General features: G+C 41.0%; 1 long non-coding RNA gene across 1 annotated transcript; it reads left to right on the top strand.

The window, feature by feature from the left end:
- Positions 1-22,198: 22,198 nt before the first annotated feature.
- On the top strand, positions 22,199-32,253 carry LINC02872 (long intergenic non-protein coding RNA 2872). Its single transcript, XR_012515306.1, has 3 exons — positions 22,199-22,229; positions 22,279-22,595; positions 30,629-32,253. It is a non-coding gene; the product is annotated as a long intergenic non-protein coding RNA 2872 (long non-coding RNA).
- The last annotated feature ends 39,836 nt before the right edge of the window (positions 32,254-72,089 follow it).

Below are 72,089 nucleotides of genomic sequence, written 5' to 3' on the forward strand. Positions count from 1 at the left end.
ACTATAACCCCTGCATCAGATTCAGCTATTGACTTAGTCATCAGACATGTTTTGACCATCTTCTTTGGGCCACAATACCAACTGCAAAATAAAAACAATGAGAAACTTAAGATAAATGTGCCTGTGAAAGATGGTGTTGCTAACTATTTTAAAATATTTTTACAAACACACTGAGATGGTGGTTAGGACCCTCTATTAGTCCAAAAGGAAGAAATCAAGTGGTGCCTATCTGTCAAAGAAAAATGCAAATTCCAAGGAAAAGCAAGGCTTACTACGTACACATTGGCTAAACGAATCAGAGATGTAAGCGCTAGAAATTTTTCAAGAAAATGTATGCATGACATTTTGATGGGCCGCAGAGGACTCTGAGTCACTGTAAATCTATTATGTTTCACTGATGATAGATGTAATCTGTCTCCTTGGCTCTCAAAAGTAAGAAAACACCTCTACACAGGAAAAACATAGTAAATTTTATTTGCAAATTAATATCTCTGACCATTGTTCTGACACTCTCTTGAAAAATGTTTCGGATGTGGAAGGAGTTCTTTCAAAAGATTTATTTTATTTACTTTAGCAGATCATGAGAGCACTGACGCACTGACACGAAGGGTGGGGAAGCGGTGGCTGTGTTTTATTTGCACTGCATTTAGTTTGTGTTTGACACATGTGCAACATGGGCTGGTGGGAGGAACTTGGAGCATGCGTGGAGAAATGAACTGTGAAACTCTAAACATCACGACATCCAGCCCTCCAATGAAGATAAAATCCCTACCTCTCCCTTGGTTTCCATGTGCCTCTCTGCTTACTATAATCTAACCACAGTGGTTTGTCTCAAATAATTATTTGTCGTTTAGGAAATAGTTAATAACTAAATATTTCTCTGATACCTAATAATGTTAAACTTCCTTTCATATGTTCACTAGCCCTTTACCTTTCCTCGTTTGTGTGTGTGTGTGTGTGTATGTGTGTGTGTGTCAGGCTTTGAACTTTCTCCTTCCTTTGCCAGGAATTCATTCCCCCAGTCTTCTCTCAACTTCCCCTTCTCTCTCCTACTTCAACTCAAATATCGCCTCCCCAGACTGCAGCTGACCATCCCATGCATTGACACTCCCACTCTGCTCACGCTCTCTGTCTGACATTACCGTTTATTTTCTTCTTAGACTTTACCATTGTCTGCAATTATCTTGTCTCCTTATTTGTGGACTTGCTGATTACATGCTCCTCCCCTCTTGCAATCGAGCAAAATTTTCATGAGGGCAGAAACTGTGTCTGTCTTGCTAAGATCTGTGTCGCTGGTACTGGAGCTGTGCCTTTGTATTAAGGGAAAAAAACATTTCTCATGTTTAAACCTGAGCTCCTTGTCTCTAGAATGAAAGAGTTGGATGAGATGAGTGTTGTCTAAGTGGGTCACCAGATCAGCAGCACCAGCCCCACCTGGGAACTTGTCAGAAACGCAGGTTCTCAGTCCCTTCCCAGACCTGCTGCTTTGGAGACTGTGGGATGGGACCCAGTGATCTGTGGTTGAGCAACCCTGCAGATGTCTGGATATGCCCTGGAGTGTGAGAACATCAGGTGCTCTCTGAGGCCTCTTCTCTACTTTATGCTTAACTTTTTTGACTTTGTTAGTTACAAAGGTTATTTCATATATAGAAATGAAAACAGAGAATAACTCAGTGAGTAGCCTGTCCCCAGTGGCTGGACTGAACAAATCTTAGCATTATGTCATATTTATTTCAAAATATTTAAAAATGCATTTCAAATATATTTGAGGCTTATTGAATATGACTTTTTCCAGTCCCATTCTCCTCCCATTTTCTACAGAGAGAAGCCACATAATGAATTCAGTGCTCATCATTTTCAGATTATTTTCCAAAGTACTTTTATAAATTGATATTTCTACTGACAGGGCATAAGAATTGTGATTTCTCCATATACTTCCAACATTTGGTATTTGTCAGAGATTTTAAATCTTGCAAACTGATGGATGTAAAATGTTATTGGAATGTTAATTTGCATTTTCCAATTAACAAATGATGCTTAACCTCTTGTGTTTGCTAGCCACTTAGGTTTCCTATTAAACAGTCAAACACTATTTTTCCATCAGCTATGTGGTTGCAAATACATTTTTCCAAAGTGTAACTATCCCTCTTTGTTTCTGACAGTTTTTATTATACAGAATTTTAATGCATTTATTATTTCCTTTATGGTAAGTACTTTTAAAATCACCTAAGAAATCCTTCCCTACCCCCAAGATGATAATGATATTCTCCAAAATTTTATAATAAATGTTATACTTTTCACACTGAGTCTTTGTATATGGCATCAGTCCGGGATTCAAAGTTTTTTTATCTTTTTATAATAGAAGATTGGGATCTTGTTTTTCCTTTCATTCAATGAGAAAAAAATTATCTATATAACCTCCATCCTAATGGAACTTACAGTCTTTGAAGGAAGAGAAATCATAAACAAATAAGCAAATATATAAGTAGTAATAGTGACTATTTACATAGGTCTTACCTGTATGAGGCACTACCTCCATGAGGCAGGAACAATTAAGAGCCTCATTCTGCACATGAAAAAGTTCAGGCACAAAACAGTTCAGGAACTTTCTCAAAATTGTACAGCCTGTATGTGAGAGCCAGGATTTCAATCTACACAGTTCATGTCCTGAATCTGTGCTTCCAAACCTGACATTACAATGCTTCTCATCTTTGATTTAGTAAGAGCTATGATAGAAAGACATGTGGATTCAGATGGGGAAGTCTCTTAGCTGAGGGTCAGGGAGAGTAAGTCTCTCAGAAGATAATATTTAGGCTAAGACCTCAAGGATGAGAAGAAAGCAGCTTCTCCATCCACCAGGAAGTGGCTAACTCTGCTTCTCTGGGTCTTAAACAGGTCAGAGAACACACAAGAAAAGAAGGAATATATCCAGTCTTCAGAGTGAGCTGAGTAATGACTGAGCCATGGTTCTCAGTGGCCACGAAATTTAAAGCCCCCTCCTCCCCTCCTTGCGAGAAGACCAAAACCCAACTGTGTGACTTGGTGTGTGCAGTAGCTGACGCACATGTGCCATCCACGCAGTGGACTACACCCTGAACACGACAGCTTCTCCCTTCCCATTTGAGAAAGTCTGTTGTTAGGAAGGGGCATGCTGTGCTCTCTGGGATGGTTTCTTCTCATATTCCTTTCTTCCATCTGTATTCCTGGCAAGACAGAGACACGTCTGTAAAACCATGATGGGAGCTCCACACACAACGATCTGGATCAAGTCTGAACATACTAGTGAAGACAACTTGAAAAGCATTCTCTTCTTTTCCTGAAGACACTTTATTCACAATTTTACTAGGCCCTCATATTATAAATCAAATGAGTGTACTGCTTAAATGACAGGGAATTAAAAGTAGTATAAAACAGGCTGGGTAGGGTGGCTCACACCTGTAATCCCAGCACTTTGGGAGGCCAAGGTGGGCAAATCATCTGAGGTCAGGAGTTTGACACCAGCCCGGCCAACATGGCAAAACCCTGTCTCTACTAAAAATACAAAAATTTGCCAGCCATGGTGGCACTGGCCTGTAATCCCAGCTACTCGGGAATCCCAGGTGGAAGAATCACTTGAACACGCAGGAGGTAGAGGCTGCAGTAAGCTGAGATCGTGCCACTGAACTCTAGCCTCGGTGACAGAGCAAGACCCTGTCTCAAAAAAAAAAAAAAAAAGGGTAGTATAAAACATTCTCCATGTACCATGGGGAAGACCAAGACTTTGTGGAAAGATTTCTGAAGCTCTGGTCTGGATTAGTCCCCCTTGTTAACAGGACTTTCAGAGAAATGAGTTCCTGCAAGGTGCGGGCTTGTACTTCACACTCAGGAACTTGAGGATCTTTCTCCCAATCCACATAAAGACTCCAAGTTTCTCCTTACAAACACACCTCTGCACCCTCCTCCCCCTAAGCCCATTTTTTCCTTCTACATTCATCTCAATTTACAAATCATACTTTCTGGACTGTGAACCCAGAAACATAACCAAGTATGTGCTTGAAGAATGACCAGCCCCATTTGAAGCATTCTCTAAGATGAATTCAATACAATGCCTACACTGTTTCCAATTTCTGAAAGGCTGAGAATAAAGAGAAAATCATGACTGCAATTAGAAGGTCATAAGCTGAACTGAATAGAGAGACCACTCCTTGGTCGCATAGTTAGGTGTTAGAAGCACTGATGTGCATGGACCACCAACAGCATCAGAGTTTTAGCCTGGCATAAACCCTACCCATTGCTCCATTATGCTGCTCTATTATAACAATAAAATGCTCCAGAATTAGAAAGTGCCACTCACTGAACCAATGCTGAGTTTCATTATCTGTGTCATCCCTTACACTTTATGTACATCAGAAATGAAATGTGGGGACGATGTATGTTACCGTGTACACTTGGGTTTAAGATGTGCTCTGGTTTTATAGAACACACCATGACCCACCCTGAAATGTCATTTCAAATGTCATTTTAAAACAGTTCAATTTGACAATAATTTTTTACAGCCTTCAGAACTTCTCAAGTATTATCTTTGTTAGTGTGCTGGGCAAAGAAAAAAGGGAAGGGCAGAAAGAAGAGTGTACTAGAGAGGAGAGGGGAGAAGAAGGAGAATAAGAGAGGGGAAATTGAATGGAAGGGCAATAAGAGGAGAAGAAATGAGAGGCAAGATGAGACTGGCAGTGGAAAGATAAATTTGTTTTCATGGGTATGCAATTGTCCCTAAACTAAAACAAAACATGAGATTCTAGGAAATTGATAGGCTTTGCAAAAATTCTCATGATGTCTTCAATATAAAATGTTACTCCAGTAATTATCTCTAAAGAAATGTCTGTAATGTCCCTTTGACTGCAGTGTAAGCTAGAGACAAGCATGTCAGCTGTTGCAGCCTATCTTGAGGGTACCAAGGGGAACGTGGCAGGGTGAATCTCTTTGAACTATGCTACATTTGGCAGCTCTTTTAGTTTCCAGTTGTCTGATACTTTCCTGTCATCTGGAGAAGATTCATAGTTATGTTCCAATAAGCTTGTGTCAGAGATGAGATGACACTATTCAGGTTTGACAAGACTCTAGTTATACTAAGTGGATAATATGAAATAATGCACTCCAGATATTTGCCAGAGGGTATAATATCAAGCTGACAGGTACCTAATATTTTCTCAAAAGTCCATAAGAAATGGTATTACGGTATTCAAAGATGTTCAAATGATTAGTGTTAATTTATTCTACTAGGTATTCCAAACTATCCTCTTGCCTCAAGGAAGATCAGAAAGAAGCCAAGTATAAATCAAAAAGTTTCTTTAAGCAAATGAAAATGGAAAGACAACATACCAAACCCTATGGTACAGCAAAAACTGTACTAAGAGGAAAGTTTACAGCAATAAGTGCCTACACCAAAAAAGTAGAAATATTTCAAATAAACAACCTAATGGACACACCTTAAGGAATTAGAAAGGTAAGAACAAACCAAACTCAAAATTAGTAGAAGGAAAGAATGTTGTTAAAATGACCACACTGCCCAAAGTAATGTACAGATTCAATGAAATCCCTGTCAAAATACCAATGATGTTTTTCACAGAAATAGGAAACAAACAAACAAACACAAAAAAAGACAAGAGCCTGAATAGCCACAGCAATCCTCAGCAAAAAGAACAAAGATGGGAGCATTGCACTGCCTGACTTCAAAATATACTACAAGGCTATAGTAACCAAAACAGCATGGTATTGGTATAAAAACAGACACATAGACCAATGGAACAGAATATGGAATGAAGAAATAAACCATGTATTTACAACCAACTAATTTTTGACAGACACCAATAACATACATTGGGGAAAGGACACTTTCTTCAATAAACGGTATCAGGAAAACTAGATATTCATGTGTAGAAGAATGAAAGTAGATCCCTATCTCCTATCATATACAAAAATATACTCAAAATGGATTAAAGACTTAAAAACATAAGACCTGAAACTATAAAACTCCTAGAAGGAAACATACAAGAAAACACTCTAGGACAAAGTTTTAGGCAAAAGTTCTATGCCAAAGACCTTAAAAGTATAGGCAATAAAAAACAAAAATAGACATATTGAACTATATTATACTGAAAGGTTTTTGCATAGCAAGGAAAACAAACAGTAGAGTATTTGTTGCATGAAAGAAAAGATTTGCAAAATATTCATCCAACAAGTGAGTAATTTCCAGAATATACAAGGAACTCAAACAACTCAACAGCAAAAAACAAATAATATCATTGAAAGTGAGCAAAAGATCTAATCGACAGCCGGGCGTGGTGGCTCTAACCTCAAATTCCAGCATTTTGGGAGGCTGAGCCAGGCAGATCATGAAATCAGGAGTTCAAGACCAGCCTGACCAACCTGGTGAAAACTCGTCTCTACTAAAAATACAAAAATTAACTGGTATGGTGGCACATTCCTGTAATCCCAGCTGCTCAGGAGGCTGAGGCAGGTGAATTGCTTGAACTGGTACCCAGGAGGCAGAGGGTGCAATGAGCCAAAATTGCACCACTGCACTCCAGCCTGGGCTACAGAGAAAAACTCCTTCTCAAAAAAAAAAAAAAACAGACATTTCTCAAAAGAAGACATGCAAATGGCCAAAAGGTAAGTATCACTAACCATTAGAAAAATAATCAAAACCACATGCTGGCAAGGATGCAGAGATAAGAGAACTGACATAAACTGTTGGAGTATGGCAGTGGGAATATAAATTAGTACAACCTTTATGAAAAACAGTATAGAGTTTTCTCAGCAGAAACTGGATCACTTTCTTACAACTTATACAAAAATTAATTCAAGATGGATTAAAGACTTAAATGTAAAACCTCAAACCATAAAAACCTTAGAAGAAAACCTAGGCAGTACCATTCAGGACATAGGCATGGGCAAAGACTTCATGACTAAAACACCAAAAGCAATGACAACAAAAGCCAAAAGTGACAATTGGGATCAAATCAAACTGAAGTAGTGATAAATATCCTAAATACCCTGACTTAATCATTACATATTATATGTATATAACAAATATCACATGGATCCCATATATATGTATAAATATAATGTATCAATTTAAAAAAGAAGCCAGTACACAATTTTATTTTATTGGATTTCTACAGAATTGTTTTTTTATGAAATTATGCTTTGGGCATACCAAGATCCTGTTAGAAAAAAAATCTTATGAGGCGTCAACATCCAAGGTAAGTACGTTGTTGAGAACATCCATTATGATGTCATGTTTGGAGGACACCAGGAAGAATTACATATCTTGCTTTAGTAGAATAACTGGAGCCTTTTTCAGTGATGCACTTTGTTGTTTTCTACCTTAAAAACATTGTCAATTATATAAGTGGCCAGGTTAGGGCTATATTTTAAACCTGACCAAACAGATCTGGATCAATACACAATGTGTTTTTTAAGCTTCAAGTCTTCCTTCATGGCATTCTTTCCCTAATATATCTTTCTTCTTTCATCTAAAGTGTATTTGGCACTTTATATTATACTTGTTTTCATAACCCACCAACTCATTCCTGGAATTAAATGAAATATAAACAATAAATAATCTCTTAAGGACTCACACTTGGAAAATGCTAAATTTTATGAAGTCTCAGTGTCCAAAATACAGTTGGACTTTAAGAAACATAGCAAGTTGCATTACTTCATCCTCAAGTGTACCTTCCCAAATCTTAAGGGAAAAGGAAGAGCAGTTCCACTCTGATACACTGAAACCAACATCCTGCCCTATGCTCATCTCTGAGATTTTTGACCCTCAAGATGTGGTTATTTGAAATTTCTAGTTGCACCTCTTGTCAAAATTACTTAGGTAACATTGAGGAAAAACTGTTAGATTCTCAGTCAAAGAATTCTGACTTTAAGATGACCATAGGTGTATTGATAGAGTGGAGGTCATTATAGAAAATATTTCCCAACCTCATTTTTTTCTTCCATTGTATTCTTATCCTGTTCCATTTTTCTCTTTTCACCTTATTTCTATGTGATATGACATGCCCTACATCTTCTACGTATATGTTGTTATACATTATTAATTCATTTCTGAAACTAGGTGGGATATAAATTAATACATTGTTTCCTGCTCTGTGAGTTTGACAAACTCTAAATTGTAAATTGGTGAAGTCACCAGACCTCAAGCAGGCATTTTGGTGTTACTGTACTTGTGAGGCCCAAAATAATGCTTCTCTCCCTGCAAAGATGTCCACATTTTAATTCTGAAAACCTATGGATATGTTACCGGTAAAAGGGACTTTGCAGATGTAACTAAGGTTATGGACCTTGAGATGGGAGATTATCCTGGATTATTCGAACAGGTTCAATATAATCAGAAGGGTCCTAATAAGAGGGAGATTGGGGGGCATAAGTGTCAAAGAAGACCTGATGAGGGAAATAAGGCTAAGAGTCAAAGAGGGATGATTTGAACAGACTATGCTGCTGCTTTGAGAATGGGGGAAGGGGACCACAGATCCAAGGAATGCAAGTCACCTCAACAAGCTGGAGACAGACCAGGGAACTAGAGCCTCCAGAAGAAACACAGCTCTGCTGACACCTTCATTTTAGCCCAGTGAGAGTCCTGACTTACAGAACTATAAAATAATGAATTTGTGGTTTGTTGGTTTGTTTGTTTTTTTGACAGAGTCTCACACTGTTGCCTAGGCTGGAGTGCAGTGGTGCAATCTCGGCTCACTGCAACCTCCACCTCCTGGGTTAAAGCGATTCTCCTGCCTCAGCCTCCCAAGTAGCAGGGATTACAGGCACTTGCCACCACACACAGCTAATTTTTTTTTAATTTTTTTTTTATTTTTAGTAGAGACGGGTTTCACTATGTTGGCCAGGCTGATCTCAAACTCCTGACCTTGTGACCCCCCACTTTGGCCTCGAAAATTGCTGGGATTACAGGTCTGAGCCATTACATCCAGTCAAATTTGTGTTGTTTTAAGCCAGAAAGTCTGTGGGCATTTGTTAAAGCAGCAGCAGCAGGAATTGAATACAACATTCCTTGAGAGGCTAGACCACTGCCATATCCCAATTGTGCCTGTATGTTTTCTGTCTTTCTCTCTTATTCTCTTTTGCTCCATAGACTTTGGTATTTTTCATTTCATAGCCCCGAGTTTCCTCCTGGTATATGGACTAGATTCTATTGTCCTGCCCAGAACTGTTCAAGTTTGAACTTCACACACCTGTTTCAACACTGATATATCAAACCTGTTCTGCCTTGGAATTTGGCCCAGATAGGACATCACCTTTCGCTGTTCATCCCCTAAGCTACATGATGCCCACCTTCCAAGTGCTGACACCTTCCCTTAACTGTAATGTGCTCACTGTGCAGCCCACCTGCCTTCCTGCTTTAGGACTCAGCGCCATCAACAGAACTTTTCACAATGATGGAAATGTTCTACCTCTGTGTTCAATATGGTAGCCACTGGCTGTATGTGGCTATTGAGCACTTGAAATATGACTACTGCCACTGAGAAACCAAATATTTAATTTTATTTGATTGTAATTCATTTAAAATTCATTTTAAATAGACGCCTGTGGCTAATCATTACCAAACCGAACAGCATAACTAGGTTTTCACAAAATTCATATAAATAACGATTATCTGAAACAGTCATCAGACATCTATAATTCTTAAGCTCAAATCAGCCAATTTTCTATAAATACTGCTTTAGAGGAAAGGCTGTCATAATAAAAATATATGAAAACCAAAGATGTTTCTCCATGAAATAGCCTTCAATTGCATAAGACAGTGATCAGTACTTAAACAAAATCCCCCTAACTATTAAATCTTTGTGCATGTTACCGTTGCCTGGTAAAGTCATAAAATGAAATGTCCTTAATTAAAAGAGTAATTTTTTGTGGCTCTAGGGACATTTAAATGTCTACAGTATAAATGAACCACATTTGCAGTTGGATTTAAAGGTGTGTCTTTAGTTTGTTCCATTTTCAGCACCCCAGGTTGGATGGATGCTGGACTAGGTAAGAATCCGGGCTGTGCAGCAGAATGCCTGCTCACGCATTTTTGCTGGCAGCTGTGTCCCTACACCGTTTTCTGTGATTAATATTCCATGAAACGTTGGTGGATGTAAAAGCCCATGTCAAAAGGAGTAAATGGAAGTACGAGGAGCTTGGTAACCACCAGGCACTCATGAGCTGCATTAACCAGGGGAAATACAGCAGGCGCTTTCCTAGAGGAACTCTTAGCCTGGGTTTCAGACTAGACAGACTGAGGTGAGCTGAGTGACAGCAAATGGAAGCTGACATGTTCCCCATGACAAAAACCAGATGGCTTGTTGAAGAATGCTGTTCCAGCTTCCTGCCACTCTCCTGGTTTCTGCAAAACAATTCTGTAAATACCATCTCACACCAGTCAGAATGGCGATCATTAAAAAATCTGGAGACAACAGATGCTGGAGAGGATGTGGAGAAATAGGAACACTCTTACACAGTTGGTGGGAGTGTAAATCAGTTCAACCATTGTGGAAGACAGTGGGGCAATTTCTCAAGGACCTAGAAATAGAAATCCCATTTGACCCAGCAATCCCATTACTGGGCATATATCCAAATGATTATAAATCATTCCATTATAAAGGCACATGCACTTGTATGTTCATTGCATCCCTGTTTACAACAGCAAAGACCTGGAACCAACCCAAATGCCCATCGATGATAGACTGGACAAAGACAATGTGGCACATATACACCATGGAATATTATGCAGCCATAAAAAACAATGAGTACGTGTCCTTTATAGGGACTTGGATGAATTTGGAAACCATCATTCTCAGCAAACTGACACAAGAACAGAAAACCAAATATCACATGTTCTCACTCATAGGCGGGTGTTGAACAATGAGAACACGTGGACTCAGGGAGAGGAGCATCACACACTGCGGGCAGTTAGGAGGGGCTAGGGAAGGGACAGAGCAGGTGGGAAGGGAGGGGAGAGATGACATGGGGAGAAATGCTGGATATAGTATGTACCTATGCAACAACCCTGCATGATCTGCACATGTACCCCAGCACCTAAAGTAAAATAAAATTTTTTAAAAAAGAAAGAAAGAAAAAGATTTAGACCAAAGGCCCAAACTAAAAGAGGCATCAAATGCCGAATTTATAAAACTTGCATTTGGCATTTCTTAGTTTTATGCAAATAACTATATGCTTAGGTTTGCAAATGCATTATAATCCAGAAGAGTGAAGGCACAAGAACCACAGGGACAGCGTGTCAATCAGAGAAGACCCTGGTTCAATGCAGAGACAGTGTCTAATACTCTAGTGAGGTGGATGTTTATCTCCTTCTGGAGAAGCAATGGGATCCCTCATTTGGGCATTTCCTTAACTGGATACAGGATTCATCAATCTCATACTTGTTTCCATTTGAAAAAAGAAAAGAAAAAAAAAGAAAACCAAAGCAGTAAATAACTTTAAAATATAAGAAATTGTAGTCAAAATATATCTCTACAATATATAGCCTATTTGGACAGATAACAGAATGTTTTCAATCTTATAATGAAATGTATTCAAGCTCACTGCATCCTGGATTTTGCAGCCTTACTTAGCAGTATTTCTCTAGAGATTTCAGAATGTTGCACGGCTCTGTGTACAAATCAGTGAATAAATCACATGCCAAATATTGCAAGTAAATTCTGAACGAGAATTTAATGTTGTGTGAGAATTCATTCCCTATTTTCCTCCTCGAAGGTAGAGGGGCTGGGAGAAACACCTCTTAATACCCCTTGGTTAAGGATATCTCCTTTTCCTGTGTGTTCAGTCTTCACTCTGGCAGAATTTCACCACTCCCTCGCCTCTTATGCTCTCTGTGAATGGTAGATACCACCACTTTAACTTTCAAACCCTGTCAAAAATACTGTATTTAAGATGGAAATACCTGGATTGCTTAAGTGGATGTAACAACAAATTTTCTTTAAAAGCTCACAATTCCTTAGAGTGTCACGATTTGCTTTATCACACTTGAAACCAGCACCAAATATTCCTTCATTCCTTACCTTGCCAGCTAGGACCACCATACTCAAAATTTCCTATTGCATGCACGAACAGAAAAAGGGCTCATGTAAGACCAAAGTGGATGGGGTGGGGGGAAATAGACTCTCCGCAGCTGAAAGATTGCAGATGTATGAGCCTGATCAGGGTCTGGGGGTGGTGCTGAGTTGCACAAGGTACTACCGTTTCAGTGCCGTGAGCATCAAATGCATATTAGGTTTCCTAGGGACTTGGGAAAAGCAAAACTGCTTATTTTTCCTGCGTTGAGCACACACGGTGTCAGACTTTAACAGTGTTAGGAAAAAAAAAAAAGTCTAGTGGAGAAAGGAGAGAAGCTTCACTGAGAGGGAGACCTAGAGTCTGTTGCCAGGCAAGAAGGAACAAATTCAGATGTTCATATTTTTACAAAATGATTTCTTGTTCAAATTGTACTCTTTTGCTTTTCAAAAGCAGCCAGGAAAATGAAGTTATTCGTACATTCAAATTTTCCTCTCTGCTGTCATTTCAATTTAATTATTGCTCAAACATCTGTAATGGAAAAAGTTAGGGGCCTAGAGCAGGGTTTTCAGTTTGGATCTTTCTAAGTCTGTCCCTGAATAGATGATTGAACTTGGGCAAGGGACCACGGCCTTCAGGAGGCTTGTTTCTTTATCTAAAATAAGAGGATCCTAATCCCTACATTACAGTGTGGACGAGAAGATGTAATGAAGTAATAAATTTAACATCAATGTAACGTAACATCAAATAAATGTAAGTCAATCCTCTCAGCATGTTAGCTGAATCCAAATATAATTGTCACATGTTTTAAACTGACAGTAAGAGTCCTGCATAACCCGGGCGTTTTTATTTAAACTGTATCATCTTGGAGTTCAGGATTTTATTTGTAACAAATGTATTTGGATTTGAGCAGAAAAGACAGTACATGGTGTCACATCAAAGCCATGGTCATTACCTTATCGTCCATCAGGAAAAAAAGACAAGAGACGGAGGGGCTCTTCCAGGCTCTGTTTTGTAGGAGTTTGGAATTCTTTTCTAAAGGCCTTGGAAAGGTGGTGATGCCTGCAAAGGCTTCACTGGCCATGGAATTTCTTTAAACCAATTTGGAATTGAAAAATAGCCAACTCTCGAAATCTTGGGGATTCCAAATTAGATGACGCGGAGTCACAGAATTGTATGGATAACAGTTGGGTTTGCTTACTTGCCACTTGGATTCTGATATAGCATGAAATAAATAGATGTCAACAAAAGACTCAACAAAACCATTACCTTAATTCTGACTTGGTTCAGCAGTAGTCTGTATTTGGAGTCCTCAATAAAATTAAAGGTTTTTTTTTTTCCCCAAGAAATAGCTTTTTTTTTTTCAAGCCTTTTATAGACATAAGGTCATTGAATTTTTTTCCTCTCTGATGTTTTACTCTACAATTGTTTAGACTCTCAGAATTGAACAGAAACAGAGAAACCTTTTCCAATGCATACAATTGTGGGTTTGGGTGTTCCATTATTCTGGTCAAGTTGAAGCAGGCAGGGAATGCGATGCCAATGACTCCAGGCTCAGCTTAGGGCTTTGAGGCCTTCAGCAGGTTCTCCTGGAGCTCTGTTTTTATTTATTTATTTGTTTGTTTGTTTATTTAGAGACAGAGTCTCACTCTGTAGCCCAGGCTGGAATGCAGTGGCGTGATGTCAGCTCACTGCAACCTCCACCTCCTAGGTTCAAGTGATTCTTCTGCCTCAGTCTCCTATGTAGCCAGGATTACAGGCACCTGACACCACACTCAGCTAATTTTTCCATTTTTAGTAGAGACAGGGTTTCATCATCTTGGTCAGGCTGGTCTTGAACTCCTGGCCTCGTGATCCACCCATCTCAACCTCCCAAAGTGCTAGGATTACAGGGATGAGCCATCGTGCCCAGCTAGCTCGGTTTTTTTTTTTTTGTATTTTTTTTTTTTTTTTTTGAGACGGAGTTTTCGCTCTTGTTACCCAGGCTGGAGTGCAATGGCGCGATCTCGGCTCACCGCAACCTCCACCTCCTGGGTTCAGGCAATTCTCCTGCCTCAGCCTCCTGAGTAGCTGGGATTACAGGCACACGCCACCATGCCCAGCTAATTTTTTGTATTTTTAGTAGAGACAGGGTTTCACCATGTTGACCAGGATGGTCTCGATCTCTTGACCTCGTGATCCACCCGCCTCAGCCTCCCAAAGTGCTGGGATTACAGGCTTGAGCCACCGCGCCCAGCCTAGCTCTGTTTGTAAGAGAGCAACAGATCTTTAACCTAAGGGAACAAAAGGAGTCCCTTTATCCACCACTCATGTATTCTTTCCAGTCCTGATCATAGATTTCTGTCAACAAGAAACCACAGCAGGCTAGGAGTTTTACATTGGTCGGATGCTGTGGCTCTTTCCCCTCCAGCAGCATTTCCCAGCAGACTGGATTTCCTTATCAATCATGAGTTGCCCACATTGTGTTTCCTGGTTCAGCTGCTCATGTGACCATGCTAAGACTGGGGGAACCGGAGTCAGTATTAATCATGAGACACGTCACTCTTGGGGCTGGACTGGCTTTGAGGATGCCTATGGCTGGGCTTTTTCCCTGGAGAAATGTCAGTTTAAACCAAAAAAAAGCTCAACTTCTGCTTGATGTTTAACAGCTTGGTCATTATGAGGGATCCTATAAAACCCCTACCCCCTGCTGTTATGTGGGTGTTTTGTAACCGTAAAATCAGTTGTTTCTTCCACAGCATATTTACTGGCTCCATGTAAGACAATCTACAAGGATTCTAATTTACTTCTCACCTGTTTCCTTTACCTAGTTCCCACACAATTATCCCTGGAGATGACTGAACACTGGCTTGTTTAACGGTGTTGTCATTCAGCTGTGCACTGTTTTTAAGTGACGCTGTCTTGTGTAACTAGTGCAGTTAGCGAAGGTGGCAGCTACAAAGTTGCTGGCTGTTGCTGTCAGGCACTGTGGCAAGTTTCAATCACACTGTTTGCTTTAATGCTAGACATTGCCTCAGCTTTGAGGCGTGGGAGCTATAAATTAGCATCTGAAACACGCATCTGTATTCCCACTGCTGTATTTCCCCTCATGGCCCCTGTGACTTCTAAGTCTTCTCTCTGGGAGCTGCTATTTCTTGAATTTAATTCCACATTAAGGAATAAATGTGGGTGTCCTAGGAATTAGCCCATGGAAGGAATCTGCTGAGAATCCAACTATCTCTTTGGGTTTTTCTTGAAGATGACCCCGTGGCAAGGATTTCAGTGCAAGTCGTTTATTTGGGAGGTGATGGGTGGCCCCAGACACACTAGGAGGGGAGCGGGAAAGGAAGACAGGAAGAGGCACCAGCCAGTAGTCATCAGGCCACTTACTGCTGTGGACAACTGGAGCTTGCTTCACCTCCCTGGGAAACAATGGCAGCCAGGGTAGCATCATCCTACTTGATGAACAAGTAAGTTGGGGTATTTATCCTGCAGTCCCCTTCAGAGTGGGCCCCAGAGGCCAGACAAAATGCCAGGCCAAAAAAATGCAGGTGCTTGCAGGTAGATGTGTGGCCAGTGTGTAACCATGGTAAGGTCAGGGCCCAGGAAAGTGGGGGATGGAGCTCCTCTAACTCCACAACCCAGGTGCCAAAGCAAACTGGCAAAGCTGAAATCCCTGATTATCTCACAGCTAGAAGGACCTGGGAGAGGATGTCATTCAAGCCATCTAACTCCTACAGAAATATTTTCCATAGCTGTCATCCATCTTCCACCTGAACACCCCAGGTAATGGAGGACTCAAAGATGTCCATTCCATGGATCGACAGTTCTAGTTGTCGTTCTACCCGTAACTTTCAAAATTTCCATGTTTTATTCAAACAGCCATTCATTCCATGTTTATTGAGCATCTCCTGGGTGGAAAGAACAGCAGGAAGAACTGAGATTCACAGATGACACGGCCACTGTAGCGCTCATGGTTGCATATGGAGGAGAGAAATAGACAAGCAGAGATGTTACTCTCCTACAGCCATGTTTATAGTGTGCTCTCATTGCACCAGAAACATATACTGCAGAAAAGAGAGTGGTCACCTCTCCACAAGACGGAGAGGTGAGGCAGGCAGAGTAGGTTTCACAGAGGAGTGAAGAGTGACTGCAGCTCACTGAGTGGGAGAAGAAATGGGTGAGATAGACTCAGCATGAAGTTAATGGTGGCGACAGCTGCATTAGATTCATCACACTTTGAAAACTATGCCAATAGAAATTCCCACACCTACAGAATGAGCGCTTATTAGTATTTTAAACCAGAGCTCTACTTATAATGGGATTAAAAGAAATTACTTATTATCTACTTTTAAAAGCATGAAGCCGGGCATGGTGGCTCATTCCTATAACCCCAGCACATAGGAAGGCCAAGGTGGGTGGATCATCTGAGATCAGGAATTCGAGACCACCCTGGCCAACATGGTGAAACCCTGTCTCTACTAAAAATACAAAAATTAACTGGGTGTGGTGTCAGGTGCCTGTAATCTCAGCTACTAGGGAGGCTGAGGCAGGAGAACTGCTTGAACCCAGGAGGTGGAGGTTGCAGTGAGGTGAGATCGCATCACTGAATTCCAGCCTGGGTGACAAAGTGAGACTCTGTCTCAAAAAATAAATTAAAATGAGATAAAATAATTTAAAAATAAATGCATAGGCCTTTTAAAGGCAAATATCAGTATTTTTTCTCCTATCCAGTTTTCTAAACCTCCGTCCATTTCTTACCCTAGTGGCTGAATATGAGCTCATCTACAAGATAAGTTTTTACCTCCTCTGCAGAAATTTTCAGAGTTATTAGGAGCAAACACATGGATACAGAGAAACTGCCACCAGTTGTACCGCATGGAAATAGATCCGTAAAAAGTAGCTCAAGTCAACCACACACTGGTCTAGTAGCCTGTAACTGAATAGTGCTGATCACTGTACTTGCTGCATGTGGGAATGTGGAAAAGAAGGTAAGTCCACAGCTTGACACGTTTGCGACCTTCAAAACGAGGTAAACCTAGAAAATGGGTTAATCAAATATGGGTGTGACTGCAGTTTATATTTGCATATATGTATATATAGAAAGGGGTGTGTGTGTATGTGTGCGTGACATTATCCTGAAAAATGAATAGAAAAGATGGGTATATTCCTCCCTAAAATAAGATGTTTATATTCAACAATTTTGTGTCATTTTAGGGATAAAGCAGGAAAACGTAGCCAAGATACTTTCACATAGAAAAGTCACAAACTGGCTGTCCTTGGGGCAAATTCAGCTTGTGGACGAGTCATGTTGGCTCATGCAGTGTTCACCCGCGGAGAATTTAAAATCTGAATTAGTTGCCATCCTTTAAAAATAATGATAGTATAGATTGAAATTCAAGTTTCCAAGTTCACTTAGAGTTTCAAACTGCCTGGCAATTCTGAGGCTATATTTCACATGACATTCAACAGCTCTCTCCTTTCAATAAGCATGTACTTCCTAGTAAGCCACTCCCTTCCTCGCATTACGGAAGGTAATTATTACCCATCATTTCATTTCTCCTGGCTTCTTTCATTTACATTCCTTGTCTGGCCCTTGCAAAACTTTGAGATGGCCAGAAAGGTATAAACTAAGAAAGGAAGAACAAGACTTAGGTATTTAAATTTTATTTTCTGTATTGCGTTTTCCAAGATCATTGGGAAACTGAAAGATGCTTCAGGAGAAAAGACGCTCTGTAGGAAAGTAAGTTTGATAACCTAATTCCTTTTGAAACTCTCAATGTGCCCGGGTATGTAGAAAATGACAAAGCCTCTCTTGGAAAGCTCATAACATGCAAACTTGCCTGGCTCTGGTCAGACAATAAAGAGCTACTGGAAGGTTTTAGGTAGTCGAGGTTTAAAATTTGATCAGAATGATGCATTAGCTAGTTCAATTTGCTGAAAGTACAATTTTCCTAACAAACAAGAGAGAATGCAAATTAAAGAAGGACTATCTATATCCTTCATGTTTTTCCTCTAATCTTAGCCTTATGTAGGGGTTCTGCACTGAGCATCTTTCCCAGTTTCACCATTAGTTTACCCCTCCAACTTACAGTCCTTGTAGTTAAATTAACTTCTCTATAAATTAGTAACGATGCTTTATGTTCTGATATGTGAGAAGATTAAGTAAGACAGTACCTATATTCTCATTTATATCTTCTTCTTACTACTGCTATCATCCATAGATTCATAGATTTCTACATACACATGTTCCAGAAAAATTTCTTGTGCATTTTGATATACAGGGCATTAAACTCATCTCCTTACCCACTGTAAACTTTATGTCCTCAGAAATGCATTAATGAGGCTCCTTTGGTTGAAATTCTAATTATACTTTATGAAGTTATATTTTGTCTTCCTCAGGGAAGAACATATAGAAAGAGAGGGGAAAGGAAAAAGGAACAAAGGAAAGAAGGAAGGAAGGAAGGAAGGGAGAGAGGGAGGGAAAGAGAGAGAGAGGAAAGAAAGAAAAAGAAAGAAAGAAAGAAAGAAAGAAAGAAAGAAAGAAAGAAAGAAAGAAAGAAAGAAAGAAAGAAAGAAAGAAAGAAAAGAAAGAAAGAAAGAAAGAACGAATGAACCAACTTTAATCCCCTAGACAATAAGAGTGAAAGCCAGAGTGGCAAGTTAATGTTGAATCAGAAACAACAGAAGCTCCTTTGCAAAGTAGGAGAACAGAGAATTGGCCCAGTCATTTCCCAGAAATGAGAATTTCTAGGTCAACCACAAAATTAGAAGTTTACAACCAAGAATTCAGCCAAAAAAGCCAGCAGTTCCCCACGAGTCTGAGGGTTGTCCACTACAGTTATGTTCAAGCCTATGTTCTGTTTTCAGCTTGGTATTTTAACCATGCTATGGCAGAAATGTCTCTGATCCTGCCCTTCTTGCAGTGGTTTGATCTTCCATCTCTGAAGTCAACTGAGGCCATATGCAGTAGACATTTCTGTAAAGATCATCACCAAGAGTGAGATGCTCGGTACATAAGCATAGGTGAGATACCCTGAGCTATGATGAGGTTATCTAAAGAATCACAGGAGGCCTGCCCCCAGCTATCTAAAGAGGGACTCACTGAACATTTCAAAAATATTAGGATCTTATTTTGTTTCAGGCACCAGGCTACAGATGGGGAAACAACAATAAACAAAAGACAGATCAATCCCTACCCTGTAAAGCTTATGATCTAGAAAGGAAGGCAGACAAGTTTTGCAACTTTGGTTAGTGCTAAAGAGGAAAGAAGCAGAGTACTTTGAGGAACTAACATCTGGCTTCATCGTGGAGGTCAGAGAAGGCATTTCCGGGGAAGCAGAATCGAGATGATGACTAAGAATCAACCAAGCAAAAAAGGGATGGAAGTAAAGTTTCAGATATTGTTTGCACCAACCTCACAACAATAGCATCAGAAATATTCAAGGATCTGAAAGAAAAAATACAGCATAGCTGAAGTCCACAGAAAAGATCCAATGGATGCATCGAGAGAAAAAAAAATAAAAAGAACAAAATAGAGCATAAGAGATATAGGGAACCCAACTAAATGCTCCCTAGCACAGTTGCAACTTGAGTCCCAGAAGAAGAGGAGAGGCTGTGATGGGGCAGAGAGTTATTTGAAGAATTAATATCCAAGAGTATTTCAAAACAGGTGACAGACTTTGACCCAGAGACTAAATCTAAATGTTCAGCAAATCCCCCAAATGATAGATAAACAAATTGTAATATGCCCATAGAATGGCATTCTATTCAGCAATAAAAGACGGAACTTCTGATATTTGAAACAACATAGAAGACTCTCAAAAGCATTATGATAAATGAAAGAAGCTTATCACAAAAGGCTACATATTGCTTGAGCCATTCATACGACATTCTGAAAAAGGCAATGAGACAGTGATAAAAATCAGACCAGTGGCCACCAATGCCTGGGGTGGGTAGGAAACGGACCAGAAGGGGCACAGGAAAACTTCTGGATTGGTGGCCTCTCAGATAGTATTAACAGTATGATCAAAACAGGCTACGAAGTAATATTACCAGTAGGATGGAGATTTTGTTATATTAATAATAGAAAAGTCTAGAAGAAAACACACGATTCAACCATCAAAAGTTAGCTACTGCTTCATTTTTGTTTGCTTTTAATTGTGTTGTTTATACTTTTCTTTGATGACTGAGTTTTCTACAATGATAATGTAACTATTAGTGTTGTTTATACTTTACTGAGTTTTCTATAATGATAATGTAAGTATTACAGTTAGGGAAAAGATCATTTTTGAAAACAACTAGTATTATTCATACTGATTCTAAAACATAAGCAAGCTATTTCCTAATAAGTTTGTAATTTATTTTCTAATTTTAAATGTTCTCCTTTAACAAAAGAATGTTTTTTAAATTTTGTATATTAATTTACACATGTACACACAGACACACACACACACATACACACACTTCATCCATATTTCAAAATCTCTGTCTATAGTAATCACTACCTATGGGTTTGCAGAATTCTTAGCTAAATTATTCACTTACCTAACCTCCCCACAAGGCCCAAATAAAGTGAATTTCCAACATGGTGCTTGCATTGCTAATTGACGTCTACTTGCAAGATTTTCCAAGTGGAAGGTACAAAGGGAGATGGCAGGACTCCACGAAACAGATCAGGGCTCCCTAACCCTTGTCCCCCACCTGTTTCTAAACCGCACAATTAGAACAATAAATGCTGCAGCTCCGTGTTTGACCTGACAGGATGACGACCCTTCCGCTCAGCAAGGCCACACAGGACCGACTACTTGGAAAAGAACTCTCTTGAGGGTTACTTAACACAGTCACCTGTTGATTTATGAACACGCACACTCCCACATACCTTGTCTCACCCTTTTAATCATATCAATTTGTTACACCTCAGCAAAAGGAAAAAAAAAACCGGAACCAAAACCACTAATTACTCACAAATAAGTCAACTGCAAAGTTCCACATCTGCTCAGTCTGGATGGACGAAATTTGTAAACCACTAACACCTCGTTTTCCCCTATTTTGTAATGAATTTTTAATTACACAAGAAATGAGCGAATTCACTCTCTTCTTAAATATTAGGACTTTTACTCAAAAGTGTCTTTTGACCACATTCTCCAATTTCTATCCCTCTGAACCCTCCCTTTAGATAGTTTGGGGTTTGGAGATTTAGGCTTGCAGTCCTATATATAATACAGCCTATTTGCAGCACAGGAAGCAGTATTGCTTCATGAGGGTTTTTCTTGCATTTCTTTTCTTCTTTCTCTCTCCCTCTCCCTCATTCTTTTCTTACATAAATGGTTTCATACTGCAGTTTCATTCTGCAAATTGCTCATTTTTGGTTTTTGAGCCTTATCCCAGTCTAGTTCAACTGGATCACTTTTATTTATTTTCATTTCTGTATACAATTCTATCATATAAATACAGCACACTTTATTTATCTATTCCCCTGTTGGTAGGCATTTAGGTTGCTCCAATTTTTCACCATCACAAGCAATGCCCGACCACGCACATAGTCATATCTGACAATCCATGTCCACATGTTCCTCCCACCCAGGCACACTGGGTCCATTGCCACCATACTGAAATGTCAGGGGCCCTGACAAGCAAGTCACGTAGTGCCTGGGTCCCAGTTCTCCGCGTTCTGGACCACGGTGGAGTAAGGCTCCTGGGTTCTAATGGCCACCTCACTGGGTCAGGCTCTCCCCAGGTTGGGAGGACAAGCTAATGGGAGAAACAGGGCCATCTTCACTCCTGCTTCGCCCAACCACTCACAGGCTGACGCACTCATTTTCAGATTCAAATGCAGAATTTCATTATTTCCCCTGAAACCTAAAACTCACCTAAAGGCGTGTATTGGGCATTCCCTCCACCTTGCTCCAGGCCAAGGAGGGCCCGGAGGGACTCAGGCCTGAGGAGGACACGTGTTCCAAGGCTGCTCTCCTTCCCAGGGCTGCCAGGAGGCGGGGAAAGGCACTCAGGGAGTTTTTGCGGGAGATAAGAGCAAATTTGGGGGGGGGGGGAGGTAACAAGGCAGGAGGTGGAGTCCGCCACGGGCGTCTTTCACACTTGCTACTTTCCAGCCCGTGAATACAATCCCGGCCCTGTTTCGCGGCCCCGCGGCCACGGCAGAGGCATGAACTCATCGCAGCTGCGCCTGCCGCCAGGCGGGAACGCGAACGGGAACGGGCTGGCCGCCGTCCCATCCCCCGCCAGCCGGAAACGTCCGCGCGGTGAAACGCAGAGGCTGCCCGGGAAACGGCGAGAGCGAGCGAGAAACGAGCCTGAGGGCGGCGCGCAGCCGGCGAGTGGGGAGAAACAGACTCGCACCCGGGGGCCTCCGGGACTCAGGCCGGGTCCTGCCGGAAACGTGCGGCGGGGACGGCCTCGGTCGGCGCAGCGCCCCTGCGTCTCCCCCTGGGGGCGCGGGGCGGAGTGGGAGACCTGGGAGGCGGAGGAGAGGGGCCTTGCGAGCGAGGCCCGGGCGGGGAGGCCTGGCCTCCTGCTCAGTCTGTGCAAATGGAAAAAGAGACGTAAGTGCCAAGTCCCCAAAGAGCAAGCCATGGGCCCGGGCTTTACAGCCTGTTTCACGAGTTATTCCTCGAAGCGTGCCTGGCAGTCGAGTTTCTTCATTAACGCTGCAGTAAGCGGATGGGGAACATGAGCGCCCGGGAACATGATGGGAACAGGAGCGCCCGGGAACATGATGGGAACAGGAGCGCCCGGGAACATGATGGGAACAGGAGCGCCCGGGAACATGATGGGAACAGGAGCGCCCAGGAACATGGAAGGCTCGCAGGCAAGCAGGTGGCGGCCCCCAGCGTTCCGGGCGGGCCCTGGGGTAGAGGGAGCACATTATGATGCTTCAATAGCCTCCCTTTTTTATCCTGACTGAGGTAGTCCTGGGTGGTGGTTTGGTGCCCGTTTTACACTGAGACCCTCTCCCTACCTCTTGCCCGTATCCATAAGGAATGTCTGCCTCCGTCTGATCCCAGGCTGCCTGTCTATGGTTCCAGAGACCCTGGTTGTGACGAGCAGCAAAAGGCCTCAGTGTCTCAGTCGCCCAGAAGTTCCCCTGTCTTTGGGAAGACGCTGCTGCAACTTAATGGAGACCAGGAGAGGGAGAGGATGCAGGGATGGAGTCTGGGTGAGGAGGCGGAATGGCATACAGAGGGTATTCCAAGCAGCAACGGTTACCCAGTCAGCGTTTCCCACTGATAGAAACCCTGGAGGCACTTTATCCTGTGACCCCAACTCTCCTCCTCGGGCGTCAGCTTCTTTTCCGTTACCATTAACTCCTCTTATTCCAACCACAGCAGCTGTCAACCTTCTCCATTGTGAAGGCCCCGGTGGGTCTCAGAATCTCTGCCCCAAAGCCCTTTTGAAAGGAAGGTTTGTATTGAGGGGGGCTTTGAGAATGAAGAGGAGGCTGCTGCGGTCTGAATGTGACGGTATTGGGAGGTGGGGCCTTTGGGAAATGATTATGGGCATTAAAGAGCCCTCATGAGTGGGATCAGTGCCTTTTTCAGAGGTCCAGGGAGCTGCCTTGCCCCTCCTACCATAGGAGGACACAGGGAAAAGGCAACATCTATACAAACCAGGAAACAGACCCTCACCAGATGCTGAATTTGCTGGTGCCTTGCTCTTGAACTTCCAGCCTCCAGAACTGTCGGAATAAACATCTGTTGCCTGTTAGCCACCAGGTGTACGGTATCCTGTTAGAGCAGCCTCAGATGACGTAGGCAGCAGCTTTTCAGCCCCATCTCTGCAGGCCTCAGCCTTCCTCCCACCAGCATTCTCTTCCTTCTTCATGAACATGGGATTTCCTGGGTCCACCATAGTTCCTGATCCCTCTAGCACTTTGGTTTCATGAGGAAAGACATAAGAGAAAGATCACAGAGAAGCCGCACATGGAAAGCATCCTCTCTGGAGCAAAGGAGAGGGGACAATGTGGGGTGAGATGTTGCTGAGGATCCCCCATCGGGCTGAGAAGTGGCTGGGCTCACCATCTTCCCTTCTTCTGTCTCCCCCTCCCTAGGACAGTGCTGCTGCCCATGTCCAAGGTCAGGGACAGGGGACAGGGTGGGACTGTCACTTGGGCAGCTTCAGAAAGAAAAAAAGAGAAGTTCCTGAGCGATGGCTGAGATGCACATGATAGCACTCAAAAGTGGCCCCCACACATCTCGTTTGGGAGCCTTTCCTCTCTTACCTGAAGTATCTTCATGAACGAGTCCCTGCTGAAATTATTTTTTCAAAACAGAGTGGAAAACATGCAATGCTTATGTCTCAAAGAAGGATTTTCTGATGAAAAACTGAGAAAGCACAATAAATGCGATTTTGTAGTAGCATGGAGTAGCTTCATACTGTGAGTTTATGTGTAAAAAGCTGTAAATACTCATTAATGAAATCACTGAACCAAAATCACATGAAAAAAGTGAGTTCTATATGTATCGGCTATAACTTGGGAGTTTGTATAATCTATCATCCAAACAAGAAACTGTGGGCACAAATCAAACCATCTAGAATGCTGGTCCCTCTGGCTACAGCTAAACTTGTTAGAGATTGCATCTGTTGCCAATGTTGTAATTTCGAATAGCCAGCAGTGAACTCTGTGGAAGTAGTGATGAAAGGTGAACAGCAGGAACACAGCTGTGGCTGTGTCTTCATAAAGTCAGCACTGTGGCTCAGACACAATAAAGCACACCTCAGCTCATTCTCCTTCACAAGCTACTGGCAAAACACCAAGAATGAGGGGAAACAAATGGCAATAAGTGGATTTTACAGAAGAGGAAACCCCACTTCCAGTGACATTGCTTCCTGTCACCTGTTCCTCCTTTAAGAGCAGAAAGCCATCATTCTTCGTCTCCAGGTTTTATTTTTGAGATCATGACACATGGGTTTTCTTGGATCTTTGAAATTTACTTAAGAAGAACAGGCTAGACTGTTTTGTGCACCATGATCACATGATCACAATGATCAATGATTCTAAGCATTGTGAGTGAGAACCCTACTCTTGCACCCAACAGTTCTGGAAGAGACATCACAGTTTCTCTCAAGACAAATCCACAGCACAAGATAAGACATGCTATCTTTCCATGAGACCATGAGTTCCTCAAAGACAGTGAACATGTTCTAACTTTATGCATTTTTTTTTTTTTTTGAAACAGAGTCTCGCTCTGTCACCCAGGCTGGAGTACAGTGGCGTGATCTCAACTCACTGCAACCTCTGCTTCCCGGGTTCAAGTGATTCTCCTGCCTCAGCCTCCCCAGTAGCTGGGACTACAGGCACATGCCACTACACCCAGCTAATTCTTTGTATTTTTAGTAGAGAGTGTTTCATCATGTTAGTGAGGATGGTCTCAATCTCCTGACCTTGTGATCCACCTGTCTTGGCCTCCCAAAGTGCTGGGATTATAGGTGTGAGCCACCACACCAGGCTTATCTACTTTCTTTTCAATTTGAGGATGATGCATGCATCAGGATAGGGACGGAAATACTAGTTCTCTTCTCATTCCCAAAAATGTATACGCATCCATCTTTCATGAGCTCCTGGAAGTTGAGTGGGTCTACATTTTAAACAAAATGCTTACTGGGGATTCAAGGCAGCTGTGGTGATTCAGGTAACAGAAGCGCACATGTGGGAAGGCAGGAGCTAGAGGCAAGAAAGAGTGAACAGTGCATCAGGCCCTCTGACCTTTGCCCTTGGCCATCTGCAGCATAGGAGGATGCCCCTTGTGCCAGGTGGCTGTCAGAATCTGGGGACTGTTAAGAGCCAGGATCAGCGCCTGTCAGTCACGTGCTGAGCCCAGCACTGACAATGAACATGTCCTGTCTATGACTTAAGATATACATCTCATCCTCTTGAACCTTAAGAATATTACATTGAGCTCCTCAGGAAACAGCATTTAGAAATGCAAGCATTTTCATCTCATCCTTTATCTTTAACACAAGGTTCTGGAGCCTCCTGGGACTCATTTAAGGGTGTTGAAAAAGGAGTGGCTGAGACTTTGGTTTGCTTCATCTCAATATTTGAAGTACTTAACATTATATTTGAAAGTTTAATTTGCTAAAAAATGAAAATTGTTTCAAAAATTGTTTTGTAGAATATAATTGATAATGCCTCCTATATGACAAGTGGGAATACAGACTGTGGTTTGCTCTCAAGATGTGTATAGGATAGTGGAGTAAGAACATGTATATAGCCAGACCATTACAGTCTAAGGTAGGTATGGGAAAGCCCTGCTTTGAGTTCTCACAATCCAGAGCCCTTCTCAGTCGCCGAGGGGTGATAAGCAAATACGAAGGTATTGTCCATTGTTGGCTGGGTTTCTAAGGGTCCCAGTGTGCGTCGGGGCAGGAGAAACAGTAGGAAGCTCTGTCTGGCTTCTTGCTTCATCAGACAGTACCCAGGCATTTTTGCCTTATTTAGAAATATACTTGTTTTATTATGTCACCGACCGTTTGTTAGCACAGAGAGAGACAGAGAGGCTTAAAATGTTTGAGTGCCTTATCTCACATTGTTTATGTTCTTAAAATAATTTAATTAACTTAATAAAAGCATTTTCATTTCGTAAACAAAGAGAGCTCAGAAAAATTAAATGTTCCAAAAGGCCAAATGAATAGAAAAGTCACATCATCGCAAGTCAGTCTCTCACCCTCTGCCTTGCACATTCCTGCAAGCCCTGTCCCTGAGATCCAGTGGGACTTCTAAAAACTGTCGTCATTTCCTCATTTTGTTAAGATTTTAGCGGGATCTTAGAAGCCTTCTATATGGATCAGTATTAGAACTGGTTCTAAATGCCATGGCTATGTCTACCTTCTGAAATGACTCTACACAGATAAGGTGAAAAGGACAACCAAATATATGATTTAGAATTTACAAAGCCATTTTAAATACATAGATTGATTCAGGTTTGTTTTTGTTGTTGTTGTTTGAGATGGAGTCTCCCTCTGTTGCCCAGACTGGAGTGCTGTGTCATGATCTCAGCTCACTGCAGCCTCTGTCTCTTGGGTTCAAGAGACTCTTCTGCTTTAGCCTTCCAAGTAGCTGGGATTACAGGCACGTGCCATCATGCCCAGCTAATTTTTTTGTATTTTTAGTAGAGACCAGATTTCACCACGCTGGCCAGGCTGATCTCAAACTCCCAACCTCAAGTGATCCACCCATCTCCGTCTCTCAAAGTGCTAGGATTATAGGAATGAGCCACTATGCCTGGCCTGATTCGGTTTTTAAAGAAGGAAGAGTTTAAAATTCTAAGGCGATTTCTGAAAGAGCCAAAGGAATGAAGGGGTTATAAAATTCTGGGTTTATGCCATCAACACAGGCAAGCAGACTACATCATTTTAATCTTATACTTTTATTAATTTGGGGAATATTTCATTATTATAAACTTTTTAACCTATAAATGATTAGGAACAGTGTAAAAATATTTGTACTCATGACTTCTGAAGTGCATTATAATCTCTGCACTTCAGTAACAGAAATGTGGTTTCTGAATTATGAGTATAAATGTACATGGATGGAATATAAATTATTGTGGGGACAAATATGCTATCTACAAGCAGTTATGTATTTTATACAGTTAATATCAGCTAACTTGGTTTAAATAGTAATTACATGTTAGGCACATACTAAGAATTTCAAGTGTATTATTATCTCTTAATCCTCCATGAACCCGTGAGGTAGCTACAATTGTTCCTTGTATTTTACAGATTAGGAAACTGAGGTTTCCTAATATAGCTAGCAAGGGATATAACTGATGTTTCTGAACATAGCTAGCAAGCGATACAGCCAGCCTCTAACCCAGCCTCTCTGACACTGTTCTGTGGGATAGTGAAGAGATCACACAGAGATATGCTTAGTTGTAATATTATTACAGCAATGATTATTTAAAAAGCAGATGATTTGTCATTGTTTTTGACATATCTCGGTTTTCCCCTGATAAATCCTCTCATCTGTGGCAGTCATAGTTCAATCAGAAGCAGACTCACTAGGAGGTTTTATGTATGCATGTCAAATACACAAGCACACACTTACACACATATATACACATACACACACACATATACATATGTACCTTTGTGTGTGTGTGTGTGTGTGTGTGTGTGTATCTTTGTTACAGGGATTTGTACCTTACAAAGTTGTGGGTTCTTGCTAAGCAATCTCGGTAAGAGCATTGCCCACAAGGCAGGCAGTGGGGAAGCAAGGACAAGATGGAGCCCACGGGCATAAGCTGGAACCCGTGAGGATGGATTGAGACTCATACCAATTCTTGCTGCCTCTGACTTTGCTGGTGTGGGTGTCCTGTAGGAAGGGTTTGTGACCTTTACCACAGAGCTGGCCCAAGAGCCAAGAGGATGAAGCAGGACAGCAGGGGTCTGCTGTCCCAGACCAGCAGCAAGTAGCATTTGGGTGCGCTACAAAAAACGGCTGCTGCTTCACCTCCAATCTCCATATGTCCCCCAGGAGACTCTTTTGTGGTCCACTCTAACCAAAATCATGCAGGGAAGGGAATTCTGGGAAATGTAGTTCTGTCTAGGCAAGTTGATACTGCAAAGCTACCACACCAAAGTGCACGAAAGATACAAAGATGGATGGGATATGGCTCCTGCCTTCAAGGGGCTAACCATCTAAGGGTGTGAAGGGAAAGAGGAACACAGATGTGTAATATCAATACAAGTATTATATTATAACAAGCATTATGATAAGTGCACTCGGTGCAATAGAAACCCACAAAAGTGGCTAACTCTACCCAAGCTGGGATTCCAGGAGAGCTTTCTAGAGAATGAGGTATCTAAGGGGCCTTGAAGGATGAAGTAGAAGTTGGCTAAGAAAGATTAGTAAGGATATTAAGGTGGGTGGGGAGAGGGAATAACCATTGTGATCTATGACAGAGGCGGGATACAGAGACTTATAAGCAATAACTGCAGAATGCTGGGAGTCGAAGGAAAAGGTGATGCAGAAGTCTGTGTTGCAAATCCTAGAAAGTCAACGCATTGTGCTGTAGGGAGCTTGGACTTCATGTCCCAGTGACTGGGGAGCAATTCAGCCATTAGTCACATAAAAATGATATGGTCATTGAGGTAAATAGTCTCCAAGATAATCACCTCACTGGCTTTCCTCTTTGTGCATGTGTACTGCTCACTGCATTAAAAGGTAGGCTTTAATTTTCCTCCTCTTGAGTTTAGGCTGGCTTAAGCAACTGCTTGGCTAAGGGAAGACAACAGAAGTTACATTCTAAGAAGAGGTCTTAAGAAGTCCTGCAGCTTCTGCCTAGTTCTCTCAGAGTACTTGCTCTTGGAACATGACATCTCTTAGAAGCAAACTGCCATGCTGTCAGAGTCTAAACTCCATGGAGATGCCACATGTAGGTGGTCTGGTCAGTCACCCCAGCGGGGCTCCCAGCCAAAACCATCTTGTACATTGCCATCATGAACATCCAGCCAAGTTAGGCCTTTAGATGACTTCATTCTAAGCCACCATCTGAATGCAACTGCATGAATTACCCCAACTGAGGATTTCCCCTTATCAACTCACATAATTGGAGAGAGAATCATAAATTGTTTTAGACTTCAAAGTTTTCATGTGGATTGTTACATAGAAATAGATAACCTGAATTGCCATGTTTATGTTTTGGGTGTTTTGGGGGGAGGACATGGGGGAGGGAAGATGCTTTAAATGAAGCTTACAGACCTAAAAAAAAAATAAAATGAAAATAGGAAGACCTGGTAGGAATTCATTGCTATAACCAAAAAAGAAGATATAAGAACCTGAGCCTGAGAGTACTAGTTGGGGTGAGAAGAAAAGCTAGATTCTAGGAACAGGAAATAAAATTAATAGGCTTTATGGTAAGTGAAGGGCAAAGGAAAGAAGAGGAGCCAAAAATGTTTTGTGTGTCTCCTGCATGACTGGGTGGAAGCTGGCTGTCTCAATCACAAAGACCCAGAACACGGTGGAAGGATCAGGTGGTGTAGAAGAGGGAATATTATGAGTTCTGCAAGGTTTCTAAGTGTGTGGTTAATTTTATGTGTCAACTTGACTGTGCTATGGAATGCCCAGAACACTGGTAAGACATTATTTTTTTGAATGTGTCTGTGCAGGTGTCTCAGAAGACATTAGCATTTGAATCAGGAAACTGCACAAAGAAGACCCACCCTCTTCTTTGGGCTCCACCCTCATATAATTGGATGTGTGCATCATCCAATTATATGAGGACCTAATAGAACAAAAAAAGCAGCAGAAGAAGAAATTCTTTCTCTCTCCTCTGTCTCTCTCTCTCTCTCTCTCTCTCTCTCTCTCTCTCTCTCTCTCAGCTGAGACATCCATCTTCTTCTACCCTCAGATATCAACACTCCTGGTTTTCAGGTTTTTGGACTTAGACCAGAACTTGTACCATCAGCTTCCCAATGTGCTGGCCTTTGGACTTAGACTGAATTACATCACTGGTTTTCCTGGTTCTCCAGTTTGCAGACAGCAGGTTGTCTGTTGGACTTTCAACTGCCATCAGTACATGAGCTAGTTTCTATAACAAATTTATTTCCATCGATATACCTATCTATCCTAGAGGTTCCGTTTCTCTGGAAAACTCTGACTAATACAGTAGAGGATATCCAGATTGAAAAGTTCAGGAGAAAGTCTGACTTAGGCGTTGGAAGCTCAGATTGGAAGAACCTCTTGATAGATATCCCTCAGGAAAGACTACGAAAATAGCCAAAATAATTCAAGGAGAAGATGTAAAGCGAACTGTGAAGCAGGCCAAAAATGAATTTCGTTGGTAAACCTATACTTAAATCCTCTGCCATAGAATAGCTGCCTAAACTTGGGCAAATAACCTGAGAAATGTTCTCAGTTTCCACATTCCAAAAATGGATTTTAATGAGAATTAAATGTTGTGATGCATTCCAACCACCTGGCCTAGAACCCGGCATATGAGCTCAGTGCATAATGGGGATGGTTATCACCACTGTCATCATCTTAGTAGCATTCGTGTAGAAGGGATGATGGGCTGCTGAGAAATTTATGAAGAAGATGAAAAACTATTACAGAGGTGGGAGGGAAAAGACAGGACTATCACAGAACCAAGAGAGCTGAGACTATCGAGAACGGGTGAGGAGTTACGGGGACTGGCAAGTTCCCTCTGGAGTTGGTCATATTCAGGTTGTTGAGGGCCTTGATGAACATTTTGTGTTTTTTTTTTTTTTTTGAGATGGAGTCTTGCCCTGTTGCCCAGGCTGGAGTGCAGTGGCATGATCTCAGCTCACTGCAACCTCTGCCTCCCAGGTCCAAGTAATTCTCCTGCTTCAGCCTCCTGAGTAGCTGGGACTACAGGCTCACACCACCATGCCTGTTTTGTTTTATTTTAGTAGAGATGGGGTTTCACCATGTTGGCCAGGATGGTCTCAATCTCCTGACCTCGTGATCTACCCACCTTGGCCTCCCAAAGTGCTGGGATTACAGGCATGAGCCACCACCGCCGGCCAATGACCTTTTAATGAAGTGGTAAGAGTTAAACAAAGCTGAGATAGGACATGAGTCTCAGGGAGGATGGGAGGACTCATTGATTACCATTCCAAGAAGCTTGTCTGGAAAGGAAAGAAGAGATGGTGGTAATCAGAGCAGAGCAACAGGATGCCGGGAGTTTTTATTTATTTGTTTGTTCTTGTTACCGATGTTGTTTTCATACTGTTTGTTGTTTGTTAAAGAGGGAGAGTTGTAAGTATAAGATAATGTATAAATAGAGAAAACCAGGAATGGATTCATGTGAAAGCCCTTGACTGAGAACAGAATTAACTACCCTTGCAGAGGTAGTCTTCAAGCCTTGGGAGGTAGGCAAGTGTCTGAGACACAGCTATTTCGGGGATCGGGGCCTTTCATTAGCTGACCGGCTTGAGGCAGCGTAATTTGGAAGCGGATATGAGAAAGGGCATAATAATGTGAAATTTGGCTGCTTAGTGGGGGAGGAAACTTTGAATATTATGAGGCAGTTATGAAAGTATTTCCTTCTTATGGCTTCAGTGGCACTGCCTCTGAGCATTAGTGTTTGTCCTCAGGAGGTAAATGTGGGGACTGTATCAGCACTTACTACCTAGGTAGGTGTGGTGTATAGGGGTAACATGGTTTATAGAACATGCCAGCCTTAACCTCACTTTGGTAGATGAGACGTGGAGCCTGAGTCAGGAGACCATGCAACCCCTGAGGCATGGTGAGGTGGGGTCAGAAAGCGTCACTGGTCATGATCCAGACCCAGGCATGGAGAAATGACCTGCTGGGGTTTTCTGGGAGCTGGAAGGTGGGGTAGGTCCAGGGTAGATTCTCGGGGGGCAGTTTCATAAAAAGTGAGTAGATCTCCACACTTAGTATCTAGACTAAATGGAATAAGCATGTTCCGCTCTGTTCTTCCCACTAACGATAACAAAAAGCCCTGGACGAAGTTCACAAAGCAACTGACGGAAGACTCTGAAGTTGGAAAAAGAAAGACAGACTGGCAAGTTCCTCCATACTCAAGGCATCATCCAGCAGGGAGTGCTTTGGGTGTTGTTTATGAGTTTGTTTTGTTTTGTTCATTAATTTTTTTCTCCCGTGTATGGCAGTGTGGGCTCCAGCAATGCCTATAACCCAGAAACACAGATGGGTACAAATTTTAAAAGCCCAAGAAAAGTCTTTTTAGCCATATGACCAGTGTTTCCAGCAGAGCAAAACATTTTGATCACATCTGTCCTTTTGTTCTGGCTAACCCCTCCCCCACCACCATGTGCTGCTGGGGGAACACTGGGGATGAAGCCCAATCATCTCCTCCTCCTTCTGCAATAACATGACTATCCCTACCTCTCCTAACTAGAGGCTGGGGGAGGACTATGTGGAGGAGAGAACTGGAGAAAGCAGTGTTCTAAATCTGTGTATGAAATCCTGGGTACAACTCTGAGTATCCCATGCACTAAACAGACAAGAAACAACACAGCAAAAGGATTCAAGGGTCAGAAAAACTGAACACTGGTCCGAAACACTTCCCGACTTACAGATTCGCCTCAGGGTAGCACCCAAGTGGAGCAGATTGAAATAGCACTGTAAAGGCTTTGAAAAGGAAATGACTTTTGAACCACAGCTCACAAAGTGAACCGGAACAAGCATTCTGAACTTAAACAGGTCAAGTGCCTGCTAAAATCAAAGACTTAAATAGGAACCAGAATAATATAACATACTACTGAAAATGTCTAGGATGCAATCCAAAATCTCATCACACTGAGAACCATAAAAATCTCAACTTGAAAGAGAAAAGGCAATTGTGAGCAGTGAGATTACACAGATGTTGAAACTATCCAGCAAAAATCATGAAGCAGCTATTATACGAATGCCCTGATTTTAAAGCAAGTACAAATGACAAAGTGGAAAGTCACAGCGGAGAAATAGAAAATGTAAGCAAGAACCAAATGGAAATTTTAAAACTGAAAAATACAATAATGAATTTTTAAAAATTACTAGATGGGCTCAGTAGCAGAAATTCGGAAAGAAAGACCAGCAACTCAGAAAAAGAAGCAAAGATATAAAGAGTTTGCAGAAAATGAAATGTAGATAACTCTTACACATATAAAAATGTGCAGCCTCACTCACTTAAGAAAAATCAAAATTAAAATTACACCGAGATACTGCTTTTTACTGTTAAATGGCAAAACTAGAAGTGTGAATATACTCTATAAGAATGTAGAAAATTCTCATACATTGCTTGTGAACATCTAGAACAATTTGGTTGAATCACTAAAATCCACATGCCATTTGGTCCTGTAATTCCACTTTTAGAAATATAGGAAACTTGCATATGAGTGAAATGACGTATGTGGAGTGTTATTCCTGCCTACATTGTTGGTCATCATGAAGGACTAGAAAAACTTAATGATGATTAAATTAATTTAATTTGTGGGTGAGGTGCTGATTAAATTATTTTTATATGTCATACAATGGAAAGTTATAAAACTATAAAAAAAAGAAACTTTCTATAATGTGCTACCATTGAATAAATAAGAGGCGAGACAGTGATCTGTATGTGTCTGTTTGGATATGCTTTAAGAAACTTTAAAGGACAGGTAACAAGAAGTGGCTGCCCAGAGGAGAAGTGGGGCTTGGGAGGGAGTCTGGACTGTATGCCTAAAAAAACTCCAAAATAAATAAAAACAAACCTATGAAGAACAGACATAATCCTTAATGTCCAGTCCCAGGGCTTTATCATAGTGGTTCCTTTATGTTTGGATGAGGTAAACCCATCCAGTGTTTCAATTAACTTGGCTTACTATTAAGCCAATAATATTAAGGAACTTAATATTAGCAGGAATACTCTTTCATCTCAGGCATGTTAGATGCCTTCCATGATCTCCATGAGGAAGAAGGCCCCTGAATCCCCAGGGACACTGGTGAAGATGAAAGCATTTTGTTATGGATTTTTTTACTTGGTGGCCTGAGTTGCTGGGGGCTTGAAGCCTGCCTCCCTCCCTGCAGGGCACCCTACCTGACTGCTTTCTGCTCATCACACAGGGTACCTTTGCATGATCACTATCTACCTACTCCTAAGTGTCTAGTTCTGTGTGTGTAGTTTCCTATGGAACTGGGCAGAAAAGTGAGTTCTTCTGTTTTCTTCTCATCTTTCAGGGGCCCAAAGCAAAACTTCACAAGCCCAGTCCTGAGTACCTGTCACACTGGAAGTGCTTCCTTCTCTGGTTAAGGAATTTGCTTTCGTTTTTTGTTGGGATTGCTCAGCCCCCACTGAAGGATAGAGTTTGAAGCTGGGGGTCCTTCTCAGAATTCCCCTGACCCTTATGTAACAACCACAAATGCCATCACTTTTCGTAAGGGATCAAGTTGCTTTCCAAAATCGCAAGGAGTCACTGATCTGCACTGGCTTTCTCATGAGGGCATATGTGGGCTGGGGCACAGCTGTTTCCATCTGTTACTTGGGCTGACACACAAGGACAGCTGTGAAGGGATCGTGTCTCCTCCCCGTCTCTGTTTCAATGAGCCTTTGGTTTAGCCCAACTTCTGAATCCAGGTGATACTCCCTAATTGGCAAACAAAAGACCCAGGAATAAGGCAGAAAAGTCTGGCCCTTGCAGAGCTCCTCTCCGGTTATTTAAAATGAAATCAATCTCACTTCTCCCCTTTTCCCTCAGTGTTCTGAAATAATATTTGAAGTTCTGTTTAGTCTCTTTGGAGAACTGCCAATGACTTCGAGTAGTGAAGCTGTATTTTAAGAGATGATTACACCCAGGATTTTGGAAAAGTGATTCCCACTTAGGAATAATGTATGATATGGATTTAATAATCTGCCATACTACGTGTCTCCCTACTTTTTTTTCCTCAAGCAAATAAGGGTAAAAAGCTGACAGTAGCAAAAGGAACCTCTCTTCCATGAAAGTGATTGTTAAAGTGTTGTTTTTTTTTTTAATTTAATGAACTACTATCAATGGTGAGTTTTGAAAAGACTCACAGGCAGGAGTTCTTAGATTTTCTGCTTTTGCTATTGACTATAGTAAATGTTTTCAAAAATCATCTTTCCATCTCTTACTAGTTGAAAAATAAAAAAAATTATTCATACTCCATTGAAGTTATGAGTGAAACAAACAATATTTGAGAAAGAACAATAAAAAGCCCTTTTGCCTGTTTTCTCCATTCTGACTACATTCATGTAATTAATTGTTAAGTTTGGTGACTCCCTTCCGCAATCTGGAGAAGCGGCACTCACTCTTTTTGAAAAGTATGACACCAGCACTTTGGGAGGCCAAGGTGGGTGGATTTCCTGAGGTTGGGAGTTCAAGACCAGCCTGACCAGCATAGTGAAACTCCATTCTCTACTAAAAACACAAAAATTAGCTGGGCATGGTGATGCACACCTGTAATCCTAGCTACCTGGGGGGTTGAGGCAGGAGAATTGCTTGAACCCAGGAGGCAGAGCTTGCAATGAGCCGAGATGAGCCATTGCACTCCAGCTAGAGCAACATGAGTGAAACTTCATTTCAAAATAAATAAATAAATAAATAAATAACATATTTTAATTATACAATCATTATATAGGGGCATCCTTATAAAATATTTATGAAATACAGAAAAACATAAGCAAAAACTATTTTCAACACAATCAGACAACAAAGGGCAGTGATCTAAGAGAGGGTAAACAAATGAGATTAAGCTCTATAACGGCCCCAGCTTACTCCCTATGGAGAGTTTCCAAGTCATGGTGCATGGAGAGGAAACCCAGGTGGAGCCCAGCAACGTTCCTGAGTCAAAGGCCTCCTGAGGTAGGTATCCAGGGAAGCCAAGATGTCTAAAGTTCACAGAAAATGTACCAGGAAGGAGAGAACTTCACAAAGAGCTCCAAAGAACTGTGAATAGTTCCTTTGAAATCTTCTGCTCAATACTGATTAACACCTGTGTATAAAGAAACTATCCAGGCCGGGTGTGGTGGCTCTTGCCTGTAATCTCAGCACTTTGAGAGTCCAAGGCAGGTGGATCATGAGGTCAGGAGTTGAAACCAGCCTGGCCAAGGTGGTGAAACCCCATCTTTACTGAAAATACAAAACATAGCTGGGTGTGGTGGCACTCGCCTCTACTCAGGAGGTTGAGGCAGGAGAATGGCTTGAACCTGGGAGAAAGAGGTTGCAGGGAGCTGAGATCACACCATTGTACTCCAACCTGGGAGACAGAGACTCCATCTTAAAAAAAAAGAAGAAGAAGAAGAAGAAGAAGAAAAGAAAAGAAACTATCCAAAGCTAGAGAAATAGCTCAGGGATCAAAGGGAACAATCCCTGGAACTCACGTAGACTAGGAATAATTTCTGTTTCCACTAGCCAGAGTGAAAAACATCGTAAGTCATGAAGCGTTATGGAACATATTCAGAAGGGTCTTACCTCTGTATGGGGGTAAATTTAGTCATGGACAACAAATTGGTATATTTTTGCTTAACAAAGATGAAAACAATACTTAAAAAGATCAAGCTTCTTTTATACCTAACTGCCTCCCAGAATAAAGCTCAACAATATTTACAAGAACACAGAAACTTCCAAGACCCAACAAGGTACAATTTGCAATGTCTGATATCCAATAAAAAGTTGCCAAGCATACAAAGAAACATGAAATTACAACATATAATCCGTAGAAAAAATAGTCAATCAAAATTGACTCAGAAATGACACAAACAATAGAATTTACAGACAAGAATATTAAAGCAGTAATTATAATGGTATTTTATATGTTCAAGAACCAGGCAAAAATTGAAAACTTTAAATATAGACACGGAAAAAATAATAAAGACTCAGTTTAAACATCTAAAGATGAAAAAAACAATGTCTGAGATGAAAAATACACAGGTTGGAATTAACATCAGATTAGATATTACAGAAGAAAAGATTAGTAAACTTAAAAATATCCAAAATAAAACACAAAGAAAAATCTACTAAAAAATTAACAGAATGTCAGTGAGCCATGGAAAAAGTTCAGCTCTTCTAATGCATATGTAATTGGAGCCCCTAAAAAACAAGTTGGGCAGAAAAAAATATTTGAATAAATAAAGGCTAAATATATTTTGAATTTGATGAAAAACATAAACCTTGAAAGTTCATAAATCTAAGTTCATTGTGCTAGAAGCACAGAAAGAAATGAAGAAAACTACACCTAGTGCAATCATTATTAAAATGCTTAAGACTAGTAATATTGAGTGTATTTTTTTTTGGAGACAGAGTCTTGTACTGTCTCCTGAACTGAAGTGCAATGGAACATCTCAGCTCACTGCAACCTCCACTTCCCAGATTCAAGTGATTCTCCTGCCTCAGCCTCCCAAGTAGCTGGGATTACAGGCACTCACCACCATATCTGGCTAATTTTTTTATTTTTAGTAGTAGAGATGGGATTTCACCATGCTGGCCAGGCTGGTCTTGAACTCCTGACCTTGTGATCTGCCCACCTCAGCCTCCCAAAATGCTGGGACCATAGGCATGAGCCACTTGCCTTGAATATATGTTAAGAGCAGCAGGAGACCAAAAGGATGACAGCAGATTTTACACTGGAAACAATGTAAGACAGAGTAGAGTAGAGTAACAACATTGTTAAAGTCCTAAATGGTCACATGTATCAACCAAAAATTGCTACCCAGTGAAAACAGATTCCAAAATAAAGATTATTTTAAAACTTGTAAGTTCAAGAAAATGAAGTTGTTTTTTTTTTTTAGAAACAAAAAGCTAAAAGAATTTATAACCAGCAAACTTGCATTGTAAGAAACTTTTTAGAAAGTGCTTCAGGCACTAGGAAAATAGTATCAGAGAGAAATATGAAACTATAAAAGGAATGAAGACCACCAGATCATTTCATGGTAAATACATTAGGATTTTTTATTACTTATATCTCTTTAAAATATATTTGCTTAAAAGAAGATAAAGATTATAACAGCACAGTGTGTGGTTTATAACATATGTAATGGTAAAACCTATGACCATAATTGTGCAAGAGGAAATGCAAGTACACTATTGCAAGGAGGTTATACTTGAAAGTAGATGGTGATATGTTAAAGATGTATACTGTCAAGTTTAAATCTAAAGACTAAAATACTACAACAGAGTTATAGCTAGTAAGTCAACAAATGAGGTGTCTCATTTGTGCTCATTTTAATTTTGGAGGTGACTGAGTGATGACACAAAGAAACTAATGTCATTTTTAAACGATTTTTATTACTTACATTTCCTAAGAGGGCACATACCACACCATGCAGGACCATGTAAGGAAATACCATTGTTGGTCAAGAGACAGAAAGGGGTGAAGGGAAAGCCTACGCCAGAGTCTTTATTATGTTTTCTGTTGGAAAGGCAAGCAGGTCAGAGGAAACAGCTTGGGATTGACTAGTCTGAATAATTCTGATGGTCTTTGAGGCCTAGGGGTTTTCCCTAGTTGTCTGGTACTTGGACCTGAGTTGATTTAGTGAAGGAGAAATAATGACTTGGGGTGTGAGAGTTGGATAAAGGAGGTAGTTGGTGATATGAACTCAGAATTTGTGAATTGTTGTATACCAAGTTATTTCTAAGAATTAGCTAGCCCTGGAAAAGGCAGTTTCTTTCCAGCCGGTAAGGCCCTTGAAGATGTCAAAACATTATAAAATATAAAAAATTAAAACCATGGTTAATATAAGAGGTGAAATGAAATTATAAAAATACTGAATGCAAAATGAAGTGAAAAAAAGAACAATGAACAGATAGCACAAATATAAAACAAATAGATTTTTATTTTAAATCCAAATATATCAATAATAATATTTACTATAAATGGTCTAAACTTCCTAATTAAAACCCAGAGACTTTCAGATAGGAAAAAAAAAGTAAAACTCAGTTATATATACTGACTTCATCAAACCTACTTTAAAGACACAAGAAGATTAAAAGTAAAAAAATGGAAGAAGATGTGTCATGCTAATAATACTCAAAAGAAAGCTAGAGTGGCTATATTAACATTAGACAAAGGCAATTTCAGAGAAAAAAACTATCACCATCAGTAACAAAGATCATTTTATAATAATAAAGAGGTGTATTCATCAAGAGGACATAACAATCCCAAATGTTTATACACATAATAATAGAGCTTTAAATTATATGAAGTGAAACTGATAAAATTGCAATGAAAAACAAACAGATCCACAATTATAGCAAAATAATAAATAGAAAATCAGTGAGGATATAGAAGATTTAAACAACACTACTAACCAACTAGAACTATTAATTTTTATAGAACAGTTTAACTAATGACAACAAAATACACGTTTCTTTTTAAGTGTATATATGACATTTACCATAATAGAACAATGGAACATACTCTGGGCCATAAAACAAATATCAAAATATTTAAAATGATTCAAACAAAACAAGCATGCTCTTTTATTACAATAGAACTAAATGAGAAATCAACATCAGAAAGATATCTGAAAACACCCCCAAATATTTGAAAACTAAATAATACATTACCAAACAACTTGTCTCATAGAGAAAATCAAAAGGAAAATTGGAAGATATTTTTAACCTAATGAAAATAAACCCATTGGATACCTAAACCTATCTGTTGAGGATAAAGCAACACTTAGAAGAAAATTTATAATTTCTTTTGAACTGAATTTGCACCCTAAGAAATGAGAAAAACAAAAAAACAAAAAAAAAGAACAAGAGACCTGAAGACAGCAGCAGAAAGGATACAAAAATCAGACAAAGACATTACAATAAAAAACAATGGCATGCCAATTTTCTATATGAACATAGAGGCAATGAACAATATATATATAAGGTAATACATTATGACTAAATGGAGACATATTCAAATCACAACTCAGCATATTAGCAAACTAAAAAAAAACTAATCCTTTAAACGTCTCAACAGATGCAGGAAAAGGATTTGACAAAATCGAGCAGCCATTCCTTATAAAAACTCTTAGCAAAGTAAAGTGAACATTCTTGACTCAGTAAAGAACATCTACAAAACACCTACAGCTAGTATTTTAATTATAATAGACTAAATTCTTTCTCCCTCAAATTAGGAGCAAGGAAAGAATAACTCTTGTCAACATTGTATATTCAACATTGTAGTGTAGAGTTTCTAGCCTGTGCATTAAGGTAAGAGGGAAGAAATTTCCAGATCGGAAAGGAAGACGTGAAATTGTCTTTTTTCATAAGACAGCATATTGTCTATGTAGAAAATCCTACAGAATCTACAAAAAAAAAAAAAAGCTACCTAAACAAATAGGTACATTTAGCAAGGTGGCAGGATATGAGATCAATATACAAAAATCAATTATATTTCTGAAACTAAAAAAACATAACACTGACATTTTAAAAATACCATTTATAAGCATAAAAAACATTAAACAAGCTAGGTGCAGTGTTGCACACCTGTAGTCCCAGCTACTCAGGAGGCTGAGGTGAGAGAATCATTTGAGACCAGGAACTCAAGTCTAGCCTGTCCAACATAGCAAGATTCCATCTCTAATGTGTGTGTGTGTGTGTGTGTGTGTGTGTGTGTGTGTGTGAGTGTGTGTGTGTATTAGATATGCATTACATATGTGTGTATGTATATATATACACACACACGTATAATATATATATAGTACACACACACACACACACACACACACACACACAAACATATATATCAGAGATGGAATCTTCCCATGTTGGCCAGGCTGGACTTGAGTTCCTGGACTCAATGTAATACATGTACATGTATATACATGTGTGTGTATATATATATATATGCATATACATACATATATAATGTAATATACATATACACACATGTATATACATATACGTATATGATACAATGTATTTACACACAGTAGTGTTGGTATATACGCAATAGTGCATGTGTATCTATACACTATGTATGTGTGTAAGTATCTGAAATAGATTCAAGAACAGAATGATGATGTGGGATATGACATCCGGAATCAGAGATCTGGCCAGCTAAGGACACTGATACAACTGTTTAGTTTTGAGTAAGCCACCTTATCAATAACCAAACAAGAGTAAGCATTTATTGAAAACTACGTATCATGAAATTATCTTAATGCTTCCCTTCTATAACCTCATTTAATTCTTACAATACCCCTGTGAGGTAGATGTTTTCATCCTAGTTTTATGGGTGCAGAAAATGAGGCTCAAGAAGGAAAGAGAGGTGCCAAGTAGGACTAGGTGAGACAGACTCGAAAGCCCTCTGAGTCTGTTTTGTGTTGCTATAACCAAATACCTGAGACTGGATAATTTATAACTAAAAGATACTTATTTAGCTTATGGTTGCAGGCTGGGAAGTTCAGGGAATGACCGTGGCTTGTAGCAAAGGCTTTCGGGCTGTCATAACACAGTGGAGAAGGTCAAAGGTGAAATGGACCTGTAAGAATAGGCAAAACCCAAGGGATGTCCTGACTTTACAACAATCCACTCCCACAGAAACGGATTCATTTTCATGAGATCTCATCTAGTCCCACCAGAGAGAGAACTTACCCACTCCCTTGAGAACAGCACCAAGCTATTCATGAGGGATTTGCCACCGTGACCCAAATACTTCTGACTAGAGCCTGCCTCCCAGCACTGCCACACAGGGAATCAAATGTCAACATGAGTTTATACGGAAACAAACCAACCATATCCAAACCATGGCATGCTCACTCTTCAACACATCTCTTCTAGGACAGGGTCATATTCATACTGTATTGATAGTCAATGAGAAATAGTATAATCTGTACCCAACAGATTAAAAACATGTTGAAAATAATATTCTCCCTTCTAAAAACGCATAATAATGACCAGATGCTCTTAAATATATCATTAGATACTAGTACCAAAATTTAAAAAATTGCCACTGTTAGCTTGCAAAATGCGTAAGAAAGCCAAACACTAAAGGTTTCAATTCCATTAAAATAAGCAAGTATGTCTTATGGCAATATCATCCATGCCTCTTGGTTTTAGAACATAAAAACTGTAAGAAAGTTATTTTTACAAGCACGAATTGTTCGTAACCATCTTCTTTTATAAATGGTCAACTCCACCTCTCAAAATCCAAGGCCAAAAGCTCCATGTGACTAGAGATTAAATTCCTTCATTAGTAGGCCAAGGATCAAAATATACTGTGTTTTTATTTAGATAGTCTGAGAGTATTGAATTTGTGCTTTTCTTATCACTAACATTCATCTCTCTGGATCATCCACTTTTCTTTGAACTTGAAAAACAGAAATCTGATAGCACAAAATATTTAAATCAATTAAAACAAGGACCCAGACAGAACCAAGTAATTCTGGGAGTTAACAATAATAACTCTTTTATCTTGATAAAGTTCAGTTTAATTGTTTATTTGAAAAATGACCAGCATCAACACTAACTTTCCAGGGTGCTTAAGTATGTTTTCCCACTTTTATAAATGCTGTGCTCCGCTTTTCGAAGATGAGAAATGAACCAAAGTCATACAAATACTTGCTAGCAAAAGAAAAAAAGCTTCATTTTAGAGATTAAAAATTTGAACCAACTTTGCCAAATTTTCTATTTTATTCAGGACAATTTGCACATAGTAGATATTCAACAAAGTTTCTGTTTTCTTTCTTTTTTTGTTTTTTCTTTTTGAGACGGAGTCTCTGTTGCCCAGGCTGGAGTGCAGTGGCACAATCTTGGCTCACTGCAACCTCCGCCTCCCGGGTTCAAGCAATTCTCCTGCCTCGACCTCCTGAGTAGTTGAGACTATAGGTGCATTCCATCATGCCTGCATACTTTTTTGTATTTTTAGTAAAGATGGAATTTTACCGTCTTAGCCAGGATGGTCTTCAATCTCCTGACCTCGTGATTCAATTGCCTCAGCCTCCCAAAGTGCTGGAATTACAGGCGTGAACCACCGCACCTGGCCAACGAAGTTTCGTGACTTATGGTATGGTCATGGCCATCAGTGATTGCTGTTGTACATTAACCAAATACAAAAATGTCTGTAGAGAGGGGATAATGCTGTCAGGCATCACTGATAAAGCCAGAATGGAGTTCATGAAATTTTATTTGACCTGATTTTTATTTAGCTAAATTATATCTGGTCTGAAAAGTATAAAAAACAATCAAAAATAATAACAATCACTCATATTTCAACCCAGAATTATCACTATTCGTGTTTGGCATATTTGTTTCTAATTTTTTCTATGTATACATACAATTTAAAAAGTGTACAAGCTATATGGTAATAAAATGTTCTTTTAAAAGAATAAATAGGTCTTTCCTAATAAGGCTGAGTATCTTTTGCCCAGAAACACATTTAGTCCATAACAGGTGTAATGGACTAAATGTGTTTCTGTAAAATTCATATGTTGAAGATATATTTGAAAGATATACATGATTATATAAGTTTAGTGAGAAGGGCTTTATAAGAAGCAGTGGCCCATTGAAGATATTCTTATCATTACACAAATCACAGTATCTTTAGTCTTGAAGCCACTTTTTTTCTTCTGCTTAAAAATATTTCCTTTTTAAAAGCTTTTTATGGTATGTAGAATCGAGAAAAAAAATAAATTATTCTAAACTTGGCGAGGAAAGAGATTTAAAACATACATTGATAATAATAAACATGAACATTTGCATAGATCTTTTTAAGATATATTCACATAAGCTATTTTATTTGAACTCTGACAATATCAAACACATTCACATTAAGAAATCGACTACTGGTTTGTAGCCATCAGAGTCACAGTTCCAGGGTAGGAAACTAATTTCCTTTTGGACTAGATAATAAAGTCCTCTTTTGATTTATTTTCCATGCTATGTTGTCCTTTGAGTGTTTATATGCAGTGTTCTTTTTTGCATCCATGAGGCTCTGTCTCGGAAAAGGAGGGGAAGGCATGGCCTGGTAGAACAAAGAAATTACTGTTCTGTTTCAGTTGACCAAGTAGATTGCTCTGGGTCCATAAGAAGACAATATTTTTAAAAGCCAGATGTTTGTCGGGGGCTTTCTTTTCTAAATTTCTCATTATACGTCCTTATGACTCTGCTTTAATAAGAAGCCCCATTATATGTGAGTTCTGGTCTACTCAGACAGCAGTATGGCTTAGGCTGGAAAAGGAGGAGATATGAGGAAGAGAAATTCCCACCCAAGAGGAAAGAAAGAACTTTCTCACCCGAGAAGATGAGTGGGAAAGGTTGGAAGAGATAAAGATGGGAAGGACTTTCCTATGGTGAGAATGCTGGCTGGGTCCTGCCAACCCTAGGTTTCAGCCCAAAGGGAGAGGGCAGCAGAGTGGAAACTCTGATGGAACCCTTTGATAGATGAAAAGAAAATCTGAGAACATCCAGACTGGCGTTCTACTTTTCTTTAGAGACCATTATGGTGCAGCACAGTATAACAGCAAGGACAGTACAAGAGTTACAGGTGATGAGCTTGAAGTGGCTTTTCTTAGTCTCTCTGAGCTCCATCTTGGGTGTGAGGGCTTGCTGACACACAGAAGAGGGCTGAGGGAGAAGGCTATCTAACAAGCCTGGGGGCATCGCTGCAGTAGGGGGCAGAGACCATGAGGGCTCTCGGTCTCTAGGATGGTGTGCCCACATTGGGATTGCCTTGTGAACATGGCAAGACTTCACCAAATGTATAGAACTACAGAAAGCCAAGTCTAATAAACTAGGGAAGATGGGTAAGTCCCCAAGAGTAAGTCCTCGGCCATGGCACCTGTCTTTGAAGAGATGAGGGGCCACAACTTACGCTCTCCATGCATGCATCAGATGCCAAAGTCAGCCCCCAACAGAACCAGATGGCGCAAAGACCAGATGCAGACTTCTGGTCCTCCCAGATCCTATTCCCAGAAGGCAATGGGAGCACCTCCCCCGTCCCATGCATAGAGCCTCCAGCTTGGGAGCTCAGAGAGGAGAGGAAGAAAAGAGAAGCCATCCTGACAGAGACTAACCTTGAATTGAACTTGAATTCAGCCAGTAGAGATTGTGTTACTTTCAATTTGGCAAGTTTACATTAGCTGGAAGTCTCCAGAGAAAGATAAGTTCAGTAATAGAGAATAAAGGAAGTTGCAATTTTTTATACATCAGAAACTTAATACATAAATTTCAACCCGGTTGCCCTACTTTTAAAGGCCTGTGCTCTCCCTTGCTCTGAGAAATCATCTTCTGACTATTTTCTTTGCCAAAATAATTCAAGCCTTATCTTACAGATTTTCCCACACGCGCTCTACAACTATCTCAACCTAACTAGCTTTAGTTTCTTGAGTTTGTTGCTTTAACCTTTGGTTCTGGCATTTTTTTTTTTTCTGAAAGCCTAGCTCTATTGCCCAGGCTGGAGTGAAGTGGCACAATCTCAGCTTACTGAAAACTCCACCTCCCAGGTTCAAGTGATTCTCATGCCTCAGCCTCCTGAGTAGCTGGGACTACAGTCGTGAACTACCACACCAGACTAATTTTTGTATTTTTAGTAGAGATGGGTTTTCACCATGTTGGCTAGGCTGGTCTTGAACTCCTGACCTCCAGTGATCTGCCTGCCTCAGCCTCCCAAAGTGCTGGGATTACAGGTGTGAGCCACCGTGCCTGGCCAGTTATGGCATTCTTACTGAACCTCAAGCCTGATCAAAACTGAGCACCCTTACTCAACTGGCACTTCAGTTATATGCCAACCTTTCTTTCATATATATAAATATGACTGCACTTTAGGCTCTGGGGTACATGTGCAGAACATGCAGAACTGTTGCATAGATACCTACATGGCAATGCGGTTTGCTGCCTCCATCCCCCTGTCACCTATATCTGGTATTTCTCCCCACGTTATCCCTCCCCAACCTCCCTACCCTCCGCTGTCCCTCCGCTATTCTCCCCCAGCAGACCCCAGTGTGTGATGCTCCCCTCCCTGTGTTCATGTGTTCTCATTGTCAAAACCTGCCTATGAGTGAGAACATGTGGTGTTTGATTTTGTGTGTGTGTGTGTGTGTGTGTGTGTGTGAGCAACATGGCTGTTTATCCACCTGGGTGCTGGCGGGCTGGGCCAAAAAGTGTGTCAGTGAAAGCTGGTGGGATAGGAATTCGTTTTATAGGTTTGGGGTGGACAGTGAAAAGTAACAGTTTAGAGTGGTTTTTTTTGCAAGCTGGGAGGGGGTCGTAGGCTTGCAAGCTGGGAGGGGGTCGTAGGGCGTGGAGTCATGAGGTTGACCAAGGTCGGTTACAAACTCCAATATAGCCTTATCAATTAGGGCAGGAATAAGGAACGGTAGAGAATGTCTCAAAGTTAAGTAGGCACCCAGAGGTTGATCATTTCTTCCTCTTTTCATCGTCTTCCAGTTACTTTTGATTTTCCAGGAAGTCATCTGGAGTGTCTGCGCAGGTCACGGAGGGTAACATGGCACTGTCAGTCAGCCTAAAAGACCTTACATTCCTGTCTTTTTATATTAGTAATACAAAGGAAAAAGAGATGACGAGTGGGGCAGTGGCATATCAGGATGGGCGGCAAAGAGGGGCGATGGGACGGTGTTTCTCAGGGCTTCTCCCAGTGGGGTTGACGGCAGTGCAGAAACCTAAAAATGGGAAAAGAATTTAGACTGCTGGGAGACTTCAGCGCAAGGGGTGGTGCTGTGCGGTTGTTAGAGGACCATTTGTTGTACTGACTGGTTGGTTATCGCTTGTATACGATTTTGTAGGAATCGAGAGATTAATCGGAAAACACGGGGTCCAAATAGGAGAAAGAGAAAGATAGTATCAGAGGACCAGGAATTGGAAGAAGCCGTGACTCCCAGTGAGTGTCCAGCCAGTCCAGCCAGGTTTAATTTATTGCTGGCATCATATACGAGGCCAGACGGGTTTACATAAGAAAAGCTGAAAGTGCTATTTTCCGATCATTTGGATTCAGGCCGGGCAATGTTACAGAGATGTTTAGGTTTCAGATAGGGCGAGAGTTGAAGAGGTTTTAGGTTTTCTAGGACGCAGGCTAGAGGCGAAGACTGAGGAATAGAGGGCGGAATATTTCCCCTGGCAAAGGAGATAAATTTTAAGGAAAGGAGTAGAAGAGAGACTAGGGGAAGGAGGGAGCAGCTTCCGGGGTTTTCAGTACATGTCTCTGATTCCTGGGCTGTAACGTGGCTGAGTGACCAAGGCAGGTGTCCCCATAGTTGACCAGACACCAAGGGAAGAGTCTTGTCTTCCCGAATCTGAGACTGAGTCGGAGTTTTTGAGCAAGAGGGAAAGATCTGTTTCCTCTGGCTCCACACAGATAAAGACTGCCTCTTCATCTCTACTAGAAAGAGAAAGATTTAAAGGAAAAGAGAGAGAAAGAGAGAGAGACTTGTCTCCTTGGGATCTGAAGGAAAAGAGAGAGAAGGGGACAGACTTGTCTCCCATCCTCAAAAGGAAAAGAGGCGGGGAGAGATCTGGGGAGACTGCTTACCCTATCTGAAGGTGGTGGCAGAGCAGTTCGGCACACTCTGTAGAACTTCTCTGGTTGTTTGGACAGCTTGGATAGGGGAAGAAATTTGGGCTTTGGAAGGGGATACACGATACCCATTTGAGTATAGATGCTGAAGAAGCAAGAGGGTGAATTAAAAGGCCATGTTGCAATAGATGGGTGATAACAGGCATTAGGCCTTTTAAAGCCTGTTGTGGGATGGGGTACTGAGGCTGAGTGGGGTAAGGGTTTTAAGGGGATGATGAGGGGTGAGTGACTTGTAGCAACAGATGGGGAGGTGGTGTCCTGTACCCTAGGGATAAGGTAGGGGGACATAAGGGGAGCTATTGAAGGAGGTACAGGTTTGGGAAGGAGGGTGGCAAAGAGGTGTGGCTGTAGCCCAGGAACAGCTAAGGAGGCAGACAATTTTGCTAGGATATCTCGGCCTAACGGGGGAACTGGTCATTGTCCATAGGTTCTTGGAAACTGTGACTTTCAGTAAAACAATGTACTATATGCCACAGGAACTTAACTCTAGCTTATATCAATCAGTCTATGGCAAAAGTGATTTCATTGAACAGTACACTGTTTTTCTGAAAGTCTCAGTTTCCAAGAACCGATCAACAACATTGCATGAGGACTCACTGCATATATCCAAAAGAATTAAAAACATGGTCTTGAACAGATGTTTGTATACTCGCCTTCATAACAGCATTATTTACAATAGTCAAAAGTGGAAGCAACCCAAGTATCAATCAGTAGATGAAGGAATAAATGAAATTTGGTGTACAGATACAGTGGCATGTTATACAGTCTTAAAAAGGGAGAAACTATGACACATGTTACAACATGAATGAATCTTGAGGACATTATATGCAGTGAAATAAGCCAGCCACAAAATCAGAAATGCTATATGACTCCATTTATATGAGTTACCTGGTATCACACACACACATATGTATACACATACATATATATTTGACTCTTGAAGGCATCAGAAAGTAACTAGGCAAGGAAAATTTGCAGGTTCAAGGTCTGAAAAAAAAGCCAAAGGAGTTAAGATGTGCATATTTGGGGCCACTTTTCTCTTCAAGCTGATTGTTAATTCTGAAAGTGAAAGTGGTGTTTGAAAGGCTGAGAAGTGGACAGAGCTTTTGACAGTCTCATAGGTATGAAGGAAAAAATAAAATAGAGTTCACAGCCCAGTAAGGAGGAGAGGTCCTGATATCCTAGACCTTTAGTTGGAGTTCCAAAAGACTACACCAAAAGAAAAAGGTAAACCAGAACTGGATCAGTCCTCAGGATGAAGGAAATCTATATTCACATTATTTCAATTTTATAATATAATCTTCCCCAGCCCAGCCTCCTACTAGAAGAATAAGTAAATTATCTTTGAAGGAAGATAACATCTAGAGCTTCAAATTACCTTCACAATTCATCATTCAAAATGCCTGGCATTCAATAAAAAAATACCCAGGTAAAGTCTAAGTTCAGTTTAATAGCAAAAATATCAATGCTGGTGTCTCTTCATTTTGACAAATTTACCACAGTGCTATAAGACAGTAGGAGAAACTGGAACTGGCCGAAAGACATAAGGAAGTCTAGATTACTTTTGCAACTTTTTTGTAAACCTAACTGTATTCCAAAATAAGAAGTTTCTTTAAAAAGAAAACCATCCAAACAAGAATAGAAGAATTTATTTGAAACCAATTGACTAGAATGAAGACAAAATAAGTAACCAGAAACTGGAGTTTTCAGATAGAGACTTAAAGCTCATCAAATGGGTTTAAATAAAATTAGGCAGTGAATGATAAGTTAGAGGGGGAAAAAAATACTGAAAATGAAGTACAAAGAGAGAAGAGAGTAGAAAATACAAGAAAGAATGTGAGACATGGTAGAAAACTTTAATGCATAAATAATTGGAATCTCAAGAGGAAAGGATGAAGAAGGTTGGGTACAGGTCATATTTGAAATAGTAGTGGTTGGTAACTTCTCAAAACTGAATAGATACTGGGTCATGTTCAAGAAGCACTATAAATACCAAGCCAAGAAAATAAAATTGTTAAAGAAAATCATAAAGTTTATGCACAGTTTCTCTACTTTTTAATCAAAGGGAAATACAAATTAAAACCACAATGAGATAGCACTTGCCAAGATGTCTAATGTTTTTTAAGTGGGCAATGCAGTCGTGGGGAAAATTGCATAGCAGTGGCTACTCTTATATACAGCTATTGGGACTGAAAACTGAGAAAAAAACATCTTGGAAGCCTACTTGATGATGTCTACCAAATGCTGAACATAACAGCTCCTCCTTTAAGTATCTGCCGGATACAAATGCACTGAAAGATATGTTCAAGAATGCTCACAATAGCATTATTCACCATAGAATGAATAAATAAATTGTGGTACATGGCAATTAATTAATTGCATGAGCAAACTATTGAGGGAAAGTCTACACACAAAAGAACACAGACAGTTGTTTCTCTGTACGCACAGGGGATTGGTCTCAGGACCCCACTTGGATACCAAAACACTAGGATGCTCAATTCCTTTAAATAACATGGTGTAGTATTTGCATGTAACCTACATATATTCTCTGTATTCTTTAAATCATTTCAGTATTACATATAGTACCTAACACAACGTAAATCCTACATAAACAGTTGTTATACTCTACCTTTTATTTGTATTATTTTATTGTTGTATTGTTATTTTTATTGTCTTTTTTTACTAATATTTTTGATCCACAGTTGGTAAAATCTGAAGATGCAGAACCAATGATTACGGAGGGCTCACTGTACTGTATTTGGTTTGGAATTTAGAACACCAGGTATCTTTGAAGATGACAGAAGCAATCGTGATTGGTAGGGCTGTTGGTAATATTCTGTTTCTTGATCTGAGTCCTGATTATGTGGGTGTGTTCACTTTGAGAAAATTCATCAAGCTATGCACTTAGAGCTGATGTATTTCAGTGTGCGTGTTGTGCCTCAATGACAAAATTATTGTTGAAAACTTTTTAAATTGAAAATGGTATTAGCACGGGCACATCCACACAAACACAAAGGCCAAGTGAAGCACTAAAGCAAAGATTTCATGGCACAAGTGAAATCAGCTCCTCAATAGACAAAGCCACGCCCCAAAGGAGGCAAATACATTTGAATTTGGAAGCTTTGGGAACCAACAATGGCCATGCACCTCTGCCTGGCTACAATGCTGGAGGTTTTTACATATTTTGATAAAGGATCATAGATTCTCAAAGGGAGAAGAGCTAACTGACCCCTAGTACAATCACCTAATAATACACAAATACCTTACAATTTTCAAATTTAATTTTAATTTTTTTATCTAAGGAATATATGTACATGGCTCAGAAGGCCTAATATAGCCTCCCTTGCCTTCCAAAACAGAAAGAAATCCAGTAATTCCTGTCTCATGCTTTCTGTTCTCAATTTTAGCTTCCCAGAGGCAATCACTTCCATCCACTTTTAGTGTTTCTTGTGGTATTTATGCCCATATTTTAAATAGCCAGCTGGAATCCTGCTATTTCTTGATTCTAGTCAGTTGTAAGGATTCATTGTCTTCATGCTATGGAAGGCAAGGAGTTAGCTCTTCCCACCTTCCTACAATATGACCAGTTCTCTTCCCAATATAGTTACGTTACTTTTATTTTTAAATAGACTTTCATTGCTTATGTTATTCTGGCTGTGTAAATATTATTGCTATTGAGTCACATCATATACAGTACTAAAAGTACATTCTCTTCTTGTAGGAGATACTGGTTTTTTAGGGTTAACTTTTTAAAGAATTGTTTTAGATATCTTAGGAAGCCATCCCCAAACTCTTACAAAGATATAGTAGCACATTGTCAGTTTTATCTCAATGTCTGGTTGCTTTTCATATCAATTTTCAACCAAGACTCCCATCCCTCTCTACACTTACATTTTTAGACATTCTTGGTCATCTAATTGCTGAGGTTTTCCTGCGGTTCTACAACTATAGAAAGAAGAACGTTGCCAGATCCTTGGCATGGACTTGCGCAGTACAGCTGGCTACAACTGCAGAGGAGCTCAGATGCGAGCCCGGATGATGCTTGAGGTCAAGTTAGGTGGTCTCTGATGCTCCCTCCACTCCCATTTCTATGATTTTTCGTGGGCTCAACCTCTTTCCTTTCACTAATCCTCTCGATATGCCTTTCCCACTCCCTGCAGTTCTGGGGGATTCTGTCTTAAAGATGTGTTTGAGGGGAGATGCCAGTGCAGTGACCCAATAAATTTTTTCTCCTCCCTGAGTCATACGGAGTCACTTTTTTAAAAATTCATCTTCCTGTAATAATCCTTTCCTGAGACAATCCTTGGTGACCAGTGCAGCTGATGCCCACCTGCTGTGAAAACAGGAAGGAAAAGAGGAAACTCCAAGGCACTTGAAGTCACCTTACACTGTACCACACTAACTTCCATTGCCTCTGGACTTGCTCCATCTCCGTTTGGTGTTCATCTTAATCATTATTTCTCCAATTGTTTCTCACTTTCCACTAATTCATACACAGAGGTGAATTTCCTCTCATAGTCCATGCATGAGTAAGTTGAAGAAATGGAGCCCCTGGGAGACAACAGACGAGCTTTCTACTTTTCTGTAAAGACCAATATGGTGCAGCACAGTAGAACAGCAAGGGCAGTGCAAGAGTTACAGCTGATGAGCTTGAAGTGGTTTTCTTAGTCTCTCTGCACCCCATCTTGAGTCTGAGGGCTGACGTGGGTGTGAGAATTGGGGGAAAAAACTATTATTTGCCAATATCATCATGGAACAGCAATCACCACCTCACCAATCAATGGAGGGTCCCCGTCGTGGGGCATGACAGCAGAGACCTGGGCAAGGAGCGCCACTGTGGCCCTCTCACCCTCCGATTTGGAGTTTTCATGTGATTTCGGTTGTTTGTTTTTGTCAGCTGATTTATCTCTTCCCCACCCCTTTTAATTTCCCAGTAGGCTTGAAAATGTAAAAAACCCTCCATTTTTTTTCCCTTTGTAACCTCCAGATGTTTGTGTTTCCCTCTCAGCCAGTGTTTTTGGCCTGAGGCAAACTGCTTAAATTTTGAAACTCTAGATTCTATTCTTATCCACTGTTAGGGCAATACATCTAATTACATACCAAATCTAACATTTTTTGAAGAAAAAAACGTGTATCTCCACCCACCTGCCCTACTTCATTATAACTTTGACAATGCTTTATCCCTTAGAGACTGCAAGGAGACACAGGTTGTGAAAACTTGACAGCTGAATGTGATGCTTGTGTGAATTTATTAGTAACTCACTTGTATTTATATTATTGTCATATATTTTTGTGTCTTTTTGTTTATACTTTAGGTCATCTTGTAAAATGTGATAGAAATAGATTATCGTATAATAACTAACATGTGATGGTTAATTTTAATGTGTCAGCTTGACTGGGCTAAGAGATGCCCAGATACCTGGTAAAATATTATCTGTGGTTTTGTCTGTGTGGGTGTTTCCAGAGAGATTAGAATTTGAATAGGTAGACTGAGCAAAGAAGATCCACCCTCACCAGTGTGAGCAAGTGTCATTGGAATCACTGAGAGTCTGAGTAGAAGAAAAGGCATAGAAAGGGTACATTTGCGCTCTGCATTTGAGATGGGACATTCATCTTCTGCTCTCTCTCATACTGTGTTCCTAGTTCTTGGGGCTTTGGACTCAGACTAAATTACACCACCAGCTTTCCTGGGACTCTAGCTTATAGACCACTGATCATGTGACACCTCAGTCTTCATCCGTATGAGTTGGCTCACTTGATATGTAATTCTATTGCTTCTATGTCTCTGGAGAACCCTGATGAATAACCCCCAGGTACTTATTCAACAATTAACTCATAGCCAATCTCATTTAAGCTACCATCTCTCACTTGCTCATTCCAGGATTATTTTGAAGCAAATCTAGACATCATAATTTTAACTCTAAATTGTTACTCTAATACAGATATATATTTGCCTCTTTATTTAAATTTTATGATATCATTATCATAACTGTAAAAATGAGTCATTTCTGACTATTATCAAAGTCTTCAGTGTTCAGTTTTCCCTAATCATCTCATAAATGCTTTCTGCCTCACAGTTTGTTGTTTGAATCAGGATCATAATAAGGACAATACATTGGAACAAGTTGACAATACCTCTTAAGGTCTCTTCTAACCTATGATTTATCCCTCCATCTCTTTTTTCACCTTTGCAATTTTATCTCGTAACAAAACCAGATCATTTATACTGTCGAGTTTCCTGTCTGGGATTTTGTTAATTGCACCCATTTTGTTATTTAACATATTTATCTGTGCCCGTGTTTCCTGTAAACGGATGGCTAAATCTAGGGGCTTTTGCAAATTAGGTCTCCATCCCGATATGAACTATGTCATAATACCTCTTGATGCAATGTTCCCATTAACACTTTCATTTCCAGAAATCGCAGCTTGATGTGTATGCATATTTTGGAAGGAATATATATATTTTTCTCCCCTTTCCTACTTAACTGACATTCATATGTTCTCTGGGACTTGCTTTCTCTGTACTTTTTGGACTAAAATTGTGGGTACTGTTTCCTCCCAAAATACATTAAAGAGATTAGTTTATGAGCTCGTTTTGGTGAAATTGAAATTCCTAAATCCCAGGCCCCTCCCCTGCCACACTCAAGTAGACACTATCCCAGCAACGGGCTGCATCTGTCTTCCAGTGACCACAGTAAGTGCGTGGAGATCGTGGCTCTTCAGAACAGATTCTCAGGAAAAAGGAACAAGCTGTACTTTTGCTGAAAGCTAATATGATCCACTTGTCCTTCCATTTCCCACAAACATTTATCCAATTTAGTCCATGTGGATGTAGTTTGACTAAAATTATTAGGAAGTTTCAATGTGAGGGGCTCAGCACTGTTTGTGGACACACCCCTATGTATTCCCCATGGCACCTAGCAAAGGGAGCACACACAGCCCCTGGCCTCCGGGAACTTACAGTCTTGTATATAAGCAAACGCCCAACCAACTACGTGCAAAATGTGTCAGATAAAGATTATATAGGACGACGAACAAAACCCAATGAGGCTTTGAACAAGATGATGCACATCACACAGGAAGAGGAACAAAGCTAAGGACAGGAGTTCTCAGCAAGAAAAGATTACAGCCAGGGGACAAACTCTTCACAGAAGTGTGATACGGAAACAGCCTTCCAGGATAGAAAGAATTCTGACAGAAGTTAAGGGCTGCATTCAGGACAGAGGCTTCAGCACAGACCAAGGCAGAGGCAGGAAACATTTCACTGCGTTAGGATGTCCTCGAAGTATCTAGGAGTGGGTCTCCATTTCGGCTGCCATCAGAATGACTTAGGAGCTTTGAAAAACACAGAGGCCCAGGCCCATTCCAGACCAATCAGTTCAGAAGAGGTCCAGATATTTGCGACATTAAACAAATTCCCAGAAGTGATTTTACCGGACAGCCTGAGTTAAGAACCACAGGCAAACAGTGAAGCTTAGCAGAGTGTTAAAACAGGGGAGGTGAACAGTCTCACCTGTTTCTGGCCATGAAGAAATTTGCCACAAAGTGCCACAGAGTAGCGGAGCTGCCAGAAACTCTTAGATCTTACCTGGGCCTATTCTCTTTTGATCATTATGTGCTTATTATGCAACTAACACCGGAATGGAGTCTTGTGGTAAATGACCTAAATGTTAAAAATAAACACAGAATAAAAGCCAGAAGGACCTTCACCACCATTCTCTAAGACTCCCTCTGGAAAGGTTACTGTTAAAAATCATCCAGTCCTTCTCTTTCCTAACTGCTCTTTAGATATTTGCATTCCTGTATGTGAGTAAAATTTTTAGTTCATGTATTAGGGTGAACTAAATTTATTTACTCTCCCTAAACAAATATAATCTATTCTAAATTTGACCTCACTGGACTGGTGGGGAACTCCATTTCAATAGATACTGGGGTTCCCTCTTACACTTTGGCACCACCAGCACTGACTTTAGAACTTATGCCTTCCAGAAAATTTTAGAAGGGCTCTCTATTTTTATTTCATGCTCGTCTACCTGTCAGCCTCATGGCTTAAGTCTGTCTCTCCTTTGAAGACTGGCAACTCCCTGAAGATTCTGGGGCACACATGGGTATAAAGATGCACTACAATTGCTCAATGCCACTGCTCTTAGGATGCAGTCCCAGGCTCACCCTGAGAATCATGGCTCAGCTCCCTTCTGGGTACTATGTAGACGTGGGATCCAGATCTTCACTGCCACGCCTAAGGAAAAGTAGCATATCAGTTTTTTAAGACCTGCTAAATGTCACCTCTCTCTCTAGGTTTCAACTATTTTAATTTTTCTTACTAAACTTCAAATATGTTCCTGTATTCCTACTCCTTTTTGGATCATTCCAGAATAGTTCCCCAAGAGTCTAAACTTTTACAATAATGGCCTGGAGGGTACCATCTTTTGGGCTAGCCTCCCAAAAGATGAGCCTTCCTTGGTTGCCGTGTAACATGGGTGCTGAGTTAGGAGCCAGAGGTTTTGCCATCAGATCAACTGTGGCCTGGCAAAGTGGCTGTCAGCAGAAGCTGGAAGCAGGCCAGGATGCTAGGTGGAGGGTACGGCAGAGACACACAGAGAGGGTCGGTGAGCGCCTAAGTGAGCTACAGCTGGTCCTTGACTCCACATGGCTATGAACAAGTCAAAAAACAGCCAACGAGGTCATAATCTACAGACTTTGGCATCAGACTGGCAAACAGATGGCCAGGACAGAGAAGCCCCAGGGTAAGTAGACATCGCAGGGACATCTCATACAGAGTTGGGGCTTCCTCCCTTCGAACCCCACATTATTAAGACCCAGTAAGTTTCTTTATACATCCATAGTCCTTTTGTAGAAAAGCAAGGAAAGCGGGTAGAACCCTGGGACACTAGTATTTTTACCTAAAGTCATTGATCAAAATTGCAATGTTCTGTTTAAATTATTGCATCAGCCTAGACTGTGGTTACTCAACTGGGATAAGTTTTACAATGTAGTTTTTTTCCTGCTGCTCAATGAGTGAGACTTGGAAGAAGACCATATTACTGTCTATAATAAAGAACATTTCCACCCAGCATGGTGGCTCATGCCTATAATCCCAACACTTTGGGAGGCCAAGGAGGGCGGATCACCTGAGGTCAGGAGTTCAAGACTAGCCTGGCCAACATGGTGAAACCCTGTCTCTACTAAAAATACAAAAATTAGCTGGGCTTGGTGGTGGGCACCTGTAATGCCAGCTACGCAGGAGGCTGAGGCAAAAGAATCACTTGAACCCAGGAGGCAGAGGTTGCAGTGAGCCGAGATTGTGCCATTGCACTCAAGCCTGGGCAACAAGAGCGAAACTCTGTCTTAAAAAAAAAAAAAAAAAATTTCCTCTGTACATCTGAATTACAGTGTGAGTTCTTTTGTGATTATGCTTCATTTGCATTTCACTAAAGAATAGGGTCTTTTAATATATTTTTAATTATATTTCCTTTCTTGCCAATTTTCTGTTTATATGTTTGTCTATTGGTATATATCTTCTTTCCTTTATTTGTAGGACCTCTTTTTAAAGATTGAATGTAGCACTGATTTAACAGACATAGGGCTGAGACCTGGTGGGGGAAGATAGTAATTTTCCCAAGGTCAGAGCACTGAATGGCGAGTCGTAGCTGCGGAGACCAGTCTACTAGTGCTCCTGAATCACAGTCTAGGCTCCTGTCACTGCTCAACTCATCTAGCTTGAGTACAAAATTAGGAAATATGCCTATATAAATATTAGAGACTGTGATCATTTCTTTTTATAACACTATATTTTTCAGCAAATATTTACTGAGTTTCTAATATGTTCAGGGGACTAGGATGGAGAATAAAGATCCAATGGTGAGAAACACAGTTATGATCCCCCATGAAGCTTATAGACTAGAAAGAAAAAAGCATTACTCAGACCAATACACCCATCCACATGGAGGCAGGCGGGAATGGTGGTGCTGCCATTGCCTCAGGGTCAAGGCAGACTTCTCTGAGAAGTAGCATTTGAGTTGAGATCTGAAGTATGAACAGGCTTTATTTAGTTGAGAAGGGATGAGGAAAAGCATTCTTAGCCAAAGAAACTGCGGATGCCAAGGCCCTGTGCAGAAGAGAGAATTACTCACTCAAGGAACAGAACAAGGCCCAGCACGGTAGAAAGTTAGAGTTTGGAGGCAGGTGGCCGGGGGATGGAGAGTGACCCAAGACGTTGCTGAAGACAGGAAGGTAGGGGCTAGATCTTACAGGGCCTTGTGTATTCCAAAAGCACTTGCCATTATTTGTGGTGCAGCTGGATATCTGGGCAAGTCCTCCTGGACACAGAAGGTCTCTCTTCTCCCTGTTTTCCAATCCCTTACCCCATCCTACTCTCTCTTAGTTTTCAGGGGAGAAGCACAGCCAAGAAAGACTTTTGCAAATGGAACCCCTCACTGCTCCTTTTCAGAACCTGGGAATCCTAATGCATCCCACTCATCTACTGATCCCTTCAGCCACCAGACTGAAAATACATTTTGTTCCTTTTAAGGACTTGGAAGTTGACACCAGCATCATTGGCCTGCAACAATATTGTGAAATTCTTTGAGTCTAGCTCAAAGAACACCTACACCCCCATTCCTGGCTAATTCATTTCCTTCTCCCCAACTTCTTTCACTGTTACTCAGAAAAAGAATTCTGTTTTCCTGAAGAACTCACTCTCAGGATAGGACCTGAAAACCTTTCTCAGTAAAGACTAGATATTTATATGACATGAATGAAACACCTGCAGAAAGATACAGGCTGCAATGCCCCACCCACAGGGAATGGCACGGTGGCTTCTGTAATCAACCTGGATCAGTCTATTTTGAGGAGAAAACAGTAGAACTTCACTTATGCCCCTGGAGAGAGAGAGAGTGAGAGTAAGACAGAGAGAGAATGGGTAGGAAAGAGAGAGAGAGAGATGGCTGGGGGAGGAAGATATTACCTGATTGATTTTGAGTTGCTACATTAATGATGCTATAAGGCTTTTTTATTTAGTCACCAATAACCACTTTCAGACACATGGGAAGACGTCCTTTCTCTCTGTCTTTGAAGTCAGGTATGACAGTGCCACTTGCTCTGGCCAGTGGAATGTGCATGGAAACAACATATGATCATTGCTGTGGTTAACTTCCCAGACTATTCTTTCCTTGTTGCTACAGTCTTGGGATGCATGTGTTAACATGGATGTGCCACAGAAGGAAAGTAGCCTGGATTGCTCAGAGGACAATCATGGAGGACAACTGTTTGCCCATATTCATCATGAAGGACTAGCAGAGACAGAAAACTTTAGGGGTGCTACTGAGACTTAGGGGTTGTCTGTTACAGCAGCATTGCTGAGCCTATCTTACTAATATATATGCTTATTTCAAAACTGAGAAACATCAGTGTGTACACAAAAATTGTGTGTGTATATGTGTTGTGGGGTGTGTGTTTGTTGGGTGTGTGTTTTGAAAGAGAGAGAGAAAGAGAAAGACAAAACTGATTTATAGTGAGAGTTTGATTTCAGAATAAGATACACGTGCCTTACATACTGCCCAAAGTAATTTACAGATTCAATGCTATGCCCATCAAGCTACCAATGACCTTCTTCACAGAACTGGAAAAAAACACCTTAAACTTCATATGGAACCAAAAGAGAGCCCGCATAGCCAAGTCAATTCTAAGCAAAAAGAACAAAGCGGGAGGCATCACACTACCGGACTTCAAACTATACTACAAGGCTACAGTAATCAAAACAGCATGGTACTGGTACCAAAACAGAGATATAGACCAATGGAACAGAACAGAGGCCTCACAGGAAATACAACATACCCACAACCATCTGATCTTCGACAAACCTGACAAAAACAAGCAATGGGGAAAGGACTCCCTGTTTAATAAATGGTGTTGGGAAAACTGGCTAGCCATGTGCAGAAAGCAGAAACAGGACCCCTTCCTGACACCTTACACCAAAATTAACTCCAGATGGATTAAAGACTTAAACATCAGACCTAATACCATAAAAACCTTAGAAGAAAATCTAGGCAAAACCATTCAGGACATAGGTGTAGGCAAGGACTTCATGACCAAAACGCCAAAAGCAATGGCAACAAAAGCCAAAATAGACAAATGGGACCTAATCAAACTCCACAGCTTCTGCACGGCAAAAGAAACAGTCAGTAGAGTGAATCGGCAACCAACAGAATGGGAAAAAATTTTTGCAGTCTACCCATCTGACAAGGGGCTGATATCCAGAATTTACAAAGAACTAAAGCAGATCTACAAGAAAAAAACAAACAAGCCCATTCAAAAATGGGCAAAGGATATGAACAGATACTTTACAAAAGAAGACATACAGGAGGCCAACAAACATATGAAAAAATGCTCATCATCACTGGTCATCAGAGAAATGCAAATCAAAACCACATTGAGATACCATCTCACACCAGTTAGAATGGCGATCATTAAAAAATCGGGAAACAACAGATGCTGGAGAGGATGTGGAGAAATAGGAACACTTTTACACTGTTGGTGGGAATGTAAATTAATTCAACCATTGTGGAAGACAGTGTGGCGATTCCTCAAGGACCTAAAAATAGAAATCCCATTTGACCCAGCAATCCCATTACTGGGTATATATCCAAAGGATTATAAATCATTCTACTACAAGGACACGTGCACACGAATGTTCATTGCAGCACTGTTTACAATAGCAAAGACCTGGAACCAACCCAAATGCCCAACGATGATAGACTGGATAGGGAAAATGTGGTACATATACACCATGGAATATTATGCAGCCATCAAAAACGATGAGTTCACGTCCTTTATAGGGACATGGATGAACCTGGAAACCATCATTCTCAGCAAACTGACACAAGAGCAGAAAATCAAACACCGTATATTCTCGCTCATAGGCGGGTGTTGAACAATGAGAACACATGGACACAGGGAGGGGAGCACTACACACTGGGGTCTGTTGGGGGGAAATGGGGGAGGGGCGGGGGGTGGGGAGGTGGGAAGAGATAGCATGGGGAGAAATGACAGATACAGGTGAGGGGACGGAAGGCAGCAAAGCACACTGCCATGTGTGTACCTATGCAACAATCTTGCATGTTCATCACATGTACCCCAAAACCTAAAATGCAATTAAAAAAAAAAAAAAAAAAAAGATACACGTGCCTTAACTGCTTGATTTCAGCCAGTTCGGGACTTTCAGTTGCAAATTACACAAATGGATGTATAAGTATATATAAACAAATACATGGCTTACATAAGTGTTTATGCACAATATGAAGCATATTCCTATGTTTTCTTTTCACACTGGCATAAAAATGTACTATGGTCACTCAGAGTTGTCTTCTACAATCCACAAATAATAGTTAAAAACTTGAGCTAACTAGTCAATTAAAAGCTCAAGGCAAACTTCATCTGTAAGATGCATTCCAGATTACCTTCTGAATCATGGACAATGCACACTGTACATTCATACCGAAGCATAAGAAAAAGCCAGAGCTAGGTTTCGTTTTGTATTTCCTGAGTTTTCTTGATTGCCGTCTGATCCTTGATGTTATTCCAACGTAGAGTGATTTTTAAAGGAGAATTTAATTTAATATAAGTCTGAATATCCTTTGGAATGCTAGAAACCAGCATTACTCCAGCAACCCTAATGAAAAACACAAGTTCCGTGTACCAATTTGTGGTCAGAGCCAGCATTCCAACCCCGCTCTCTCGTGGCTGCCAGTACTCCACCGTGTTCCTTTCCCCAGCCCTTTGCTTTTCTAGCTAAAGATGTCAGAGGCTGTGGCCCACATGGTATGCTAAACAGCCCACTGCTTACAGAAGGCTCTTACAGTTCAAGTGCAAAGACTTTGAACTTATAAAACACACCACCATCCCCACCACCACCACTAAATGGAAGTCTCCGAGGATTTCCTATTAATGTCTCGGTCGATAGACGTGCACTTATTTTAAAACATCCTACATGTGCACATAGATGCATTTCTATATAGATTCAAGACAAAAAGCACAGCACCTTCCAGAAGAAAACTCATACAATTAGGCTGAGGCTGATTCACTCGCATGTTTTATCACCGGTGTGGAATGCCAGTAACAAGAGCAATCATTTGTTTGTGAATTCACGGAAGACTGGACTTTCACACTGGAAAGGGACTTCCCAATGAATAGCAATGGGGAGACTTGCTGTGTATTAGCATATTTTATCTGCCCTTGTTTTGAAATTAAACAGAGTTGTGGTTGAAAGGGGAAGGCACAGATTGTCACTGGGCTGGCTTTTTAGAAGAGTGGCATTTGGAATGAGGTTTAACTTTGTGGGCAAATTCTAAAGTTAACTCTTGGGATTCTTGGGCTTGCAGAAGACGTTTTCTCCTCCTCGCTGTGATAACAGAATTTTCAGTCACTACTATTCTTTCCAGAAGGCTACTCATTCTTGGATACAATGCCTCTCTGTTTTGACTGGAGATACTTAAATATAAATCAGGAGAATTCTAAGCTGTAGCAAAGGCTAATCTGCAAAGCAAAATTAAATTGTACTCCACATGTATTTACTGAACACATATATTGTGCTCAAAGCTAGTCTAAGCACCTTGGGGTCAGGGGAGTTGGGGGGGAAGATAGATGGATGGATAATAGAATTGAGATTGAGATGAAGAAATCAAGATGGAAACAGAGCTAGAGGTAGGTGCATAAGACACTAGGAGAAAATTTAAAGTACTATGTCATTAAAACCAATGAATATTCTGGAAGTTCTAAGAAAAAAAGATGAGCATGAGCTGAAGTATTCGGAGAGGATATCAAGAGGAGAGGTGAGTCTACATCTAAACTTGACAGAAGAGGAGAGGATTCAGATAGATGAGGGGCAGGCATTCTGGAACTGGGAGTCAGTTATTAAGCACAATAATTAAGAGCACAGGCATTGCATTGTCAAAGTATAATCTTCTAAACATTAAAAGCATGACTGTCATAAAAATATGAAGTGCATACTTTTTGAAGCTCTACTTAGCTCATTAAGGAGGGAATCAATGTATTATAAAGCTGACTCAACTGAATGTACAAGAAATCAAAGTACACGTTGTTCATGAGAGTCAGAAGACTGAAATAAGATTGCTAAGATAAAAATAAAACTGATTCATGTTCTATGGGACAACAAAACTCTAACATTTGAGGCTCCCTTTCCTACCGAACAAAAATATTCACTTCTCTACTGTACAAAGATCATTTGCAATTTGACAGTCTCTACTGAGTTAAAATAAGTCCACAGAGTCTAGATCCTAAGCAATAATAATTGTATATTAAACAAAAATATATCTCCCTGGAGAACCAGGTACTCCTTATGGAGGCCTGTTTGACAGTGCTCTCATTTGACATTGAAAAGACACAATATGGACAGGATCTACAAGTTTGGGGTACTTTTTTTTTTTTTTTTTTTTTTTTGAGACAAAGTTTCGCTCTTGTTACCCAGTCTGGAGTGCAATGGCGCAATCTCGGCTCACCGCAACCTCCGCCTGGGTTCAGGCAATTCTCCTGCCTCAGCCTCCTGAGTAGCTGGGATTACAGGCACGCGCCACCATGCCCAGCTAATTTTTTGTATTTTTAATTTTTTGAGACAGAGTTTCGCTCTTGTTACCCAGGCTGGAGTGCAATGGTGCAATCTTGGCTCACCGCAATCTCCGCCTCCTGGGTTCAGGCAATTCTCCTGCCTCAGTCTCCTGAGTAGCTGGGCGTACAGGCACGCACCACCACGCCCAGCTAATTTTTTGTATTTTTAGTAGAGACGGGTTTTCATTATGTTGACCAGCTTGGCCTCGATCTCTTGACCTCGTGATCCGCCAGCCTCGGCCTCCCAAAGTGCTGGGATTACAGGCGTGAGCCACCGCGCCCAGCCCTGGGGTACTTTTTAAAACAGTATTTAGGCAGAAGGAAGTTCTCATCTTTTTCTAGCATCTTCCCACTGTATGATGTGGCAATGTGCCTTAACTTCATGGTTCTTCAATTTCTTTATCTATAAAATTTAGACAATAACAGTTCTTAGCACATAGACTTATCATAGGGATCAAATGAGATAATATACAATGTCAGAGTTTTGCATAATGCCTAGCACATAATGCCTAGGGCTTGAGATACATTTCCTCATGTAAATAAGGAAGGATCACAAGCAAAATCCCACAGATACAAGTGAGCACGATGTTTGGAGGCCACTAGATGGACTAACCTGGCTGGAAGAGAGAACGAGGAAATAGAGAAAGATAAATTAATAGTTTTCAGCCAGATTTGTGTAGATCTATAATAATTTTTAGAAATAAGGAAAGGACAGAGAAGTGCACAGACATTTTGAGAAATCTGGATTTTATCCTGAAATCAGTTGAGAGACACCGATTTCAGATACTGCTGGTATTTTTCTGTGCCACATAATGACACAGGGAATGCAGAATTTGGGGAAAGGTAACTCAGCTTTCTATAGGGCAGTGTGGAACAGGGAGAGTCTGTGGTCAGAGAGGAGAGATAGGAAGAGGTAAAGGGTTAAGAAGCCAAAAACTACAGTGTGAAACTGAAAGATCATGGGAATGGTGTTCTCTTTGATATTAATAGGCAGCTTAGGAAAAGAAGACAATTTTAAAGTGAAGATGAGGAATTTTGTTTGCATCTACTGGCTTTATTTGGGACTAAGAGATATGGATGTTGAAATGCTGCATAGACTATAGGAGACCAGGATTTGGATGAGAAATTAATGGTGGAGATATAGCTTTAGAGGTCAACTATACAAACATGAAAGCCTTGAAAGTCACTGGACAAACCTAGCACTGAAGAGAAAAGAGCAGAGGGACAAGAATAATATATGTGTCTCTCTCTCTCTCTCTCTCTCTCTCTCTCTCTCTCTCTCTCTCTCTCTTTCTCTCTCTCTCTCTCTCTCCCCCTCTCTCTGTCTCTCTCTTTTTAAAGACAGATGGTTTTTCAAAGGGTAAAAACATAGCAGGTCATTGGAAAGAGCTGGGGAAAAGCTCTAATACTTTGGAATTGAAAATTGAAGGGCAATGCAGGAAAGAGAAGAAAGCCAACCCTGTCGAATACTCCCCAGAGCTGATGGAGAACAGTGGAGGCAGAGCACACTGAGTTGCGTCGACCTCACCATTAAGTGGAAGAAACTCTGGGAATACATGGGATACGTTGGCTTCAATCCGCTCTAAATCATAAATAGCCAACAGGAGGGAGTGTTTGCTGGTGGAAGAGTTTGCTGGGAGAAAGGAAACGTTAAAGCATGGGGGAAACTGAAGGTGAGGAGATCGGAGCATGCGGTGCTTCAGGTTTGGTCTCCTTTCAAAACCACCCTGGAACAGGAATGTGAGTGCAAGCAGTTGATTTAGGACAGGATCTCAGGAAGGACCAGGAACGCAGACAGTGGGCCAAGGATGGGAAGAAAGTCAATGCAGGGTACATTAAACAGCAGGGTCTCCCTGTGGGCAGCCAGGGCTCCATCCTGCTAGGAGCCTGGGAAGGACCGTGAAGAGCAGGTTTGAGAGCCATCCCATCTAAGCCGAGAGTCTCCGGAGTACTCAGTCACCAGGTCTAGGCTGTTGGATGAGAGATGTTCCTGGATTTTAACTCTCTGCTATTTTCGGTCTACCTGCGCCTGTGACCAGAGAAAGCCCTGAGAATAGAGCTAGGGCTGCCAGTAAGAAGCCCTTGGTGTGTCCAAGAACAGCAAGTACTGAGGGGCTAAGGGTGGGGCACCCACAAGGTTTAGAGAGCAGAGGCTGTAGTCAGACTGCCTGAGTGTGAATTTGGCTGGGTTTTCTGCTGTTGAGAACAACTTCTGGGACAGGGCTGCTGGGGTCTTCTGATGTAGGTCCAGTTCAGCGTGCTTCTAGACTGACCTTGAAAGCTTAAGAGTCTAGTTATTTGTCGGGAGTCTAATATCATTATTACTCACCACGTTTTGGTCACTCGCTGTGTGCCAGGCATTGTACAAGGTGGTTTCTATGCGACAGAAACCCCTGCCTCTCCACGCAATCTGCTCTCCTCATCCTCAGTGGATAGGGGCTTTGTTACCTTGGCATTAAGTGGCACAGATGAGTTAGCATCACCCCTGAAGTTTCTTCTGTAAAAATGATTAATATTAGGAGTTGCCGTACTCCAGAGACCTAAGGATCTACAGTACTTTTTCAGGATCGATTGGGGGATGAGAATTGTCATGGTGTTGAAAGCGTTGCAATGTTCTCATCAGACAATCACAAACACATTGAATCCAGAAGATGCTGTACTATGGGGCATTTCTTTTCACACCATGGAGGTCCAAGAAGTCTTTATTCTCTACACTTTCTCCCTCTGCTCTCCCTCTTCTCGCCATTAGTTCTCTCCTTCTCTGGCTTCTCTTAATCATTCTGGCTCAATCCTAGGAGCACGTCGCAAAGCTGGCTCTGTTTCCTCTAAAGTGTTCCAGGTCCACTTGACTGTCCCTCTCCTTAGAAACACATTTCTGGGGTTCTGGGGAGACAACAGCTCCCTGTCATTACTAGCTGAAGGGAACAGTAGCATCCTTCATTAGATCCTCTCAGCCTTGCTCACATCTTTATAGATAGTCCCTTTATCACCTCACTTCAAATTACCAAATAGGGTTTCTCTTCTGTTTCCTGCAGGACTCATAGCACTCGAGTTGACTACAGGCAACACCGTGGCAGAAACCCCACCTTATGCTTCTCTCTGAGTCTGTCCTTGCAGAGATACAACCACGAATGTTAGTAAAGATTAAAACTGAGGTTCAGTGTGGTCTCCATCAGAGGAGGGTGACTGTTCCTGGAGAAAAAGCATTTTCAGAAGGAGCACTGTAACTTCATTCTTTAGCTCAACAAATACTGAAAGCCAGGCACTGTTCTAGGTGCCAGGAAAATAGTATGAGTGAGACAGAATTTCTGCCTCAGGGAGTTATATTCTAATGGAAGGAGTGAGTCAGAACAAATGCACTTTCATATAAATTAAAAAGACAATTTCAGATATTGCTAAGTAGTATTTTAAAGTGCTAGAAATGGGAGGATACTATTTGGGGTTAAATGGCTAACTAAGGCACTTGTAAATTCATTTCTAAGCTGATTGGGCACCTTCCTTAGCATAACTGATACACCCCATCTTGAGGACTTCTGAAATCACTGAGGGTAATTTTAACAATGCAATTTGATGCAGGAAGGAACAATGAATCATTGAAATTTGAGTATTAATGTTAAAGGGACTTGTTTGCACCCAAAAGCAGGGCTATACATCTCTCCACCTTTATCATTAACGTCTCCAGTAGTTCAAGAAAAACTGTTTCATTGAAGAGTTGCTGCCATTTTTTCTTCTCTCACAGAGACTGGAACTCTGATCAAAATGATATGAAGACGCTATTATTTGGGTTCCACAATCAGAATGGAAATGACTTTTGGCTGTGGGTGTGTGAAGTTTTTCTCAAAACGGAATGTGAGGGTGAACACTAATGTGCTAATAAACCTCTGTCGGCTGGAAAGAGGTTTGGTCAACAAACTGTGAGAGAAGCCGCATATAGTCCCAAGAAGTTGCACGATGGGGTCTGCTTTACTGGAATTGGAATCAATTTCAAACATTTTGTGGTTCAGCCGTTTAAACATTGACTTAACATTTGGACATGTATCCATATCTGGTCTAGCCTGGAGCCACTGTAACTTTCACATGAAATCCACTGCAAGCTACTAATTATTGTCTTCACAAAAACCACAGTGCAGGCAGTAGCTGAATTCTGAAAACGGGTTTTCTGCTCTCAAGGAATAATACTAAAGGGAGGAAATTTGTAGATACCCAAGACCCCTACCCACAAGCGTTTCCCCAAAACTTATTAATTTAATTCCAGGGCTCTCCTTCCCTTCTCTAGGCCCCATAGCTACCAGCTTCTCTCATCCTCAGCTCTCTGGCTTCTTCCCTAATGGCACACTGATTGTAGTTTCTAGAGCAAGCTGGCTGAGGACCGCGAGAGGTAATCTCAATTGACTATGGCAGCTTAAGGATGGAGCCCCTTATGGTGGCTTTTGTCAAAGTATTTAAACACTTAGGCATGTCCAGTGTGTTTGACTTCTTTTCTAAGGAACTTATCATGTGTCTAGTAGAATGGCAAAAGCTTGGTAGCGTAAGATCTTTTCACATCCATGATATATGAAAGGCCATGGTTCTCACACTTTTTATACTTGGCACTTCTTCATACTCTTAAAATTATTAAGGCTCCCCAAAAGCTTTCTGTTGTTGTTCTTTTTTATTTTTGGTTCGAGTGGGGTGGATGGAGTCTCATTCTGTCACCCAGGCTGGAGTGCAGTGGCACAGTCTTGGCTCATTACAACCTCCACCTCTCAGGTTCAAGTGATTCTCCTGCATCAGCCTCCCGAGTAGCTGGGATTACAGGCACATGTCACCACACCTGACTAATTTTTTATTTTTAGTAGAGACGGGGTTTCAACATGTTGGCCAGGCTGGTCTCGAACTCCTGACCTCAGGTGATCCGCCCACCTCAGCATTCCAAAGGGCTAGGATTACAGGCATGAGCCATCGTGCTCAGCCAGCTTTTGTTTTATATAGGTAGCATTTTATTGATGTTTCCTATGTTTGAAATTAAAACTGATCTATTTTTAAATTTACTTAACAATAAATATATAACATGTTGACATAAATAGCATATTTATTTGGATAGTAAGTATATTTTCCAAAACCAGTGAGAAGAGTAAAATTTAGGTGCTGTTATACTTTCTCAGTTGGTGGGGAAGCAGCACTATGGGGTAGAAGTCCAGGTGGCGGGAGAAAGAAAGAACTTTCTGCTAATCCGAAGACCATGCCATGGGCTTTGGAGAGGGAAGGAAAAACAGTCTGGAGGTGTTGCAGTTTCACAACTTTACCCCTTGGATCTACAATGATTTCAAATATTAGAACTGAATGGGATAAAAAGGAATGAATTAACAGCATTTGCAGTGACCTGGATGATTGGAGACTATTATTCTAAGTGAAGTAACTCAGGAATGGAAACCCAAATATTTTATGTTCTCACTGATATGTGAGAACTAAGCTATGAGGATACAAAGGCATAAGAATGATACAGTGGACTTTGGGACTTGGGGGGAAGAGTGGGAGGGGGCGAGGGATGAGACTACAAATAGGGTGCAGTGTGTGCTGCTCGGGTGATGGGTGCACCAGATCTCCACTAAAGAACTTACTCGTGCAACCAAATACCACATGCACCCCAGTAACTTGTAGAAAATAGAATTTAAAAAGAAAAAGAATTTAAAAAGAAATTTTCTTTTTAAAATTTAAAAAGAAAAAGGATGGGAACTTAGAGGTCACATGACAAACCCTTCAGTCTAAAAAATATATTGACTTGATGACAAGTTATTGGGGTAGGGCGGCCAACACCTGGGGGTGTAACCTGAGCATAGACTGATGAGTCTCAAGAATCAGGAAAGGAATGGAGCATGTGGCCCCATCCCCCCAGGACCTCCAGCTTTTTCTTTATTGCTGAAGTGTTCTCTCCAGCAGCATTGGGCTCCATCCAGTGAATATATGTTTAGCTAGCCACTTAACAAACTCAAGCTGTGGTTTTAGGGCTGATAAATAATTATGTTAATTAACAGGTTGGAGGAAAAATATGATGTTATTCCTGTGGAATGCTCTGAAAAGCTGGAAACACTTAACTGCAAAAACTACATGTGGTGAAATAACCAATAATTTGCTTAAAAAACCCACATCTGGTTTGCTGGCCAAAAGCAGGGGTTAACAGTCTTTCGAGGGCAGCCAGTGATGGAGAGGGGTCTCAGGATAAACAGCCAAGCCTTCACGGCAGGAAATATGCTTGTTCTTATAGCACAAGCATTTACGTTGGCCTCTGACCAGAATGAAACGTACAAAAAGTTGTTTGGTTTGTCTTTTTCTTTTTTCTCTTCATAACATGCAGTTCAAAAATGCCTTCCTCATATTTGTATGCTTGGATATGGGAGAAAGGGAATAGTCACATGAGAATAACAAAATAATTCGTTGCTCCAAACTTCTAAAAGAATGCAGAAAACACACCACAGTGGTAGAGAATAGACAGGTTTAATTTACATATGCATAATTATTTATTATCCTAACAGACACTGATTTGATACGTAAGTACTGAGCATCTTTCTTGCACAAGACGCAGATATGAACGTTATAACTCATATACAGGTAAGTCATCTGCAGTCCCAGATTTCCAGGAAAAGCTAGCTCAGAAGAGAGAGTCACACAAATCTACAACATGTGGATAATACGAATCCCAGTGTGGTATGTGTCATTAAAGAGACAAGTAAAGTACCGTAAGTGGCTTGAAGGCAGGAAATTTCATGTAAGATTGGAGGCATCTACAAGGATTTTTGTCAATAGTGGTATTTCAGCTGAGGCATAGAAGATGCCTATGATTCCAACAGATGCAAATAAAGGCAGATTGGTACCAGGATGGAGCATCCCAGCACATCTGTAATAAAGGCAAGAAGCAGGAGACTATGACTAGAATGCATAACAGATGTAAAGAATGTGGGGAGGGGCCGGGCACAGTGATTCACACCTGTAATCCCAGCACTTTGGGGGGCTGAGGCGGGAGGATCACCTGAGGTTAGGTGTTCCAGACCAGCCTGGCCAACATGGTGAAACCCCCTCTCTACTAAAAATACAAATATTAGCCAGGTGTGGTGGCACACACCTTTAATCCTAGCTACTTGGGAAACTGAGACAGAAGAATTGCTTGAACCCGGGAGACACAGGTGGCAGTGAGCCAAGATCGTGTCATTGCACACCAACCTGGGCAACAGAGGGAGACTCTGTCTCAAAAAAAAAAAAAAAGGGAGGCTAATCCGAGAAAAGCAGTCATTGGAGACGCACATTGAAATATTGATCTGGCAGCAACAGTGCTGGGTATGATAAAGGGGAACCTAATAAACCTAAGGACCAGAAAGATATTCTCAGAACTGTGCAGGAACTACAGCAGTGCTGTATGTTGACCATGATCTGCCAGATGTTTATGTAACATGACAACTGATTGGGCCAAGGTAGGAGAGGAACTGAAGATATTTTCATAGGCTCCATCCAGAGACTAAGAGGGTGTACTTAAATTTCTGGCCACCAGTTAGATAGATCCAGCAGGTGGCTAAAAATTCAGGTAGAGAGGCCAGAATCATAAGGGCAGGGGGTATTATACAGGGATCAACAGAAAGAAGAGCACGAGGGTAAATGAGAAGCAGTCTCCTGTGGCCACGAGGGCCCTCTTCCAATTCCCTCCACACTTCAGCCAGAAAGAGCTTCAGGAGATGCAGATTTGACCATAGCATCATCCACTAAAGGCATTCCAATGGCTTCCCATTGCACTTGGGATACATATCAAACTTCAACACGGCCTACAAGGCCCCACAGCTTCTGCCAGTTCTGGTCCCCATCTACCTCTCAGGCACTACCTTCTCTCTCCCCCATGTCTGTGCTTCAGCCACTGTGGTCTTCTGTCCGCTCCTTGGCCTGCTAGGTTCCCTTCTGTCACAGGGCCGTTGACCTGCTTAAGCACATTTGCCGTCATCAGTTGGCCTCACTACCCTCTACGTGTAATTCTCAATTCAGTGGCCTCTCTTGAGGGAATCACTTCATACTTCTTTCTGGTTGGGTGGATCAAATATTTCCATTATGTTCCCTCACAGCATCTTATGTTTTCTCTTTCCAGACATATCACAGTTGCACTGCTGTGTATCTTTTCACAAAATTATTTGATTTACAAAGGTTCCCACATGAAGCCGTAAGTTCCTGAGGACAGGGTCACCGTAGATCCTTTATTTTCAGCACTTTACTCCTGGTATTTAGTAGGCTCTCAATGCACAATTGTTGAGTGAATGCATACTAAAGAATGATATAAAAATGCTTTCACCTGCATTATTCCACTCCATCTTCAACAGACAGCTATAAGGTGGATATTATAAGTTTCATTTTACAAATAGAGAGTTTACCACCCGTCTCCACCTCTCAGCACTGTATGGAAAGTCAGCGGCAATATTGTGGTTTTGACTCTGTCCACCACACAGAACCT

This window comes from Saimiri boliviensis, chromosome 2, assembly GCF_048565385.1.
Source record: "Saimiri boliviensis isolate mSaiBol1 chromosome 2, mSaiBol1.pri, whole genome shotgun sequence".
Lineage (NCBI taxonomy): Eukaryota > Metazoa > Chordata > Mammalia > Primates > Cebidae > Saimiri > Saimiri boliviensis.